Raw genomic sequence first — 72,089 nt, 5'->3', positions numbered from 1 at the left:
AGCCTCTCGGTGGAACATTAAGAATAACTATTTTTGAAATAGATGACTATTCTATATTATGGCGACGATCGCGCCATCGATTTAAATAATTAGCTCAGTAATGCAGCAGCAAAGCGGCGGCTTCAGATCTCGAATTTCCCTCATATATAGAGAAGTAATTTCAAAAAGGAAAAAATGCACCACAAAGTTCATAGATCCTTTGCTACAGATATAGCGGTATGTTTTTAGGATGGTTGTGCCATACTTATGACATGCTGGATTCGAATGATATCTATCCGAAAACTATAGATCCAGGGGTTGAATACGAAAAAGCTAGACTTTGAGGTGTGTCTTGGCCACTCGTCTCGTTTTCCATAATCCCCGGAGACTACTACTTGCTTTAATGATGTCGTGTAAGTCTTCCAATTCAATATGCTTGCGTGTCATAGCCAGCGTGTTGCTTCAGTTTGTCTGTGATTCAACACTTGTTGCCAAATATATGTTGAATGATAAATATGATCCGCAAATATATGTTAGCCCTGCCCAGCAAATAATGAACATAAAGGTTTTACCAAACCTTGTCTTAAATGAAGATATTGTCTGGGATCGTAAGCACAGATTGGATGTGCCACATAGGTAAGGCTCATCGAACGCTACATGCCATGTTGCAAATGTGTATTTATGGAACATGGTTAAGGTTACTCGGCTTTGGCCTGAGCTTTTCATATGTAAGTGCGTAGAGGTATTCTGTCTGTGCCCTGTCTAAAAATTCAACCGTTGTTGTCAAAATGTTGGTTGAGGGCACTGGGTATCATGAATAAGGGTATGAGCATTGATGTAATAATTTACAAAAAGCAAGTATTTCAGATTGTGGAATACTAGCCACCCACGAGGCAGTACTGGAGGGGGAATGGCCACCGGTTGCGATTAATTTCATGTAGCAGAGGTGCAACGCCGGCCCGGCAAGATGATAGCCCAAGTGGGTTATTTAAAAGGTTAATGGTTTGCCAAACATGGCGGACCAGTGTAAACGCGGGTGACAGAGCTTGTCCGGCGGGAGGCGGATCCTGTCCGCCATTCTATGCTAAAGTAAACGAACAAAGAGTGCTTTCAAGTAAAAATTTGGGCGCAAGAGTTATCTGGTGTCATAAGCGTGCAAAACATAATCTGACCATGTGCAACGGCAGTTGTCGGGTGAATGTGTATTGTTCCCGTGGCAGTTGGCAACGTAAGTTGTAGTCACGCTTATGCCTGACAGTGGCCTGTTGAGACGGTGATCTGCCTGAGTAGCAATCCGAACTTGTTTGAAGGAGCCGTTGGTTATCCGCCGAGATGGTCGTCCGCCGGCGTGGGCGGGATTACCTGGTTATCCACCGGAGACGGTCTAGCCGATACTATCACCCTAGAGATGGGCGGAGCGTGACGGTTGCCCACCTAAGGTGGCGGGGCATATAAGTGGCCCCCGGAGGCGGCCGAGGTGTGTTGTGTTTGGCGGTGAAAAGGTACACCTGCCTGTGAAAAATGCAACAGGGCCGTCTACAACTGGTGCTCATGCATGCAAGTGACGCGAAGGCGGGTGGCACGCACACGTGGAGCGAAGGCGGTCATGCCGCAGATGGCGGGAGAAGTTGGTGGTCCGTTATAGATGGCGGAACGAGATAGTTTGCACAGGCATGCACGTGTAAGCAGTTCGCCTTCAGATTTAAAAATCTACCCCCTTTCCTCTTATTATAATAATCAAAAAGGTATCGAGTATTTCAAAGAATTATTAGTTTAATATGTCTGCATTGGAAACATGCATACACCTTTCTAGAACTTAATGTGTTTTGTGGCATGACATCAACCATCAAAAGTCAAAATATAATGCTGAGAGCTTTAAGGCAGGAATGATAGTTGTGAAACAAATCTTCATATTTGGATCTCTCAAGAACAAAAATGTCAGGTCTGTATACTTGTAGACCTAGAGCACGTATGTGCGTTTAGCCAGTAAAGGAGATCTGTATGATGAATGCAGATGTGGAGATTGAGTGGAGAAAAACAAGATTAAGTTTTATCCACCGAAACTGTCTAAGTAGAGAAAAGCGACCACCTTAGCTGCGGGTTGGATAAAATCATTTGCTAAGGTGGCACAGGTGGACCGAGATTATCCGCCAGAGGTGGCGGGGTGGATAAAAATGTGCCGGGAGTAACGTGGTAAACCGAAGCCTCCGTCATAGGTGGCGGAGAGATTAAGTAATCGTTCGGAAGCGGCACGAGTGGATAGAAACATCCGTTGGAAACGTTCCGGGGTGAATAAAAGCTTCCGCCGTTGGTGGCGGGTTGAATAAAAGTTTCCGCCGACAGTAGCAGGTTGCGTAAAAGCTTCCGCCGATAGTGGCGGGTTGCGTAAAGGCTTCCGCCGGTAGTGGCGGGTTGCGTAAAGGCTTCCGCCGGTAGTGGCGGGTTGCGCAAAGGCTTCCGCCGGTAGTGGCGGGTTGCGCAAAGGCTTCCGCCGGTAGTGGCGGGTTGCGTAAAGGCTGCCGCCGGTAGTGGCGATCCGCCGATACGCGTGAAAGCCTCATCGATACGCGTGACGTTCAACGAGAGGTTTGCATCTTTGATGATGTGAACATATAATTTGAGTAAACAAATTTATAGGTGGCACACTTACTGCTTGCAAGTTCCGTAGAAACTCCCAAAATCAAATGCATTGTTGCATTTATCACCCTAGAGTGTGTATGACTAAAATCTTTCTAAACGATTTAGAATAATAGTCAACCCCAGAGTATATGTATTATTTACAGTGCGTATATGTATTAATCCAAAATGGGTCAAGAGTTTTGATATCTAATGGTTACCAATGTAATCTGATTGTTAATATAAGTGATAACCATTGATTTATAATTGGTCTTTATTATTTATTAACATACCCCTTGCCCCCTTCTACAAAAACGCCTAAGCGGAAGGATGCCCTTTCGTGGATAAGTGAAGCGGGCGCACCATAGAAAAACGAATACCCTTTAGTATGTTGAGGCGACGTGAGGCGGGTGCCGTCCGACGAGGCGGCGCACGACAGGTGCCAAAAGACTTCGTGAGTGTGTACCAGCCTTGAGTAGGGTACAAGCCGCGGGAGGCGTATCAGCGATGCCCAATATAGTCCGCCGTTGAGAGCGCTAATCGCTGATTGTGCTTCGCCATATACTAACCCGTTAGGTACAGGAAGATGCACCCGCGGAGGCGACGGAGCTTGTTCGTCATAATGATTCATGTGACGAGTGGGAAACGTTGCAGCGTAAACATCATACGTCGCGAGTCGCGCAATTCGGCGAAGCAAGCCTCACACGCTGATAGTTCTCTTGCCTGCCAAAGTTAGTACATTCCTATAGAGAAAAAATACTGTATGCATTGTATATTGTACTATTACCAACATGGGTTGTAGTTTGAATTACCTTATTCTTGTGACAAAATAGCAACACTTAGGGTATCACGGTACTGTAGATGTTTATACACCATGCAACACCAATGGTGATTTATGATTCTTAAAACAAAGTGAAGGTGTTGGTTTTTATATTCAGTAGTACATGTGTTACCCTTCTGCTAGGAAAAGGTTGTGAGCAAAGTGACGCGAGTGAATCTCGAACGCGCATAACAGATCCGAAATTTATTGTAGAAATTGCCAAGTTTTCATACCTGATTTGAAGAGGCTGTGAGTCTAGTATCTGCTAGAAATCACACGCATAGTTTGAACGACCACATATATTGTTGAACAAGCATAGATCGGATCTGAAGAGGTTTGGATGCAGTAATCATCTCGGTTAACCTCAAGATTCCAAATCGGCAAAGAATAAAAGCACAAATCTAGAGATTTTATAGAGAAAAACGAGGCGTGGTCCGTTGCTGGTCCCACGGATGGCGCCAATGAAGAAGCATGAAACCGAGCGGGTCGGTACTTCTACGGTGATAGATACGGATATGGCCACACCTCGTCTTTCTCGCCCGAATCCTAGACCTCCAAATAAGAAGAGAGAAGAGTGGGCAATGTAGAGACGACCGGTAGAGGAAGAATCCCCTATTTCCAGCTACAAAAGTGTGTTGCCCTATATCTCATGCCCTAATGAGGAGGTGGAGACCTCCTTATATAGGAGATATGGGAAAACCCTAACCTCAATGGGTCAGGCCCAGTTAGGGGTTGTCTCTACGAGCCCACAGCCTAGTGTAGTATAAACTACAATGCGCTGGGTTCGCGGGTTAGTACACAATAATAATAATATATAATTAATATAAAAGTGATAAATAGCAGAAAAGTCCGACCGTTCGGGTCGGGTCCAGTACCATACCTCATCAGCAGCCTACCTTGTAGTGAGTACTTAGAGCATAAGCGGGACTTTTACAAGCATGGTTAAATGTAATCTATAACTTGAATAAACCAACTTGTGAGCAAAATAGATTATCACCAAAACCATTAAATAAGCTCTACTTATAACCAAATTTTCAAGATAAACAATTTGACTCATTACAAAATCCAAAGAACGAATAAGCAGTCCTAAACACTTTCTAAAGAGCAAAGTAAAATAGTTTTTACCATGTCTCCTTTCGACTTCCATTAAAAATGTCAATGCATTATGCAACTGTTGCAGCTAATATATAAAGGTATTAAATATTTTAGATAATGTAATTAATAAAAATTAAACATATCATAAGAATAAGAAGATAAAACTTGAAAACAAATCCATACGTGCCTTGACCATGTGAAATATCCATGCATACATGCCTTAAAAGTATATGTAGTTATTTGAAAAAGTTTAATTTATTTCAATTTTCCAGGTATACAGCATTTGGCTTTCCAAAGTGAATAGTAGCTACTTCTTAAAACACATGAAATATGAAAATATACAGTTGACCAGTTGTTCTTAAATCTTTCACATCGTATATATCAAGGACCCCATCAAACACTTTTTAAGGTAGGATACTGTCCAGTTGATTTTATCCACCAGCCTACATATATCAATAAACCACCATTTACATTAAACTTATATCAAAGAATTTTTGTAATGGAAACTGCACATTCAAATTGTTGAAATAAGCAAAAAAAAAAAAAAAAAAAAAAAAAAAAAAAAAAAAAAAAAAACTCACATTGACCACAACATGTTTTGACCCGTTACCCAATCGGGCGACCTTCACATTTCTTGAACAGTATGAATTTGGGAAGTAGTTTATTAAGTACGATAAACATACATGACTGTGGAACCATATATCCTTAAGAAGGTGATGACTTTTGCCAAATCTGATTTTAGAAACTTTCCAACGATCAACCCTCTTCAACACGCATAAGCAATTCCAGCAATTATTTGAGATTTATTGTCCAACCTATCATTTGTTACAAAATAAAGATTAATCAAGTCCCATCCCACAAACTCAATACATCCCAATACGTGTACTTTGCATACTGATCTCGTAATATTACTTTTGACGTAGGACCTATTAAAGAAACTCGGCATGTCAAGCCCTGGTAAGGTTCTTCGCTTTGCATCGAATTAAACCACATGCTCCACCGCTTGTGCGGGCCCCCGTCAATTCCTTTGAGTTTCATTCTTGCGAACGTACTCCCCAGGCGGGATACTTAACGCGTTAGCTACAGCACTGCACGGGTCGATACACACAGCGCCTAGTATCCATCGTTTACGGCTAGGACTACTGGGGTATCTAATCCCATTCGCTCCCCTAGCTTTCATCTCTCAGTGTCAGTGTCGGCCCAGCAGAGTGCTTTCGCCGTTGGTGTTCTTTCCGATCTCTGCGCATTTCACCGCTCCACCGGAAATTCCCTCTGCCCCTACCGTACTCCAGCTTGGTAGTTTCCACCGCCTGTCCACAGTTGAGCCCTTGGATGTAACGCCTCGATTTTTGAAACTTACTTTAATTTGAAAAATTATTTATGTACCTATTTTTGGAAACTTACATCCGTATCGTATTCGCATCTCGCCTCCGTTTTCGTAATTCGTAACTTCGATCATAATGAAATTCTATTTTTATACATGCTTATACGTGTTGCAATACTCGGGTTAAACGTTACCAATCTCAAATGCATACGCGCAACCGATACACGACATACTGGTACTCATAACTTATTCATGCTTGTTAACTATTAAATACGTGGTTAATTCTAATAATAATAATAATAATAATAATAATAATAGTAATAATAATAATAATAATAATAATAATAATAATAATAATATAATAGTAATATAACTAAACATCAACGTACAAGTTGATGTTGTTATCTTCAAAATATTGTAGTGCAATAGAGGGGGGAAAATAATAAAACATGGTCACAGCCCAAGTCCAATCGCAGCTACCTGCATGTTTGATGTCTATTTTTTTATGTAAACTCTTAATTAGGACCTCCTCTCATGTACAATAAACAATATATATTATTAATACATGATACATCCTACCAATATGTAACTTATATGTTAAAAAGGAACAAAAAAAAATAATAATTATAACAATGTGGCTGTGTACAGCCATGCGACAACAGCCAATTATGGCAGACTTTAGTTGTTTTTTTTTTTTTTAATTTGCTTAAACCTCCAACTACTTGTATTAAATGTCAAACCAACTAAACCCTAATCCTTCCCTCTATAAATACAACTTAATCTCAGCCTCCCTACCATTTTTGCAACACTAAAACACTCTCAAAACTCTCTCAAAATCACTCCAAATTCGCTGCAACATCACAAGTTCGTACAGATTCAGCAAGCTTCACGAAAATGAGCATAACTCCTTCATTTCTTGTCCGATTTAGTCCATTCTTTTTCCTATGTGCTTGGATTGACCTTGGCTTCGATTCCATGGGTTTTTCACAGTAAATAAGTCCCTGGAACTCCGGCAAAAAGGCTCCAAAGTTCACTGTTTTCATTTTTCTTTACTAATCCTTGTTCAAACTTGAGTTTAACTAACTCAAACCCACGTCCTTATGCTTATAATCACTTCTATGGTTAGTTAAGCTTAAAAACGGGGCTGAGACATAAAAAAATCAGAGGTTAATCCTCATATACTTTCTGTTTTGTTTAGGGTTTTTAACCCACAAGTAATGTTCAATCTTCAAGCTTGATGAAAGTGTGATTATGGACCAACTTGGGTTGTCCAACATAGAATCTCCACATTACTTGATGATTTCTCTTAGTATAGTTGTTCCTTATTCTTGTATTGATATTAGTTCATGACCCTCCTTGTATGTTTTTACATCAAGTGTAGTGGTGAACCATAAGGGGTACCTAAATGGAAGCTTGTTCTTCCTACCTCCTACATGAATTCTATGACACAATAGAGGTACCTAAATGAAGATTAATCTTCTACCTCATGCTTGATTATTGGACTAAATAATACATATAATACTTATACATATATTTACCATTCGAACTCTTGATGGTGGACTTGTGTTCATTCGTCAAAGTATTAGAATACATCATCCAAGACATAAGACTTGTTACGATTCTAATGAGTATACTACTCATAAAAACATCAACCCTTGAGGTTTCATAGTGTCAAGAACAAGTACTTGGTGTTAAAGGATGATTACTTTCAAATACATATATTCTTGTGTTTTAACTTCCTAAACCCCTAAACGAACATATTCAACCTTCTAACCTCATCAACTTCGTCACATTGGATAATCGGAAAGCATATGCAAATTTTGTGAGTATACTCGCAACCCCCTTTTTATGTTTACCACTTTTTGGGGTGTAACATGTTTAACTATTAAACTACACTTAAACTTATTTTTTATGCAATGCACAAAACAATCCTTATACATGAATACTATGTTATGATACTTGATGCTTACGTGGACCATACTTATGTGATATGTTTTAGTCATTAGCTTTCACGAGCCTCCATTTGACATGTATAGCACTATAGGAGTAACGCACCGCCCCCCTTAAACTTGGGTCATGTTGAATTAATTAAACTTTCTTGCGTAAACAGAGGTTGGCTAGAAATATTGTATGCCACGTTAGGTTGATCTCGTATAAACTAAGTTGCCATGTGGATTCGTTTTAAACTTTTATACTTATACTTATACTTATGCTTAAACTTGTATACTCGCCTTTGCTTTTGCATTGAACTTTATTTTAAACATGTTACAGGTTGAGGATGATGATGCTATGAAATGAAGTAGCGTTGATGCCTAGATACACATATAGACGTTTAGGTTTAATCGTTGTATCAATTTTGATTATGTTGTATTGTAATTGACGTTATTCGAGTTCTTGTAATGTTGACAAATGAATTATGAAATGAAATCGGTTTATTAAATATTGTCGCAAATAGCGTTATGTGTGATGAGCAATCTTTCTTCGTCTCACTCCGATGTTTCCGCCATCGGTTGAGGTGTGACATGGGATTTGACGGCGGACTTAAAAAGCCACCTACAGACGCTTTACGCAATAACTATTCAGAGTTCCTAGAGCTCCTTGTAAAGCTTGTTGGAAAACCCTATTTTTACGAATACGCTTTTTTGATATCGAAGTACGTTTTTTTGGAACTGCCATTTAAAAGTTACTCCCCACCTACCAGCCTACCTTGTTCATATCGAGCCGGACAGGAGAGACCCTCTTTAAAGTGAATATCCCACGATTAAAAGAAAATTTCAATACATTATGGTTAGAATGTTGGCTTTTGTAGCATTAAAGTTCTACCAAGTGACAACAACATCCGGTAATTTCCAAATTCAGCAACCTATATACTAACAGATGAAATCGAAAAGATCATATACTTAGAAAGACAGATGCAATCGATAGAAATCGTTAATGGAAAACAAATGCAATCGAAGGGAAACTGCCAACTGGGATAATAATATTTACGTGATATTAATGTAATAGAAGGAAAACAAATTCAATGAAAATTAGGAAAAAGGCATTTACAGATGTACCAGTGAAACCCTAGCCGCCGCCCTTTCTTGTTGCGTTAAACCACAACCATCATCCACCACTGGAGAAACCCTAAATCAACCCATGTCGTTGTCATCGTTCCTCTTCAGGCCACCACCACCACCACCTTCCTAATAGTCGATGACACGGTCAAAATTTTAGAAAAAGTTGAGGTAATGAAACCAATAAAAAGTATAAAATCAATATCGACTATAGATCGACATACCTGGAAGTGAATAAGCTTTGATTTTGGAATCCTTTGTTTGGCCATTCAAGCATAAGCGATTTCGAGAGAATGAGATGCAGGTAGAAGTAGAAGAAGAAGATGCATATCATAGTTTAGGGTTTCAGAATTCAGGATGTCGTGTTTTTACAAGATCCGAATATACCATTGGGTCTAACCCATTTTAGGACCCATATAGAAAAAAGAATCACACTCACATTTTCCCGCCAAAAGCATTATGAGATGCAATATGAATCTGACACGTGTCCTAAATTTTTTTTTATTTATTATATATAATAGATAATAGATATAATAGATTGTGCTCTCATTTAAATATTATTATTTTTATTGACAACGCTTAAATACTTCTAATAAATTACACCAAATAAATTCTAATTTACTCTTTGGGATTGAACTTAAAACTTCTCACTAAAACGTAAGAACCTCTGCCAGTTAGTCCCACTTTGACATGTAAACATTTTGGATGCCTGTTTATTCCGTGTCGTCTTTGAGTTAAAAAACCATCCTATGATTATAACCAATGTTTCCAAATCCGATTTTTTACCTTATCGGTTTTGACTCAGAAATGGTTTAACCGGATGTATTAGATGATTCAACTAGGTGTGCCAGACTGTTAACCGGTTCTACCGGCTGCGGCTGGTTTGAACCAGTTTTTAAAACATTGATTATAACCCATTTAGGCTACCTTTTTCCAAACCTTTACCCGCAAAAAACCAAATGGAAAATCAAACCCATGTATCACCACCACCACCACTTCTTCCGCCGCCGCCGCCACCATCAACCACCGCCGATTCCTCCTCCTCCGACCACAATGCCACCATCTCCACTGATAAAAACCCTCGACACAAACGAAAAAAAGTCGCAATCCTCTTCGCATACTGCGGCGCAGGTTATCTAGGCATGCAAAAGAACCCAGAAGCCAAAACAATCGAAGGAGAACTCCAACAAGCCCTCTGCATCTCCGGCGCTATTCCTAAACCCGACCTTCACTGCCCCAAAATATTCGACTTTGCCCGATCTGCCCGAACAGACAAGGGCGTTAGTGCCGTTGGTCAAGTGGTTTCTGGGAAGTTCTATATGGACCCACCTGGGTTTGTTGAGAGGATTAACAATAACTTGCCGGATAAGTTTAGGGTTTATGGGTTTAAGCATGTGACGGCGTCGTTTAGTGCCAAGAAGTCTTGTGTTGGAAGGAGGTATGTTTATTTGTTACCGGTTTTTGCACTTGATTGTTCGGCTCATCGTGATAGAGGGAGTGTGTTGGCTAGTTTGGGCTCGGGGAATGAGCTTGTTAGGTGTTTTGAGTGCTCGGAAAGAGGTAGAAAAGTGTTCGGTGCAACAGCTGTTCAGTCGGGCATTTCGTCGAACACTTGGAATGTGGTATTTAAACTAGACGATATACGGGGGAATTTGACGGGTTTAGATAATGGGAATGGTTGTAAAGAAGGTGAGTGCTCCGAGAGAGGCCAGGAAGCGGTTGGGGCAATGGATGCTCAGTCGGGCATTTCGTCGAACACCTGGAGTGCGGTAACTGGTGTTGGCAATGGGGAAGATGGCAACATTGTGAAGGAGAATGTGTATTGTTATGGTGATAAAGAGAGGCAGAGGTTTAACAAGATACTTAAGCAGTATGAAGGGACTCACAATTTTCATAATTTTACTACGAAAATGAAGGCGACGGACCCGGCTGCTAATCGGAACATTATCTCGTTTAATGCTGACACGACTATTACGATAGATGGGATAGAGTTTGTGAAATGTGAAGTTGTTGGGCAGAGCTTTATGCTTCACCAGATAAGAAAGATGATTGGTGTTGCGGTTGCTGTTATGAGGAATTGTGCTCTGGAATCGTTGATTGAAACTGCTCTACGACCGTTAGTTCTTTCATTCGTAACTTTTGTATACATTACTCTCCTTCTGTTGGGAATTGTTCATTTTATGTTATTAATTTTACATAAACAAATATCTAATCATGTTCTAATTTGCTATCTATGATGATTTTAGGGATGTTAAAATCAATGTGCCGACAGCTCCCGAAGTCGGTTTATATTTAGAAGAGTGCTTTTTCTCATCATATAACGAGATATGTAAAGATACCCACGAAGAAGTATCGATGAAAGATTATGCAGAAGAAGCTGAGGAATTCAAATTAAAACATATCTATCCTCACATTGCTTCAACCGAGCATAAAGAAGGAACCGTTGCTGTTTGGCTGCATTCTTTAAATTACCGAAATTATCCAGATTTATGCCCTGAGGAGAACCGTGGAGCAAATGAAGTGTCGGGAACTCAAACCGAAGAGACAACCAGGTGAGTCAACTCACTGTTCTCGTTAAATTTTAGTGTTCGTTTAATCTTTTATGCATAGAGTTTTAACGATCGGGTTCACACTGTTTCATCAGGCTCCTTTCACACAATTATGAAAAGCCGAGCCACATTTCATCAAGCTGTTTCATCAGGCACCCTTCACACTATTATGAAAAGCCGACTGTTCACTGGATCGATTTAGAGCATCTTGCTACCGCTATGAAGAATCGTCTAAACAGGGTTTTACCTTATATTCATGAACTCCGTGTTCGGTACGGTGGTGTGACCGACAACGCGGTTACTGATACCATAATTTCTGATGTTAACATGATGGTCGACACCGCAATGTCGGTTACTTACAACAGACTGCGTTTTATCCTCCAGAGTCATGCATCTACCGTTTTTGTTGCTCAGATGAACCCCAAATCGCCTCTTAGCAACAAGTTTAAGTTTCCCGCCTTTATCTCGTCTGTACTTGGTAGCATTGGGCCCCTACGGATAATGAACGGTCTTCAAGACGCGCTGGTCGTGTATGCCACGTCACCAGACAGGAGTAAAACGTGTGGACGCGCTCAACATTTTGAATTCATAAGCGGTCACTTCTTTCGCCTCATCGATAATCTAGAAGCGATCGGTGTACCTCTTGCACCAATCGACGTGAAGGGAGGCAATCGTGCGGGGTCGTTTTACCCCACCATCCTCCTGGACCGCGTAAACGGTTGGCTGGAGTTTACCGCCACGTGTCATTACTCTAACTACAAGCATCGGGATATCGATAGCGCTTGGCTCACTATAAACGACGATCCTGCCCTCCGGGCTTTTCCGGATTGTAGTTTGCGGATCGAGTGTTGCACCAATCCCGACGTCGTGAATGCTGTTATTGCATCACGGCCCGAGGGTGTTCCTGATGATGTGGACGGAGCTACGGCTCCTGCTCGGCCGGTTGGTTTGATTTTTAATGTGAACGAGTTCGGGGTTCGACCGGCAGTTGCAGCCGAGGGTGGGAACCCGGCGATTCCAGCTGCGGTTTACATAGTTGGCCGAGGCAGTAAACGCTATTTTTGCACCTCACTTGCTCGAGGCCTGACGGAAGATGAAATGACTTCGAGGCTGCGGGAATATATCATGAGATATGACTCAGTGTGTACAATTACAAGTAAAGGTTTTTAGGCATAATATTGTAAGCCTTTCTTCCTTCTTAAATGTTTAGCTATTTTCAAGTTAGCATAAAAAGCTTCTTATTTCAGATAAATCTTAAATTAGATTTATCATTTAAATTGTATGTAGAAAGAGATTAAACAAACAAATTAGATTAAGTGTAGTATTATGATTGTTGTGCTAACTCAGATTTATAATATTAAATCTCTTTTGTTATCAGCGGAGAAAAGTATATTTTGTGTTGAAACAGTTTAATAATCAAATAATTTGGATTTTGAGCATACAGACTTGGTTGGGTTTGTGCCTCAATATTCAAACATCTGTTGGTTACTTTGTAAAAAGGTTCTAATTCAATTAGCAGTCTCAGATCTATTGCTACTGTCCTGCTTGCGGTATGCGCATATAATGTATATGTGTGGGCGCTCGGGGGCAAAAGCGAAAGTGCACTAATTTTTACATTATTTTACTAATTTCGTGAAAATAACGTTAAAATGGGGGATGGTTAATCATGCATCATGTGGTGGCGTTGATAGCCGAAAGACAAGGGAGTACATGCACTAATCGGCCTTTGTCTTAATTGTCGAGTGTTATGTGCCTTATGTCCAAGGCTTGATGCAAAACTACTATCAAGCCGGGGGTCTCAATGGAAGCAACCTCTCTATTCCTACGAGGTAGAGGTAAGGTGATCTACATCTTACCCTCCTCAGACCTTATCTTAGCTTTGCTATTGGTGGGATTTACTGAATATGATGATGATGATCTGTTGCTACTGCTACTAATGAATATACATGTAAGTAATCTTTAACAACTCTTTGATGGAGAAACAATAAATAGTGATAGCAAAGTCATCTACTTTACCGCCGAAACGCGCAGTCTTTTACTAGGTGAAAAACTTCGCTCTGCTTAACTTTGTACTTTTAATCGTGTGGAAATGGAAAACAAGGTCTTTTACCAAGTGAAAAACTTTGCGTACGTTTAATCATATAGAACCTCAAGTCTTTACCAGGTGAAAAAACTTCGCTTTGCTCAACTTTGTAGTTTGTACTTTTAATCGTGTGGAAATGGAAAACGGGGTCTTTTACCAGGTGAAAAACTTCTCATACATTTAATCATGTAGAACCTTAAGTCTCTACATTTAATCATGTAGAACCTTAATACTTTATTCTTTTTGGTATACTTGGGGACAACATAGAATCGGTTTAGAGTTTTCTATAAAAAAAATCGAACCAAACTAAACTGGTACAAATATAGTTGACGAACCTGAGTATGACCATATATTTTTAGCACAACGTAGGGCGACAAATGACAATCGTGTCAGATCGACATGTTGAATTTGCGGACCTAAATAGAATGCCAGAAACATCAACCTTAAACGAGTTAAAAGGGTTGTAGATGGATTAGTCATTGTAAAATGGGTTAATGGTGTAAATGCTTTACGGGTTTAACAACTATAAGAATATACTTTGTTTTTTAAAACAAGATGACGGGTGGAATAAATGATATGTTTACTAAACATGCTAAACACCAAAAAATTCAAAACTTTATTGTTTATTATTTTGGTGATGTTATTTTTTTTAAATGTGAGTGTGACCTAGAGGTGCACAAACTTGATTGTTTTTGAAAGCAGGATCGGATGTTATTCGATTCGGATAAAGTCAAATGATGGTTAAAACCGGATTGTAAAAATCCTGATCGGATTTTATCCGGTTCAAATGTCCATAAAATTCGATCCTATACACCCAGATTGGATCATCAGAAACCGGATTTTATAAAAAAAAAAAATCCGGATTTCGGATTTAAAAAGAAAATCATATGTTATTTGTTTTTGAACTTTTTATTACTTATAATGTTATATAACATAAATTTGTTAAAAATATATAAAAATTAATAACTAAATAAAATAAACTCACCAAAGTTCATGTTTACATAGTTTTACAAGTAATATAACACAACTTAAGTTCATCTTTACCTATTTTTTATAAGTAATATAACATAACATGATAAAAATATACCAAGTAAATAATACAATAAAATTTATATGAAAAATAAGAAACCAAATTTGTTAAATCCGGATTGGATCTGATGCGAGAAGATCTGGTGGGTTGAAAATTTTGAAATTCGGATTGGATCTGGTGGATCCTACCGGATTGTATCCGGTTTCTCCATCGGATCGGTTTCGAATTATTTTTTAGATCGGTTTCAGATTCGGATTTTTTGTACACCTCTAGTGTAACCTTTTTTCAAACGGGTTAAACTAGTCGGATAATAAATGATTTGTTTACTAAAAATCCAAAACTTAATTATTTTCTTGTTAGTCTTGTGTTGTTATTTTCATTGCATAGTATTCATTACAAATGATTTTGACTAGGGCTGGCAAATCGTGTCTTAGCAGGTTTAACAGGTATCTGATAACGCGAACAACAAAAATTTTAAACATGAATACGACTCGTTTAACTACTTTATATCCAATGTCTATAAGACAGATGTATATTTTATGCACCTAGAAGGAGAAATAATGGATCCTAACTTTCAAATTTTGATTATTTTTAAAAACGTAAAAAATCAAATGGTGTACTTTTCTGTTATCGTGTCTTAGTAGGTTACCTACAGGTTACCTATTGCCAGCCCTAATTTTGACCCTTAGAAATTAAAAAAAACGATACAAATGATTTTGACCCTTAGAAATTAAAAAAAAAACGAGAGAGAGAGGATAGCATGGGAGAGAGGCGTGACACATGACGTTTATTTTCTAGTTAGGACACTAGGATATGATTTAGACACGAAAAGGATGTATAAACGAAGTATTTTGTATTTCTCTATGATATCATATTGGCTCTTTTGTTTACGAACTTTAAAGGTTGAACCACATTTCATAATGTCATTTCTTAAGGAAATAAGTTAGAATCTCTTCCCCAAAATTTGTGTTTTTTATGCTTATCAAAGTAAATAAATTTTTCATGGATTATAACAAGTTGTACATGTACAAAATGGGCTTAAGGTATGTGATAAATGAGTTTTACAGTATTGAAGAGCGGGTTGACGAGTCATCCTCTTTAACCAAGCATGTTAAACGAATTAAACTAAATACGATCTCTTCAGTTAAACGTGTTAAGCGGGTCAATCTAAACGTGATTTGTTCAATAACCAAGTTAGATATGACAACTCATTTTTTATTTATTTTTTTGTGTTGTGTTAGGAATTTTCACCCCTAGTTTTGATATATATCATGTTGTTATACACCTTTGTACAGACGTAGAGATATACATCCGCAAAACATATTTCTTTCTAAAAATTTACTACTAGATGGAAGCGGGGTGTAGATGCTCATTGCAACATGTATAACATGTTTAAAGGAATCGAATTGTGTAACATTTTTTTTTGAGAATTTCTGATATAACAAGTAAAATTCCTCTCTGTGACGCGAAGCCGATTCTTTTGTACTAACACTCGTTATAACAATCCAAAAAGAAAAGTAAAAAGAGTAGTGATACGTCAAAAAGGATATCGACACGTGTTTTACATCGATCTAAACCATAAAAATAATACTTGTACCGAATCTGATAATATTAATACTGGTATCAGTTTGATTTGATTCGTCATTGTGAGGACATTGTATAACTTACGATACAAAAAAAATACTTTATTAAGAATACTACCTTGTTTTCAATAAAGTTTATGGCGGATTGTCGAAAAAAAGTAAAGAAAGTTGCGTATTTAACGTTATTTTAAAAAGTTAACAAACACAAGTTATTAGAAAAAAAACAAATTATATAAAAGTATAATGAGATAAAGACGTATATTATAAGAAGTAAAATTATAAGTAAAAAGAGGAGTTGACTTCCATTTTGCTTCTTGTAGTTTGGTCATTTTAACAGTCAGGGCAAAACCATTAAAATGACACTTTTTATATGACTGAGGCAAAATCGTTAAAATGATCAAACTACAGGGAGGAGAATAGGAGTTAACTAAAAAACATTAACGATTCACCTACCAAAGAAATTAATATGTATATTTTTTTTAAAAGTAAACTTCATTAGAAAACAAACCTCCGACCCAAATGGGCAAAAGGCCAAACAACAAAAACAACACCCCCGACCCAAACAGGCAAAGGGCCACCAATTACAACATATACAACGGGTATTTACACCTGTGACAACTCGAAATTTAGAACCCTCGATGTATCTTGATGTAACGTGTTTGAACATATATGACTAATTGAATCGTTAAACTATATGATTTATATGTGTACATTCTATGTGACTATGTGCTATGTGTATACGTATGCGTGAATGTATGCGACCCGAGACAACAAGGACCCGACTCGAGACCATGTGGTCTCGAGTGAACAGTAACCATTGGGTCATTGGACCGATTGGGCCGTTGGCCGGTTGGGCCGTGTACCCCATCCGAAACCCCTTTAAGGGTGCACCACTTGAACTAGTATATATATCACACTTCTAGCCAACTTTGCCATTCTTTGGGCAACCAAACACACTCACTCTCCTACACACACTCTCACTCTTTCCCTCTCACTAAAACCCTAGCAACACCACCCTTCTCTCTTGTGCCGGATTCAAGGATCAATCGGATTCACTTGTGTTCCTCACTCGGAAGCTCTCGGACAACAAACTAACTCTCCTTCACACTCACACCTCATCAACCGGTTAGTGATTCTTGTGGTGTTTTGTGTTTGGGTTGATGATTTTGACATTATGTTGCTTGCTAAGTTTGAACATGAGAAATGGTTGTTTAGCTATGATAAAGATGTTGATTGATAGAAAATAGCTACTTAGTATCAAATGATGATAAATCGGTTAACATGTCTTAATTTCGGATACATTGCATGATGGATTATGATATCTTGTTTAAACCACTAGTTGTTGATGTTCATAAAACCGGTTTCGCAATTGTCATGTAATCGGATTAGTTTAGAACCGAGTTTGTGGTGCTATGTTTAAGTGTTTTGATGGTTATTCATGTTACGACTAGATTAAATGCTAAAAACCCAAAAAAAAAATATGATGAACAAGTTTGATGATAAACATGAACATGACTTGAATATATGAAGAACTTGTTGAATATGATATGAATGTGGTTTGGATGTTTGAATTCTGCATATTTGATCCGATTTTGGTTAGTTTTAGACAACAAAACATGTTTTAGTGGATAGTACCATATAGTGTAGCATGACATTGGAATTTCATTGGATAGTACAACTGTGCAGAATCAGCAACTGTTGGGGAGTCGAGACCCCTGGTTGCGACTCGCAACCACAGCATTACAAGCCGAGACCGCCAGTTGCGACACAGGTTGCGAGTCCTGTTGCGACTCGAAACCATAGCATGACCAGCCGAAACCACAGTTGCGACATAGGTTGCGACTCGCAACCACCTATGATCAACACAAACAGCATGACTCGAAACCACGCTTGCGAGTCCGGTTGCGACTCGAGACCACACTTATTGGGCTTGCTTAGTTATGGGCCTAAGTTAATGGGCCGGCCTTATGGATTCCTTGTGCTACTGTTTAATGCGTGTTTTGGGCTTAAGTAATTGGGCTGAACATACGGGCTATACGTGCTACTGTTAACTGAATATGTTGTGCACTGTTGTTGAAACTGCCATGATAGAACTGTATGCTAGGATCGTTACTTGTACGTGCACTGCTTGGTTTGAATCTGATTATAAATGGTATCTATGTTAGGACATAGTTGACCACTTGCAACTTGACCGACCTTTCTGTGATTAACTGCCGAGCAAACCAAGGTGAGTTCACACCCTCTACAAAGCATGGGATTCCCTGGGTTGGGAATGGGGTTAAGGAACATGGATTCCTCGTCCTCCTTGGGTAGGACAGCGATGGTTCAGGAATGTAATTCCTCGTCCTTGTGGACGGATAACTCGTACTAGACCAAAACTCTATCACGAAGTCCCTCCTTTTTATATCGACTTAATCGCCGGGCCAATGGCGAGCGGGTCATTAGTTAGATAGCGCTATTTAGGTCTGACGAACCTCACACCGTGCCGCAGAGGACGGGCGTGAACTAATGGATCTGGGGCACGTCAATGATGATAGACATTGACGGTTTTCAGGGCACATAAACATGACTACAGTCAGCAGTCGATATGGTAACGAGTCTAGTGTACGCATGGGGTAGCCCCCACGGCCGAAATGCCTGATAACTATCATGGGGTAGCCCCCACGGCTGGAATGCCAGAGTAACTGGGAATGATTATGTCACGTTTTCAAACTATGGGGTAACCCCCACGGCAGGATGCCAGATAAAGGAAACTGTTTTCGAAACAACTAAAACGAACACCCAACTGTGAACTCACTCAACTAGTTGTTGACCCGTTACTACATGCTTTGCAGGACCATAGGTACTCAGCTGGAGCTTGCATGGAGGAGAGTCGTTGTGGGACATGGATAGCTGTGTGCCATGTTAAACTTGATACAATTAAACTTATGTTTTAACTTTTGAGACTTATGCTTCCGCTTGCAATTCAAACCTTGTTTTGTTTGAACACCAATCGTAATGGTTAGACTTTTATAACTACTTATATGCTTGTTCAATATGATTGGTGGCTGGATCCTGGTCAGTCACGCCTCCAAGCGGTAGTACTCCGCGGGTGGATTTTGGGGGTGTGACAACACCAATCCCCCCAACTAATATATTTACATGAGGTTCTATTTCTAGCCCACCCATAACCCCTCGACTTAACCTCTCCTAGAATATCTTACGAACTTCGTCTAGTCTGCTTGAAAACCAGATCATTCCTTCCTTTCCAAATACACCAACACGAAATCATCACCAAACCTTTAATGACACTCTTTTCTTTCTTGCCAAGACGTGAGAAGTTGTGTATCTCCAAAATGTCTTTGAAATCGAAAGCATATACCTGAGGTATTTTACACCAAGCGCTGAAAGCCGACCAAAACCTCTCCACCACTGAACAAGAAGTAAATAGGTGCTCCACCGTTTCCTCAAATTCTTCGCAAAAAAGGCATATTACCGAAGTAATATTCACATTCCTTCTTTTTAAATTAACTTTCGTAGCTAATCTATCCAAATTACCTCTCCATGCCATAATATTACATTTGATCGGCACCCATTTACACCATTCAAATTTAGGGGGATGATCTACTCCTCTATCCTCAATTAGAGCCATTTTGACGGCCTTCACCGAAAATCCTTCCTGATTATCGCCGTTCCACATCCAAAAATCCTCATTATTTGAAAATGTCGTCCTGTTGAGAACCTCCTGACATTCCTGTCACTCCTTAAGCTCAGCATCCGACTCTGGTTGTCTAGACCAATTCCACACATAAACATTATTTCCTTGGCTCGCATCCCTTCTGTCAGCAACCCTGCATTGTTTAAACAATTCCAAACCGAACAAGTGTGGCCATCTTTCCACAAAAGGCGTATCGCCTGACTAAGTGTCCAGCCAGAAACAGATCTCCTCCCCGTTCCCAACCTTACAAAATATCATACCGTTCATACCCTTCCCGTTAATTTTCAAATTAGAAATCGAGTTCACAATATTTTTCCAACATCCCGTTATTTTACCATTAAGCGGAAGGAAGCTCCTTTGGTTGTTTTTCCCATGGCAAGCTTCCACCACCCTTCTCCATAAGTTTTGATTTTCGACTCTATACCTCCATCCCCATTTATAAAGAAGAGCCAAATTAATCTCTTTAAGTCTATTAATACCCAACCCCCCTTTTGATTTGGGCCACGTGATCTAATCCCAAGCCACCCAGTTCAATTTATTACTTTCATTTGATCCCGCCCAAAAGAATTTTCTCATTTTTGCTTCAAGAATCTTTAAAATACCCACCGGGCCTTGTATAACGAGAAGTAGTAGATAGGGAGACTTTCTAGAACAGAGTTAATCAAAGTGAGTCTCCCACCTATCGACATAGTTTTAGCTTTCCACATCGATAATCTTTTATCGAAAACCTCAATAATCGGATTCCAATTATTAATTCTGTTCATGTTAGCACCCACCGTAATCCCCAAAGTAATTAATATGTATATGATATGCACGTCATGTTTTGACCCAAAACATCACTTCTGATTGGTTCAATTACAAGCGATTTGCCACTTAAATTAAATCATTGACTTCTTTAGTTCTTGGTTGGTCATTAGTCCCGTTGAACCGTCCATATCAATCTCTATACATATAGATTTTCGAACATGCAAAATGACATCACTACAAGAATGTAAAGAATAATGATCGAATTTGCCAATAATTGCACGCCATTGATTATATTTTCCTCTTGAGGCCAATATTAACATGCATTAATACTTAAAGGTTAAAGGTTGATTTTTAGCTCTTAATGAGTCTCTTAATGGTTTAGATCTTTATCTTTTACTGATTCAGTATTTAATGGTTTAGACTGTTAGTTTCGCAAGCGGATGTCTGAATTGTTCAAACATTTGCCTCTGAATGGTTAAGCATTATACCGAGTCTGAATGGTTAAGACCTCTAATTTGAATTGGTCAGACATTTGTCTCTAAACGATTAACCTTATGGTTCAAACCTCTTACTGGTTCAACAATTAATGGTTTAGACCTCTTACCGATTCAACACTTAACCCTTCAGAAGTTGCCAAACAGTCCCTTAGGTAGTTAGGTGTTTAAAAATCGTCAATTTTTTTTCTCTAAACGTTAGAAATGGCTTTGGTAAATAAATAAATAAATCTTTCAAATTTTTTGACTGAGGATTCAATATTCCTTTCAAATTTCTAGGTCCATCAATATACAGTTTCAACGGCCCACCAATTTGAACAAAAAAAAATAATAATTTGTTTTTTCAATTTAAAAAATCTAAAATAAAAGAAAATGTAATGTCGATTGTTTTTCCATCATTATTTCTTTTGAAATTAAAAAAATATAAACAAACTAGTTTGGTTGTTCATTACCTGCATATGTTTGTATGTGTAGGTTAAAAGATATACACATGTGTGATGTGTAGGTAGATGCTATAAAGTTAAAAGATATAAAAATAATTTAAATAAATAAACTTCTTTGATGATGTTCAACAATTTACATAACCTACAGATGTATGTAAAATAATACATGTATAAGATAAAACAAAACATAAATAATTGGTCAGAAAACCTAGGGGCCGTTTGATAACTTCTGAATGGTTAAGTGCTTAACCAGTAAGAGGTCTGAACAATTAAGTGATGAACCAGTAAGAGGTCTGAACCATTAAATGCTGAACCAGTAAGAGGTCTGAACCATGAAGAGCCAATATAATGCTTAATCGTTCAGAGACAAATGTCTGACCAATTCAGATTAGATGTCTTAAACATTCAGACTTAGTATAATGTTTAACCATTCAGAGGCAAATGTCTGAACAATTCAGACATTTGCTCATGAAACAAACAGTTTGAACCATTAAGTGTTGAACAAGTAAGAGAACCATTAAGTGTTGAACAAGTAAGAGATCTGAACCATTAAGAGCCTCCTAAAAGTAAACAAACAACCCCTTTAACCATATAGTGATATGAATTTGTTATTTTTGTGATATAAAATATAGTTTTTTAACAATTTGTTCTCACAATATAAGTGTGTATATAGAATACAGATTCTCGTAATAAATTCAAAATAAAAATATCGTAAAATATTCTGTTTCCTAAAATAACATTAATGGCTGAAAAAGAAAACCAGGCCCAAGTCCACCAATCAAACCCAATCCCCCATCCACCACCCGGTTTTACGTGGCCTCCAAGAAAAAACCGTGAGCTAACCACAACCCATTAACACCTTTCATTTACCAATTTACCCCAAACCCACCACTCAGAACACCCTTCACCTAGGGGCACTTCCGTCCATTCACCACTGTATGATCCACAGATTTGATATAAATACCCCCATTGTTCTTATCTGTGATCTGCATTGCTCCTTTCCAAATCTCATCGAAGATATTTTTCTTTCTCTCCAAGTCGAGTTTTTTCATCGGAAATGGGCCGGAAATTTTTCGTCGGCGGTAACTGGAAATGCGTAAGTGTTTGAACTCAGTTGTTGTTGTTGTAGATCAACCATATGAACTTGAATTTGAACTTTTTTTGATCCGTAAGTGTTGATTTGATCAGATTCGTGTTTGATGAACTGCAACCGTTTCGAATCGTAGATGTTATTTGTTTATTCGCAGTTATTGTTGTAAATCAAGCACATGAAGTTGACTTTGTTTGATTTTGATATGTAAGTGTTGATTTGATCAGATTCGTGTTTGATGAAGTGTAACCGTTTCGAACAGTAGATACTTTGTTTTCTCTGTGTTGATAAGTTTGTTTGTTTGAGTTTACTAAGCAGATTCGTTATTGATGAACTCGTTTCACTTCATAGTGTACTGTTTTTTATCGTTAAGTGTTTTATGCTCACAATAATAAGTTTCTGAACTCAGATTTTGTTGTGGATCAAGCACGTGAACTTGAATTTGATATATTTTGACATGTAGGTGTTGATTTGATCAGATTTGTTTTTGATGAACTGTAACCGTTTATAATAGTATATTTTTTTGTTTTGTTTTTGTGTATCGATAGATCTGTTTATTTGAGTTTAGTAAGCAGATTTGTTTCTGATTAACTCGTTCACTTCATAATGTACGGTTTTTGCTCGTAAGTGTTTTATTCTCACAATAATAAGTTTCTAAACTTAGTTATTGTTGTAGATCAAGCATATGAACTTGAAGTTGTTATTTTTTGGTTGATTTGATCAGATTTGTTTGTGATGAACTGTAACCGTTCAAATAGTAGATAGTTTGTTGACAAAGTATTGATTAATCTGTTTATTCAAGTTCTGTAAGCAGATTCGTTTTTTGATGAACTTTTTTGACTTCGAACTGTACTTTTTTTGATCGTAAGTGTTTTATGCTCGCCGTATCTTCAAATCTGTTAGGTTTAAGTAACGGTAGTCATATTGAGGCTTAATTGATTCGAATTCGAGCGTTTTTATGCGCATTTTGATTTCAAAACTAGGTCACTTGAAGGAAAATCACAGGATACGCTGAAATTAGTACTGATTTATTGTTGTTATCTACTTTTCTGCTTAATGAAATTGTCATATTTATTTATAGTTCTGCTGTACTATTGAAGTTTGTTATATTATAAGCTCTATTGTTGAAGTTATTAAATGGTTCCATGACGATGTAGTGGATTTGTAAACAGAAATAAATATTTATTGAATTTCAATTTAAATATTGAGATATTTGATGAAAAAAGGTCATCTAGAAGTGTAACTGAGATTTGGATGGAGATATGGCCCTTACTTCTAGAATGTAAATGTGGTTATACATTTTGGTGTTTTCTTTTTAGCATTAGGATCTGTTGGGATCTATTTTGTTATGGTAGGATATGGAATCTGCTAATAGTACTTGAAACTGATTTTGCTCATGATAATTCATTGTAGAATGGAACTACTGAGAATGTGAAGAAGATTGTGTCAACACTTAATGCCGGTGAATTGCCATCTACCGACATTGTTGGTAAGTAATTACATTATAGCCACCATTTTGAAATCTTTGGTACTGATATCATGTAATAGCTTTAATCTGATGTGAGTCAAAAGTTCTGCCTAATATATCTTAGAACTATATCTGCCACACAAATCTTTCTTTTAAATGTCTACTGTCTTGAGTTCCTCTACTGTTTCTTTTACAGTATTTGCATTAATGGATTTTAACTAAATTCTCAATGACCCTTTATATTTGCAGAGGTGGTGGTGAGCCCTCCTTTTGTGTTTCTTACCACTGTTAAAAGTGAATTGAGGCCCGAAATCCAAGTTGCAGCCCAAAATTGCTGGGTTAAGAAAGGTGGTGCTTTCACGGGTGAGGTTAGGTATGTATCATCGTATCATTTGCAATTCATTGTTAGCCTATCTTCAAATTGTTCCTTTCATTATGTGGAATATATTGTTGATCTTTTTTTTCTTTAAATGTATAATGTAGTATACCTGAAAATTGAAATCTTAAAGTCGGTTTTCTATACGTGCAGTGCTGAGATGCTCGCCAATTTGGGCGTCCCATGGGTCATCCTAGGTCATTCTGAAAGGAGAGCCCTACTGAATGAATCAAACGAGGTACACTTTGTCTTGCAAAGTTTATAACTAGACCAAGCAAATCGAGCTAACTATGGTTGTTTTCTTCTAATTCAGTTTGTTGGAGACAAAGTTGCATATGCTCTTTCTCAAGGTCTAAAGGTGATTGCATGTGTTGGAGAAACTCTTGAGCAGCGAGAAGCTGGAACCACCATGAAAGTTGTTGCTGAACAAACCAAGGCAATTGCTGGTATATATTTAAAAACTACTATTGCTGGCTTGCTGCTAATTTTCACTATTATGTCCTCTGGGGTGTTGAGATGCCATTTTATTATGAGCTAGTGGGTTACCACCCGCGCTCCGCAGCGGGTTCGAAATGTAGATAAAAATAAGCAAATCGTGAGAGTTAAAAGTTGTTTTAGTTAAGAGGTTAAACATATCATTATAAAAGTTGAGGGGCTAAACATGTTATTTTTTTTAAGTTGAGAGGCTAAAGTTGTTTATTACTAAAGTTGGCTGGCTAAAGTTTTAAAGTTAAGGGGCTAAAACCATTTTTAAAGTTGAGGGGCTAAACATGTCATTCTTAAAATTGAGGGGCTAAACATGTCATTCTTAAAGTTGAGGGGCTAAAGTTGTTTAAGGGGCTAAACATGTCATTCTTAAAGTTGAGAGGCTAAAGTTGTTTAAGGGGCTAAACATGTCATTCTTAAAGTTGAGAGGCTAAAGTTGTTTATTATTAAAGTTGAGAGGCTAAAGTTGTTTTAGTTAAGGGGCTAATCATGTCATGACCAAAGTTGTGGGGCTAAACATATTATTAAAGTTGAGGGGCTAAAGTTGGTTAATGCCAAAGTTGGTTGACGTGACAAAATAGCATATTCATAATATATATAATGTGTTGATTCAGGTTAATGTATAGAAACGGGTCAAACATGTAAACACAAAAAATAGCTTAAAGTGAAGTCTGTTGAAAGTCGCTCAAAGTGTGTTTCAAAGCATATAACCTTCGAAGATCATATTTTTAAAGAATTGAACATTTTTATAAGTAAAAATGTTTTTATAATTATATTTGACACACTAATTGTTTTTATTTTGTTTCACATTAATAAATGTACCTTTCTGTTTTTTATAGCTGTAATATGTTTGATGCAGACAAAATCTCAAGCTGGGATAATGTGGTTTTGGCTTATGAGCCAGTCTGGGCTATTGGAACCGGAAAGGTTGCAAGTCCGGCCCAGGCTCAAGAAGTAAGTGTTCCAAATTAGTTTCTACATTCTAATTACTTGCATATATACTGATGTTCGTATACAAAACCAATTTCAAGTAGAAGATCACGAATAGACACTTATACCGATTGCAACTTCCAACGTAACAGGTGCATGCAGGACTAAGGAAATGGTTCGAGGAAAACATCAGTGCTGAAGTTGCTGCTACAACCAGGATTATCTATGGAGGTATCTTTATACTTACTTTAAAAAAGAGAAGTACGAGTTTTACGCCATCATAACGGTTCATGTGATTCAATGTTCACATAACAATTAACATGATGTGTTAAAAACCTGTTGAAGTATTCAAATTTAATATATGACACTTCATTTTTACCAACCATTATAATATTTTTTTTTCTAGAATTATTTGTTAACAATGTCTCAAATTAACTGTGAAAAATGGGTATGAAAGTTTCTACGAGAAATTCTTGGTTTGTTTATGAACTCTTAATGGCATTGCAGGATCTGTGAGTGGTTCCAATTGCAAGGAATTGGCAGGGCAAACAGATGTTGATGGTTTCTTGGTTGGCGGGGCTTCTCTCAAGGTAATTGTGGTCCAAACAATTAATTTTTTAATAGTAATCTATTTTTTTACTAAAATATTTGAGAAGCTTTTATGTATAATTCACTAAAAATTTGAATTTAACACATCTGGGAGAAATCAACATGAAAAGCTCATTTGTAGCAACATGGTCGATTTAGAGGTAGCATTTTTGTAATCATGTTAGTTATTCAAAAAAGTCAAAATATGCAAGACAAATGGTGTTGGTGATCCAATACCCGGGGATCATTTCGCATTCCCGCTCAAAAATTGGTATAATACCATTTACTTGACAAGGTATTATAATACCATACACACACCTGTTTTCAAATTTATGACACTTATACCCTTACTTTAAAACTTGTACTTGGATATGATAGTTTGGAGTGTACAGAGAGAGAACTCTACAAAACTAATGACTTTCACCAATGGGATTATCCGTTGATGTAGGTGATTACCGACGGTAAACCATTGGTGAAAGTCCATGTGGGTAATTTGATCTCCGATAGATTACCGTCTTATATTACTGACAGATCACCAGGTTATGGTATCTTTTGGTGATCAGGGACAATGGATTACCGACGGTTTTTTTATTTAATTACCTTTTCTTTTAGTTGATTCCGTCAGTGATTACCTGCGGGTTTGGGTTGTGTGTCTTGTGATATCATTTGTGTAGTTGTGGAAGTGGGCATAATGGTCATATTATAAATTGTATGAGATATTAAGTGCGCCCCTCGATAAAAATTATGTACCAGGTTCTTATGATTTTCCTCTTGTTTTGTCTTGTAGCCGGAATTCATTGACATCATCAAGGCTGCTGAAGTGAAGTGAATGTATCATTTGCGAAGAATAACGGCATTGTCAAAATTCTAGTTTTTGAAATAAGCATATGATCAAAACTGCTGTTTTTCGGTCAGTAACATTGTTTTGGGTTCTGAGCGTTTTGTTTTGTAGACTGATTGGTTACAAATTGCGGGTATCAGCTTCTTTTTTTGTTCTTACTAATTAATAGTAATTGTGGATATACCCACTTTGTTGAGAAATTTCTCACCACCAGCTAGCTATACATGGCTCAGCCTGGCAACAAAGGCCAACCCAGGTTTTGGTGCTGCAACATGAAAAAATTAACTTGAACATAAACCAAATTGTTTTGCCAACCGGTAACGAACCTATGGTTAGGGAGCATTTTCGTTGTGCCAAACTATTTTTGTTTTTAATCATTTTGCCTTTGTGAAAATGGTATTTGGGTGTATTGGTTTTATTACAACACTTCTCTAGCTTACAAAAAACGACTAAAAAACTTTAAAACGCTCACAAACTTTCAAGTCTCAAATCGCTCACATGGCAACCCATTTAACTTGTTTCAATTATAGAAAACTTTTAAATAGTTTACATCGATATCGTAAATGTAAACAATTGATTCGTTCTCGTTGTGATCCATGTGTATGTCCCATGATGATTGTGGTAAATTTACCTATGTGAAGAGATTTTTGCTACCTTAGGGTAGTTAAAAGTTACTGGCCTACTCTTTCACCGTTGTTGAGAACTTGAGATTTTTGCTATTTCTCTTGATTTTACTTACTATATAGCCTTCGGACGGCTAAGATTGTGATTTATAAACACTTTACCTCATATTTGATTTACTAAAAGGATCAAGGCAAGGTATTGGTTACTTTATCCTAAAAATATTAGAATCTAATGATAATAATAAAAAAACTGAATGAACAGTTCATTGAGGGTATTCTGGGGATTCTACATTTTAACCCTTTACACGTACTTCACACGTCGCCCTCCACCACATCAGATTAGAGAGATGGATAGAGAGAGAAAGCGCACCTATGGGGCTGTTTGGCTAAGCTTTTCAAAACTACTTATTTGCTTATTTGCATTTCTGAAAAGCAAATAAGTCAATAAGCTGTTTTGAAAAGCTTTAAAATAGAGTTTTTCAAAATGACTTATTTGCTTATTTGCTTAAGCAAATAAGCAAATAAGTCATTTTGAAAAGCTTAGCCAAACAGCCCCTATACCACGGCAGAGAGAGACAGAGGAGCGTCGGAGATGGAGACACCAACCATCATCTCCCGTCGGCAACCCTCTTGGCCTTCCGTCAGACCTGTGGTGCGTTGTGGTGGTTAAGACGCGTGAATCGATGGTAGAAGGCGGTGGTAGACGAGGTTGGCGGTGATGCTGTGGTGGTTTTGACGTGGGTAACGATTGTAGAAGGCAGTGGTGGATGCGCATTCCACAGTCATAGTTTGCCGGAGATAATGTTATCGGTCGTCGGTGAAGGCGACAGTGACGATTGCGGGTTCTAGGGTTCCGGCGAGTGTGCCCATGACTCTCATCGGACAATCTAGAGATAGAATGAGAGACTTGAAGGTGATCTTGAACAACCACAACCTCAGTGACATGAATCGGTGCTCCGACGAAGTCGGTTAGGTTCCACCGTTAATCTTCAGGGTTAGTTATGGGTGAGTGTTTTAACAAGTTATAAGTTTATTTCCTTCTTTTGTTCTTACAAATGTTATTCTTGAAAATGTGTGTTCTTTGCTGGTTCTGTCTTAAAAGCATTTGTGTGGTTGTTTATGCATACCAACTGTTTGATGCTATGCCAAAGAGAAAATGCATACATTTTTTTTTTCAATTCTATTGTGATATTGAAAAATATTGTGCTAAATTATGCCTAAACAAAAAAAAAAGAACTTCAGATGATCAAATAAGTGTTGATGACATATTCACACCAATAGTTGTTAGGTAATTGACATTTGAAACGGCAAAGTGAATTTTGTTAAAATATAGTACAGCAAACTAGCAAACATCTAGATTGAAGTTGAAAAACACCAACAACATTACAAGTTACAACCAAAAATTAGTTATAGTCACAATGTATTGATAAAAACCCCTTTCATTTTTGAAGGAACAAATCCATTTATTTATTGTAGGTTCAGGATCAGGCCATGCTTCAACTTTGGACTCTTGGATTCTTGGAGGGACATTTTTATTTCAACAGATCCTTACCTTTGCTTTTCTTATTTTTTTCCCAGAGGTATCAACCCATCCGAAACCATCATCATAGTTAATTAGTTTACATTTTGTTTTAGATTATTTTGTGTGACACTTCACTTAAATCAAGTTTGACTACATTATCGGCCTGGTTCAGTATCCATCGGCAGCCCACAACATGTTAACCAAACCAGGTTGGCAACGGTTGCTGGTCCAACAAGTCGACACGGTCAAATGTTAATAACGTCAGGTATAATACTCTATTTCTCAAAAGTTGAAAAAACAAAATAAAAATGAATTAAGTGAGAGTACCTAAACCGGTTAATTTGGGCAAAAAGGAAAATGTGAATATGGGATCATTTGGATCAACTCAAATTGACAACAGTTAATTTTGTTCACTTCAAACTAGACAACGGGCCAATTTGCGTCTACCCTTCCTAAATTTAAAATATATAAAAAGAACATTTTATAGACGTAGCAATGAGAAGGGTCACATGTGCTATTTTTTAACCAATTGTATATTTTCTAGATTGAGTTGGTTAGTACATTAACAAAACTTAAGGGCTATATTCTCTTGGAGATGGAACAATGAAAGAAGATTATATTTTAAGTAGCGAAACTGGAGAATGGAAGCAACAATATAAATTTCATGCCATATGAAATATAGTAATTTATAAATGGGTTTTCCACTTCTTTTATATTAATTATTATACATATGATTTTAACAATGTTGTCATTGCAGCACCTACTCTTGATGTTGATTGGCACAACAATGTCTCATTTGCAACGTGTTCAATTGATAACGTGATTTATGTTTGTAAAGTTGGAGATTATAAACCTGTAAAAGCTTCTGTGGGGCATCAGGTTTGTCTTAGGCTTTTTGTTTGTTATTATATTTTTTACGATAAAAGAAGAAAATAAAGAAAAAACTTATTTTCATTTTAAATATTAGATTTGTTCCTGTCTATTTTCTAAGAGGTTTTTGAATGTTACTTTAGGGTTAAGTTTATTGCTGGTGTACCAAAAATGTTAAGCTAGACAAAATATTCGCAGGTGGTTATCATGTTTGTGAGTTAATTGAAGGCATTGACTAGAACGTTTTGCGTTGAGGGATGAGTTGGGAGTCCCAAGAGGAACTTACCATGGCATTGGCTCGCAAGGGCCATGTCAACGTTCTCTTCGCCCCGCTCAAACTGCACCACATTTGAGTGCTTTTAGACTTTTGTCATTATAGCTGCCTTGATTTAGATGAACTAAAGATTTGAAGAGCTCGACTTTTCAGCTACAATGGACTGGAGATAGCTACAGTGAACTGGAGATAGCTACAAGAGGGTTTACAGAAGATTAATCACAGGTAGGAAAAATGTAGTTTGTTAATATGATTGCAAAGAGGAGGGTTTACAGAAGATGAATCACAAGTTAAAGATTAATCACAAGTAGGAAGGTAGTTTGTTAATATGATTGCAAAGATGCAATGATTATGATAGAAACCCGAGTCCAATGTTGGGTCAAAAATAATTCGGGTTATGAATTGTAATGTAATGATTCGGTTTAGCGCAATTGCGTTATGAGTTTACGTTCATGTTATCACACCAAGAACTGTTCGGTTTCGCACGCTGCACAATTGCGTTATGAGCGTTATGAGTTGTGAGTTTATGTACATGTTATCACACCAAGAGCTATCCAGTTTCGTTGCGGCTGCGCCGCAACGCGCGTGGTTTATAAAACTAGTTGTTGTTAAAAAGTAATGAATGCGTACGAACTGCCTTTTTTATTGGGTTATTGGATTTTATCACTCCCATCTATCGCCCTTTGGCTGTTGCCACCCACAACTAACACTTTGACATCCGGCACCCCCAACTTGACTTTTTGTTTGCACTGGCACCACCCAGTTAAATCTGCACTAACTTGGTTTGTTTTTTGTCCGACGTGGCACAGACTTGATGAGGTGGAGATGAGGACATGGCGAATCTTGATGACATAACACTATATTATATGTATATATAAAAACCTGGCCCGAGTCTCCTTATAAAGAAAACGAACAACAGTCTTCTTCTTCATACACAACCCCAAAACTAGGGCTGTAAACGAACCGAACGTTCAGCGAACATTTCGTGAACTGTTCGGCGGGAAGTTCGTTTATGTTCGTTCATTTAACAAACGAACGAACATGAACAAGAAATTTTGTTCGATTAGTTAAATGAACGAACATGAACAGAGGTCTCGTTCGTTCGAGTGTGTTCGTGAACGTTCGGTAAGGTGTTCGTGAACATTCGTTGATTTGCGTTCGTTTATGTTCGTATGTTTGTGTTTTAATTGAAGATCTTTGTACTTTCTTATATTTATTTGTACTTTTTATATGAATAAACTTTTATTTATTTTATTACCCTAACAATTAAACTAGGAAACCCACTTTCACATTGTTTACGCATCATTTCCCTTTCATTTCTCATTATTTACATCAGCGAATACGAGCGACCTCCGTTCCACAATAAAGGATTCAGGTTCGAGTGCTACTCTCTGGGCCATCTATCTTTATCCTTCGCCACGTTCACCAAATTTATTTGTGTTCATTTGTGTTCGTGAACCGTTCGCGAACACCCTCATTTCCTTAATGAACGAACACGAACATAAAATCTTGTTCGGTAAGTGTTCATGAACCGTTCGTGAACACATTTATTTCCTTAACGAACGAACACGAACAAGGCCTTGTTCATGTTCGTTCGGTTCGTTTACAGCCCTACCCAAAACCCTAACCTGATTAAAACCCAAAATTCGAAACACATGATCATCTACAACAGTTAGTAGCTTAGGGGTTTTGTTTTATGTTGAAAACTAAATAGAAAGATGTGCGATTATACCTTCGGTTGGCGTTGAACGACGAGATACAAGGAGTTCCGGCGAAGGCGATTTTTCGACGAAGCGTTTCGGAGCAAGAGAGTGAAGGCGATTTGATGTGATATGGGGATCTGATTTCAATAAAACGCAATCTACACAAACAAGATGCAGATCAAAACTCTCGTTGCTTAGATCGACGACGGCGCCGTCAGAGAAGCCGGAGTTTTTTCTCCAAGTGATTCTTTGATTTCGGGGGAGTTTACCGGACCTTTGGCCTACAAAGAACATGATGGATTTGGTGAGGGCATCTTTGTAGTTGTGGGTGGCGACACGGTGGGGGCGTTGGGCGGTGGTGGGTGGTGGTGGTGGTGGCGGCGATGGCGGCGGAGATGAGGGTGGTTATGAGGAGGAGGAGGTGGTTGAGAAAAGAAGAAGCAGCAGCCAATGTGGGCTAATTTGTTGGGAGTTTATATAAGAGGGATATGACACATCATCGCCACGTAATCATCTCCACATCAGCAAATCGTCGGACAAAAAAACAAACCCAGTTAGTGAAGATTTAACTGGGTGGTGCCAGTGCAAACAAAAAGTCAAGTTGGGGGTGATAAAATCCAATAACCCTTTTTTATTTGGACAACCTTTTGATTTTATAATTTATGAGTTTTATTTACAAAGTCCCAATAAGGCTATGCGATATGGTGATGGTCCTCCCTTGGAGGATGATCCGCCACGTAGTATCCACGTAGGATGGGTGTGAGAATGGGGCAAAGAGGATGGAGGTATGGAAATGAGGGGATGGACCTAAAATGTATATGTATATATTGTATGTATAGGTGTGTGAGAGAGGGGAAGGTGTGGTTTTTGTCTTCATGTGGATCGGCTCCAGCGTCCCATACTCGACGCCAAGGACGAAGGCGGTAGGGGGGAGGGGGAATGGTGTTGGAGCGGCGCCGGACCGAGGACGGAGGACGACGACCCCCCATACCGTGTAGTCTAAGCCCACTACGGAATCAAAACGGAACCAAACTGTTAGTAACGGTACGGTGTACTTCTGTTTTTAATTTTCAACGCTTTGGTTTTGATTTTTTTTATAAATAACCCTTAATAATGGTTTGTCACACAATTTGAGTTAAAACCATCAATACCAGATCATAAACTCCCTAATTGCAGCAACCACTTACTCTGTAAGACCATGTGTAGTGGTGAACAAACATAATGCCCCCACCATGGGGCATTATCCGACACGTGGCATCCTAGTCATCGTTGGGCATTATAGCAAAAGTGGCGTAGTGGGACATTATGCCAATAACCCTATTCAATCATTTCACAATTATTTTTTTAATTTAAAACATAAAAAACTTCATTAATTTAAAAAAAAATTACACTACTTGAAATAAAAAAAAACTGAAAAAAAAAAACAGAAAAAAAACCGAAAAAATAAAATAAAGTTAAAAAAAAGAACATGATCTAGAGTCCATATTTTTCTCTAATTTTTTGGCGACGTATTTGCGCAAGGATCAACGCATCGCCTTGTAGGTGGTCGATAGGTTTGGACAAAAACTCAATGTCCTTTTCCATTTGCTTCGCCTCATGCATCTGGTTAAACTTTTTGGTTTCTGCCACTCGTTCTTTCATAATCTCATAAAGTTGGTGGCCGAGGTCGCGAATGTCTTGGAGACGACGGTTCATCTCCTCGAAATCTTCCTTTAACTCGAGATCGGAAGACGACTCGACCGTTTTTTCCCGTTTCCCTTTCTTCTACGAGTGGGTCGGATCAACTCTTCTTGAATTCCCTCGTCAACGTCCACCGCCTCATTTAAATCAACATTGCGGGTATCCGATGTCGGAGTTGATGGGTCAACGGAGGATGATGTTTTTGACCTTTTAGCTCGACGTCTACTACTAAACGTCATTGGATTAACTAGCGCCCACTTTGGACTTTTTCGTAGTAGCTCCCAACACTTATAGTACGTGAAAGGGCATTTCGTCCTCTCAAATTCCTCCAAAGTCCTCGTTAAAACCACGACGTCACTTTCACCGCTCGGGCGAGTATCGTAGTTACGTTGGTAAACTTCTTGGAACGTGTGAGACTTGTTGTTGATGTCGGTCCATTTGCTAGAAATTGAATCTTTGTCCCGATGTTCGCCTTGACCCCACGTGCTAAAAAAGAGTGCACGAACCCTATCCCAAAAAAGGGGCCCGTTTGAAAGTTTGCTACAAATTAAAAAAAAAATTATAAATTGTATGTTAAAAATTAAAGTAACAAAATAAGTAAAATAATATATATATATATATATATATAATAGTTACCGGTTTCTTCGTCCTCCGAAATGTCGAGCCACGCCCGAGTCAACGTGAATTCCTCTTCCTTCGTCCATTTAATGATATTTTTGTACGCCGAGGTTCGTCTTTTTCCTTCTTCTTATGCGACATTTTGCCGCGTTTCGATTTATCTTGCACCGGTTCGGGTTGCGTCTCCGGCACGACATCGACACGGATTCGGCTTGTTGTTGTGACGGTTGCGACCTGCCGGCTTGACCATAGCCGAAAGGGGGAGGCACAAACGGAGTGGCGCCACTCAAGTAAGCCGCGTACGTTAAAAAGCTCGGGTCCATGTCTTGAAGGTTATACGGGTTTTGCGGTTGGGTTGGGTTCAGGTTCGTGGGTCTTGCGGGGGCACCAAAAGGGGCTCGGTATGGATGCATGATTGTATAAAAAATAGGAGAAAGTGGGTTTTTTTTTTATAAAAATTAGAAGAAAGTGGGAGAGAAAGTAGGAGAGAAAGTGGGTTTTTTTTATAAAAAAATGTGAGAAAGTGGGTTGATATATATATAGTGGGTAATATTTTAAATTAAAAAAAAGTTAATGAATATGATTGTTTGTCAACGGTACAAAATCTCGATCCCCAATACATTTTAAGCGTTTTAATTAAAACGCCGGAGTGATTTTTTTTCGAAAATAACGCCCGGTAACGCCGGGTGTAACGGCAACCGGGGCGTTATACGGCGTTATTTTTCAAAAATTTAAAAAAAAAACCCCACTACGAGCGTTCTAACTCTCATTGTGTGGTGCGAGATGCATCAACTTTCTATTTTTTTTATTACTTTGTGACTAACGAAAATGAAACATTGGGATTGGGTTTTTTTTCTTTTAAAATTTATAACGTTTTATAAAATTTCGGATATCCCGTCGCGATGTGATGATTATTATCTACGATTCAATAAAAGTTCTATATGAACGAGTCAAATACAGTTGATTTTATTATTGTCACAAACCAAACAGAGACCGGCAAAACAACCTTGGTACCGGTACCGTATTCATTTTTATGGTTTTCTCTAAGTGGTGGTATAAAACCCGTCGAACACAGAGTTGTTTTCGTCATAATTCATAAAGTATTTTTTGGGTATCGTAAGCTATATCGAGTACCGGTACATACCGTAGTGCAATGAATCGATACCAACCGAACAACGGCACCGGTACGGGTACTTGTTTTTATGGTTTTCAGTCGATGTAAACGTGTGTCGATTGCTATGCCAGATGTAGGTAACATACTGGAACTGTAATGAACCGATATTAACCGAAAACCCACCACGAAGCGCGGGGGGCTGGGGAATCCCACTAGTTTGAATGAAAAAAATTCTTAACCAAAATATGTTGTTATCATCTATTAAAGCCTTAGAATATATATTGAAAGGCAAATTTTTTTCTTTTAATTTCTGTCGTTTATGGGATTTGAACCCAAGACCTTCCCTCTTAAAATCCTCAGGGGCGGACCCATTACTACCCGTGGTGGGCGGGCGCACCCCTTGAAAAATAAACTTTAAGGGTTATCCGTCGGTGAAAATCTCAAGCGCACCCCATGAAATTTTGATGCCGCACCCCATGAAGGAGTGAAAATGGAAGAGTGTAGAGAAAAATGAAGATACAACAAAAAAAATTCCGACACCCATTGGTTCATTAGATTTTTCTCTGGTTAGGTCTGCATAGAAGAAGGTGAAGTGAAGGGTTAGGAAAAACGGCTAGGTCTTTTTGTTTTATTTTATGCAAGTATTTGGCCAATGGGTGTCATAATAAATAGCCCACTAAGATATAATATTTTAATCCACTATTTATTTCTATTTGAATTGTTTTGTCATTTTCGTTGGTTCATTGTGTAATTTACTAATTTTGATATATCAGTTCACAGATAGCAAAGTAGCGAGAGTGATACATTTTTTATTTACCTATTTTCTTATATTTTTACATTAAACCTTCTGATCAAAGACTAAACTCTCAAAAGCTTTTATTCATTTTATTGTATTACTTTGTTTTGTTTTAACTCAAATCTATATTTATTATTTTATTTGATGATTTTATTTATTATTATTTATGTAATTTAGGCTTTAATCACCTATCTAAACCTTATTTCCATTGAAGAAAAGTAATGTTGTTCGATCATTCTTAGGTTTTTCTAGTTTTTGTTAATTTTATTACCTTATGGTTACTGGTTAGATTTCAAAAATAAAAATCCATCGAGAGCGATTGTAGATATATTGTATTTCCATTATATATTTCTAATGAAGAATAATTTTTATTATGTATTTGAAAGTTGATTAGGTTTAATCGTTTTAGTATGTGATCCAACTCGATCCGACCCGACCCGAAGCGAAACTTTTTTTTATATTTAGATAGATAAACAACTATCAACACTTAAAAAATTCCGCATCCCATGAAAAAAAACTTCTGGCTCCGCCACTGCAAATCTTTGTGTTTAAAGGATTTGCCTTTGTTAGTAAACCACCATGGCACACCCCATTGGTATAGCTTATTGCAATTAACACGCTACTTTTATAGTTTCATTTACTTTTTTCGTGAGCCCTTTAATACTTCAAAATGAAACTTTCGGCTACTTTCAAAAACCTGTCGTTTTACTGAACTTTTCTAATTCTAAGTGTACCGTTTTGGCCAACCCAGCCAACCTTGGCGGTTCCATTTAGTTTCTTCAAAAACCATAGTTAGCCGCTTCGACCTAGAAATCATGTTAAAACTTGTTGTAGCGGACCATGAACATCCATGCCTGGAACATTAGCTTTGTGCAGACCGGTTTGGTTACAAGCTAATGAACATGACATAAATGACAAACCAAACAAAGGCCACCAATGCTTGTCTCCTCTATTTACTAGTCCTGACTGGTTTTTAAGATTGGTTAACCCAGTGAACTGATGGGTCTGGTTTTCGGAACATTGACAAATAACACAAATAACAATAACGGCAATTCATTTACAATAATTTGTCCAAAACATCCTCTGGTATATCTAAAATTTGAAAAATAAAAATTATAAAACTAAATGAAGGATAGGTTTAGGATCAAATACAAATGCTCTTCAAAATAAGAAGTCGTACAAAGGGTATCAAACAAACTCCCATTGACCTCATTCAAGCGGTATTGGAACCGTCTCATCTAACTCTACGATATGAGATTTAGGTTTTCACTTATGGATTTGTTGGTTATAAATTTTAGAATTTTTGTTTACTATCATTGTGTCATTTATTTATCATTGTGTCTTTTTCTAAATTTACGTCATTATATCTTTTTGCGACTCATTGTGTCTTTTTTCCTCCACATTGTGTTATATTTTTCAGCATTATGTTATATTTTGCTTGACATTGTGCCATCTATTGTGTTATTGTATATTTCTTATTTTTAAGAGTATTTGTAGAATAACTTAACCCATGAAGGATAATAAATTTTATGAAAATTGTGTCTGTAAATGTTACATAAAACAGGATACAAAAATTAAACATGAGCTTGCTACAAATCGTTACATAATATTATAATATCCACTAAAAATCTGCAAAAACAGTAAATAAATAAAACTAAAAAGAAGACTTATTCGTTTAGGATATCCATTTTCACATCTGTCACATCAAGTTGCAAAATTTCTGCCCTGCACCCAAGAATAGACCCAATGCTGCAACATAATAAAGAAAGCATAATCTGTTAAAAAAAATAAGGTAATATATACAGGAGAGCAACCAAAAAAAAGAACTACGCTTGTAAATGAACCGAACGAACACGAACACGCCTATCGAACACAATTTTTTGTTCGTGTTCGTTCATTTAGAAATCGAGCATGTTCGTGTTCGTTTGTGTTTGTTCGTTTAAAGCCTAAATGAACATAAACGAACACAAACGAACATAAACAATATAAACTTAATTAAACATGTTTGAATAAAGATAAATTAATATGTTTGAACAAACATAAACGTACACAAATGCACGTAATTGAACAAATATAAACAAACAAAATTTAACATTAGTGAACACAAACGAACAAGTTTAATATAAAACACATCTAAATTAGGGTTCATAGACAATAAATTAAGTAGCTTTTTTATATAAATATTAAGTAAACGATCAGTTACATTTTAAAATTTCATTTTTTATTACTAGAAAACTCAATTACTAATTAGTTATATCTATATAAGTAGTTAGAAAACCTAATATTTATATAAATACAACTATTTATGTATTTACTAAAAATTAAACGAACGTTCACGAACATAAATGAACGAACACATGGTGTGTTCATGTTCGTTCGTTTATTAAATTAACGAACACAAACGAACTTCCCGCCGCTCAAGTTCACGAACAGTTCATGAACGTTCGGTTCGTTTACAAGCCTAAAAAGAACCAATTTTAAATAGGAAACAACCGGTATGCGTATCATATTTAAAGCAATAAGTAGAAAGTATATTTGGTATGTGTAGAGGTGTCAAAACTGGTGGGTCGAAAGAGTTGAGTTCAGAAAGGTAATCCCGTGCGCGTGTCAAAGCGAGGGAACACCTTTATTGTCCCGTCTTTTTTATAAATCTTTGTACATAAATAATTTACTAAATATAATTTTGATAAATATACCATGAAAATACTGATATAACACGTTAGACGACTTTCAACCCATTTAACGTGTTTCATTTGTAGCAATTTTATAAATAGTTTACATGGCTGACTAGATATAAATGCTGAAAATATAAATGGTTGTGCATGAGCGCGTGAGATCTAAAGTGAAAGTTATTCAAACAATTTTTTAATTTATAACACGAAATTAACTTGTTAAGGTTAAGTGTTTTCATACCTAGGATGGGTACGTCCAAGATCTCCGTGAACGAATTCCTTGATGTAAGTGCCAGCCTGACAATAAAAATAAATACGTCAATGTAAACTGATGGAACTCAAAGGTGATAAAATCAGCGGGTCCAAAGTCCAAACATTCGGGTCAAAACGGATAGTTTGTTTAGTAAGGGTGGGTTTGGGTTGAGACCCAAATATGTTTCCTAAACTATTTTGTCAACAGTTTATGAACAAAGAATAATAATGGTATGACTAGAAAAGCTTTATTACTATAAAAACACTCGTTTTCTTCAAACAAAATGATTTAGGAAGTTGTATGCATTAAAAATACATTTTTGGGTGTGTAAACAATAATTGGTTACAATTTCGTAATCTAGTACCATATTTGTTACATTTAGTCTAGATTTAAGGTTCCATTTTGACAAAACTTATTTATAAAAAAAGGTAAATTACACTTTTCGTCCTTTACGTTTGTAGCGGATTGCAGTGGAAAGCCTTTAACTTCAATAATTACAGTCACAATCCTTTAAAGTACGTAGGATGTAATGAGTTTCACAAATAAAGGACTGTGACTGTAATTATTGAAGCTAAAGGTTATACACTGCAATCCGATACAAACATAAAGGACGAAAAGTGTAATTTACCCTATAAAAAATGTAATCTTCCCTTCTATAGTGTTCCATAGAACTAAGATCAACATTTGCTTTCTTTTCTTTTGCATAGGACATGTTAATACATAGCTAATCCACATATCACTCCACGCACTTATGTAATTTAATATTGTGTAAAGTACACGGATGGTCCCTGTGGTTAACCCATATTTTGGATATGGTCCCTAACTTTTTAAAAGTACACGGATGGTCCCTGTGGTTTGTACATTGTAACGCATTTAGTCCCTAGTAGTGTTACGTATGTACTTTTCGTATATAGTTTTTTAGGTATATATGTTTTCGACCTCCCCGGTTTTAAAAAAAATATTTAGGTATATACGTTTTCGACCCCCCGGTTTTATAAAAAAAATTTATATAGCCTAAATAAAATATTTAATAAAAAAAACCCAAAATCAGATCTATTCAGCCCAAATCAGATTGTTATGTCTATTATAGCCCAGAAATCATTATATAAAAAGCCCAACCGAACATTCTATCAAAAAAAAAACCCAAATCGCTGGATTGGGGATTATGAACAATCAAAAAAACAGCGCTGACTGCTGAGAACAGAAGAACACAAGGGCTGCAGCTGGCGTTATTCGACTTCGAGGAGACGAGGAAGAACCGGCTGGGCTGCGCTACTTGTGGTCTTGTTCTACTTCTTCTATCTTCAAGGTATGTGTTTTTTATCTTTAGGTTTAATTTAGGGCTTCAATTTATGTGATTTAGGTTGAAATTGGTCCGACTTTTTGCCCTAAACTTGTTGAATCTTTCTGTAACTATTAGAGTTTGAAATTTATGGTGATTTGTTTTGTTAACTTATGTTATTAGATTATGCTATGGGGAAGAATAAAATCATAACTTCTTTTTTCAAAAGAAATAAGGAAAAACAAGTAGAGGGAATTGATGATGGAAACAATGAGATTAAACGTCAAAAAGCTTCAACAAGTGAACCAGTTAATGAAACGAATCAAAACATTCAACAAGAGCATCATGATATTCCTCAAAGTCCGATTAACAGTAACGAAGTGGATGTTAATAGTCTAGAAAGAGATCCCGCTAAGCGACTCGGAATGTGGAAATATCCGGTTAATATAAAGGAGCAAGTAAGACTAGCTTATATATCATTAGGAGTGTATCAAATAAAGCTTGATGAGTATAAGCCTAGAGGTCCAAAGAACAATCTTCATAGATTTAAATATGCTTGGTTTGATATGTTCCCTAATTGGTTAGAGTATTCTCCAACGAAACACAAGGCTTATTGTTTCCTTTGTTATTTATATAGTGATAAACCGAATGAGAGCCACAGTCATAGTGCGTTTATTAGTGAAGGATTTGACAATTGGAAAAAAAGTTAATGATGGTGATACTTGTCCATTGTTGAAGCACATTAAATCTTCAAATCATAAAAAAGCTTTTCTATTATATACGAACTTGTTGAATCAAAAATCACACCCTGAAACTTTCATGGAAACACAATGTGAAGAGAAAATTAGGAAGAACTCGTTAAGATTAAAAACCACAATTGATGTAGTTCGTTGGTTGACATACCAAGCTTGTGCCTTACGAGGACATGATAACTCTTCCACTTCTAAGAATCAAGGTAACTTTCGTGAATTGCTAAAACTTTTAGCCTATTATAACGATGATGTTGTAAAGGTTTTGGAAAATGCTCCATATAATTGCAAGTATACATCTTTCGATATTCAACAAGAAATTCTTAGTATTATGGCAAATAAAGTTCGTAAGCATATACGTAGCAAAGTGGGGGATTCATGGTTTTGTGTCATGGTTGATGAGTCGAAAAAAGAGCAAATGGCGATAGTTTTAAGATTTAATGATGCTGAAGGGGTGCTAGCAATATGAGAGGAGAATGGAACGGATTGCAAGCACTTGTTCGGGAATATAGTCCTTGTGCATATTATGTTCACTGCTTTGCTCACAGGTTAATTACTTGTTCTTTTTTAACTTTCTTTCTTCGGGTTTACTAAAATACTTTTATGGTTATTACATTACATTTTTGTTTTTAGCTCACAGGTTACAACTGGCCTTGGTTTGTGTCTCAAGGGATGTGACTTCAGTACACCAATTCTTCTCAAACTTAGTGTCATGATGAGTTACAAATGACGAAGACAGTTGAGATTAAAAAGTTACTAGAACTAGGAGAAATCAAATCGGGAAAAGGACAAAATCAGGTTGGGACATTAAGAAGGTCTAGTGATACACGTTGGGGATCCCATTTTAAATCTATTTGTAGTTTGGTTAACATGTTTGATGTCACCCGTGCTGTTCTCAAGGGAATAATTGAAGACATGTCTCATGCTACTAGTTCTCAATGTGGAGATGCTATATTAGCAAGTAACCGTAAGCTATATTAGCATCTCCACGTTGAGAACCAGGCCTTCTTAATGTCCCAACCTGATTTTATCTTTTTCCCGATTTGATTTCTCCCAGTTCTAGTAACTTTTTAATCTCAACTGCCTTTGTCATTTGTACCTCATCATGACGCTTACTAGAAGCACAAACCACATTAATTATAAAAACTAAGTTTGAGAAGAATTGGTGTAATGGAGTCACATCCCTTGAGACACAAACCAAGGCAAGTTGTAACATGTGAGAAAAAACAAAAATGTAATGTAATAACCATAAGAGTGTTTTAGTGAACCTGAAGAAAGAAAGTTATAAAAGAACAAGTAATTAACCTGTGAGCAAAGCAGTGAACATAATATGCATAAGGACTATATTCCCGAACAAGTGCTTGCAATCCGTTCCATTCTCTTCTCATATTGCTAGCACCCCTTCAGCATCAACAAATCTTAAAACTATCACCATTTGCTCTTTTTTCGACTCATCTCGTGACATCAACCATTACACAAAACTAACCATTACACAAAACTATGAATCACCCACTTCGCTACATATATGCTTACGGACTTTATTTGCCATAATACTAAGACTTTCTTGTTGAATATCGGAAGATGTATACTTGCAATTATATGGAGCATTTTCCAAAACCTTTGCAACATCATCATTATAATAGGTTAAAAGTTTTAGCAATTTACGAAAGTTACCTTGATTCTTAGAAGTGGAAGATTCATCATGTCCTCGTAAGGCACAAGCTTGGTATGTCAACCAACGAACTACATCAATTGTGGTTTTTAATCTTAACTGGTTCTTCCTAATTTTCTCTTCACTTTGCGTTTCCATGAAAGTTTCAAGGTGTGCTTTTTGATTCAACAAGTTCGTATATAATAGAAAAGTTTTTTTATGATTTGAAGATTTAATGTGCTTCAACAATGTACAATTATCCCGATCATTAACTTTTTTCCAATTGTCAAATCCTTCACTAGTAAACGCACTATAACCGTGGCTCTCATTCGGCTTTATCACTGTATAAATAACAAAGGAAACAATAATTTTGTATTTCGTTGGAGAATACTCTAACCAATTAGGGAACATATCAAACCAAGCATATTTAAATCTACGAAGATTGTTCTTTGGACCTCTAGGCTTAAACTCATTAAGCTTTATTTGGTACACTCCTAATGATATATAACCTAGTCTTACTTACTCCCTTATATTAACCGGATATTTCCATATTCCGAGTCGCTTAGCGGGATCTCTTTCTTGACCGCCATCACCATCACCATCACCATCACCATCACCATCACCATCACCATCACCATCACCATCACCATCACCATCACCATCACCAATAGCAAAGCAAAGTTAGTCTGAGAAGGGTAAGATGTAGACAGCCTTACCTCTACCCTGAAGGAATAGAGAGGCTGCTTCCAGTGAGACCCCCGGCTCGATAGTAGTTTTGCATCAAGCCTTGGACATAAGGCACATAACACTCAGCAATCGGGACAAAGACCGATTAGTGCATATACCCTTTTGTCTTTCAGCTATCAACGCCACCACATGATGCGTGATTAACCGTCCTCAGCTTTTAACGTTATTTTCAGGAAATTAGTAAAATAACATTAAAATTAGTGCACTTTCACTTTTGCCCCCCGATGGCCTTCACATATATACATTATATGCGCATACCACAAGCAGTGCGTTTCTAGACTACTAACATCCACTTCATTAATGTTAATCGGATTTTTGAGGAATATCATGATGCTCTTGTTGAATGTTTCGATTCGCTTCATTAACTGGTTCATTATTCGCTTCATTAACCGGTTCGCTTGTTTTGAAGTTTTTTGACGTTTAATCTCATTGTTTTCCATCAACAATTCCCTCTACTTGTTCTTCTTTCTTTTAAAAACAGAAGTTATGATTTTATTCTTCCCCATAGCATAATCTAATAACACAAGTTAACAAAACAAATCACCCTAAATTTCAAACTCTAATAGCTTAGCTACAGAAAGATTCAACAAGTTTAGGCCAAAAACTCGGACCAATTTCACCCCTAATTTCAACCTAAATCACATAAATTGAAGCCCTAAATTAAACCTAAAGATAAAAAACACATACCTTGAAGATTGAAGAAGTCGAACAAGACCACAAGTAGCGCAGCCCAGCCGGTTCCTCCTCGTCTCCTCGAAGTCGAACAACACCAGCTGCAGCCCTTCTGTCTTCTGTTCTCAGCAGTCAGCGCTGGTTTTTTTGATTGTTCGTAATCCCCAATCCAGCGATTTGGATTTTTTTGATAGAATGTTAGGTTGGGCTTTTAATTTGGGCTTTATATAATGATTTTTGGGCTATAATAAACTTAACAATCTGATTTGGGCTGAATAGATCTGATATGGGTTTTTTTATTAAATATTTTATTTGGGCTATATAAATAATTTTTTTTATAAAACCGAGGGGTCGAAAACGTATATACCTAAAAAAAATTTAAAACCGGGGGTCGAAAACGTATATACCTAAAAAATTCTATACGAAAAGTACATACATAACACTACTGCCCGAAAAGTTTTGGGGGGGGGGGGGGGGGGGGTCGGGCGCGCCCCCCGCCCCTTGAATCCTGCGCCCCTGGCCATGGGGACCATCAGTGTACTTTTAGAATGCTAGAGACTAAATCCAAAATTTTGGTTAACCACAGGACCATCTATGTAATTCACTCTTTAATATTATAATTATTTAATGAAAGTTGGTGATCAAACATAACCTGTGTGCATAGATGAAGTAGAAAATATTGAGAACTCCCGCCAATTTTCTCAATTTTCATCCTGACATGACAAATATTTACAATTAAAAGTTAAGATCATAAGTAATATCAACGACATGAATAATTAAACTGATAAATGTTGTAGCCGGTACCAATGTATAATCTTTTCACGGTCTAAAGGACTTCGACGATGAAGTACCCGTATTGGTGTTCTCTGCAAAACTTTCTGCCATAACCAAAAAATAAATTAAAATGTAACAAGTATAGCTGAAAATTTAAGAGTAAATTGCATTTTACGTGTCCTTTAAGTAACGAAATTACACTGGATGTCCTTTATGTTAATGTTTCTCAAAAGGGGGTGTCCTTTTGCCCTAACGCAGTTAATTTTTTCTGTTAACTGTTAACACGTGCCACTCACATGAGGGTATAATGGTCATTTTTAACTTAATAACTAAAACAAGAATAATATATATTAATAACCAAATACGAGAAAATGACCATTATGCCCTCATGTGAGTGGCACGTGTTAAGAGTTAACTGAAAAAGTTAACTGGGTTAGAGCAAAAGAACACCGCTTGATGAGAAACAGTAACATAAAGGACATCCAGTGTACTTTTGTTTGTTAAAAGACAGCGCCTGCAATTTGGCTCAAAGTTAAAGGACGTAAAATGCAATTTACTCGAAAATTTAATTAAAGGGATTTGATTATTTAAATATTACATCAGGAACAACAGAAACGAAAGATATTCATATAACAACTTACCAAGTCCTTAAGCGATGACACTGCTTCAAGATCGTTATCGTTAATAGAGCGAGATATCCATACCAAAGCAGCATATTGTTTCTGGTTACATGAAAAATGAGGTTATTTAAAAAGCAATGCTGCCAGATGGCTGCTGCAAACGGATATTAAAATTACCTGTTTTTCGGTTTCTCCTTCACGCATTAAGCTCCAACCTTGACTCCCCAAAATCTGGAGATGTTTCACTCTAACCTAGGTTTAGAATATGTTTAGTATGTTAAACAATAGACCACTGTTTACTAAACCTCAAAAGGTAAATCAAATAAATTATTATCAATTTATCATTAAATAGTGCTTTTTTGGCTCAAAACACTCGAAAATATGTATATTACATGCCCTAAAACTTCTATTAAAAAAACGGCTTTTACAAAGGGTTTTCACGGGTTTTCTCGACTCAACAGGGTTTCCAAATTATCTTTCCCCTATTTATATGTATATAACTATATATATATATGCTAGATTCTAGGGCACCAAGTATTACAATCAAACTTAAGTTCCAAGTTTAATCAAGAAATCCAAATATAATAATATTAAAAATAATTTTGTCAAATAATATTTGTGTCCTGTTTCAGCCAACTCACCAGATTACTTTCAAGATTATTTATCTTCTTTTCCATTTCCTTAACGGACGCCTCAGAAGGAAGATGACGTGCATTTTGTATCTCGATCAAAAACGGTCTTCCTGAACCCAACATCCTTACCTGAAAACCACAACTTCTCATGCTCAGATATAGCTCATGTTAGAATAAAGTACACAAATGGTCCCTTGGGTTTACCAAAATTTAGGATTTGCCCCTAGCTTTTTAAAAGTACACGGATACTCCCTGTGGTTTGCACTTTGTAGCGTATTTAGTCCCCAACTTTTGCCAAAAGTCCCCATCCATTTACTTTTGGCAAAAGTTGGGGACTAAATGTGTTACAAAGTGCAAACCACTGGGACCATCCGTGTACTTTTATAAGCTAGGGACAAAATCCAAAATTTTCGGTAAACCACAAGGACCATCCGCGTACTTTACTCTTAAACAAAAGATAGTTTGTTCAGTTTGTTTGTTGACAAGATTAAAGCCATTATACATCTATATCCTCTCTCCCTGCAGCATGAAACTTGTAGCCTTCACCTTTACACATGGGAAGAATGTTTTCACCAATAAGTTCCTACAAAACCAGACGGTTTTGGTTTTTGTTCTTTATAATATTAAAAGGTAAATAAGAGTGAAATTGACCGTAAATTAAAACTTAAAACAGACCTCTACAGATGCCTCTCCCTTCCTTTCATCATCGATTATCCAACGCGTCTGACTCACATTTCGTGACAACTGCAGAACAAACAGGAGTAAACTTGAGATTCGGTCAAACAAAGTCAACCCAAGTGAGCACTTTAGTTTAAGTTAATACATACCTTCAAATATCGACCACCGATGTAGACAGGTGCGGCAGAACAAGTCAATGTCATGTGACAAGGTTGACCAACCTGATGGTCAAACATTCAATATTAGATAAATGAACGGGTTTCAAAATCCACAAGATAACTTAATCCATAGCTTCATGAGATAATACATTACCTTTTTCAAATCCATTATCTGCGCCGTCTCATTGGTATGTTTTGCAAATCCATTATCTGCAATAACAATTATATGGAGTCCCAATCATAGTTGTTAAAAGCCATCGCCTCTTGCGCCTAGGCCCATTTTTCAGGCGAGGCGAGGCAGTTGCGCTTTAAGTAGAAGAAATTGCGCTTTAATTCTCCAGGTGATGGTTCAGGAGCACATTCCGGCGCGATTCCTAGATTCTGGATAGTTTCCGGCCAAATTCTCTAAATTCCGACAAGATTTTAGCCAGATTTCTACTTTCATCCAAGGAAAACTACTTTTCTACACTAATATTTTAGAACTTTTGGTATTAAATAGATGATATAAGGTGTTATATAAAAGATTTTGTTTATTTTGTTTGAAGGATAGTTTTACTTTTTCTAATAAATAATATATAATTTTTTTATTTCATTATACGCTTTATTTTTCTCAGGCGCTCGCTTTTTTTGCGCCTAGGCCCCAGGCGAGGCCTATGCGCCTTGAGTGCGCCTAGCGCCTTTAATAACTATGGTCCCAATTATAATCTCAAAACATCGTTGTTTAATTTCATGCTAAAATATATAATAATCTAATTCATGAAATAATATAAGAATGCATGCCTGATTTTATTCTCTTGTTGCATTGGTTTTTCCCCGTCCTGTTTTCAGCAGATGTCGAATCAACATGCTCGTATGTCAAACGGATGCGAAAATCACTAACACTAGATTTTACACCCTGCAATAATAAATTTGCATAAACAAAATTATTGAAGTTGGTCGTCTTAAGTTCAAAATTATTGAATTATTGGTCAAATTACCAATAATGTTTCAAGGGAATGTGTTATAGATTGTTTGAGTGCATCCTTTACTGAAATAATACGTTCAAATGAGAATTTCTCTTGAAACCAAACTTCAGAAGCGTACTTCTCTTTCATATACGACCTGTACAAAAATATAAAGAGCGGACGGTTATTCACAAATCATACGCAACAATAAAAGAATTATAATATGAATGGAAACTATTTGTTTATTTAGTACTATAGCATGATAGGGGAAGGTTCAAATGAAAACCACTAGTTATTGTGAAAACTAGAAAACTAACTAAAACCCACTAAAAAGGAGGGGGGGAGGCTTTTAATGAAGGGGGGGGTGGGGGTTTGGTTAGGCTTTTGGTGGGAGGGTGAATTTAGGTTTTTTTTTTTGGGGGGGGGGGGGGGGGAGGGGGGGGGGGGTTTAGGTTTTTGGGTGTGGGGGGGGAGGGGGTTTAGGTTTTTGGGGGGTGGGGGTGGGGGGTTAGGTTTTTTTCGGGTTTAGTTTTAGGTTTTCGGGAGGGTGGGGGGTGGGGGTTAGGTTTTTTTTTTTTGGGCGGGGGGGGGGGGGGGGGGGGGGTTTGGTTAGGCTTTTGGTGGGAGGGTGAATTTAGGTTTTTTGGGGGGGGGGGGGTGGGGGTTTAGGTTTTGGGGGTGTCGGTGGGGGGTGGGTTAAGTGGTTTAGGCTTTCCGTATTAGTGCACATGTGCAGTACAACCAAAAAAAAAATTTTTTTTTTTGAATTTTTTTTTCCATATATAAAAAGTAGCGATTTTTCTAAAAAAAATTGTAAAAAAAAAAAAAAAATTTATGTTTTTTAGGTTTTTTTAGGCTTTTTTAGTTAGTTTTCGAGTTTTCACAATAAAAGTGGTTTTCATTTGAACCATCCCCTAGCATGATATTTCGACAAACATATAACATATGTACTATTTAAAGTTAACAAGCCTTTCATGTTATATGTTTTTAAAAAGCGTAAGTTTTTCTTCTTCAAAGTAACTACTTTTGTAAACAATATTCTATTATTATTATTTTATGCAAATTGCAAATGGTGTGCATACGCTCTTTCATTCAACTTTCATTTGGAGAAACATAATTTCCAAATGAATGTTTTAGGACCTATACTTTCAAAAAGCACATATTTAGTTATCAGATTGACGTGCCCAAATGGTGATTGGATTCTAAAGTACGTGTTTCTAAAGTATAAACCGCTAAAAACAGGCATGTAAACGAACCGTACGAACCGAACACGAACATATAATCTAACACATTTTTCTTCATGTTCGTTCATTAAGAAAATGGGCATCTTCGTGTTTGTTTATGTTCGTTCGTTTAAAACCTAAAAACGGACAGTTCACGAACATGAACACAAACAAACAAACAAACAAACATAAACAAACATAACTTAACAATCATAAAACAACACAATTACATTACACAAATGAACATAACTGAATAAACATTAATGAACATAAATGACCAAACATAAATGGGCATAAAGTAACTTTTATATATATAAATTATTGATTAATTATGATAAATACCATTGGAAAACCCATTTTCATTACTAGATAGCCCAATTATATTTATAAATGTAGTTGAAAAGCGTCTTTTATGTTTATTATTATATAAATATAACTACTTATGTTTTTATTATAATTTAAACAAATAAACATAATCGAATGTAGATAGACGAACATAAACAAGTGTTCAAAAACATACATGAACGAACAACACGTGTGTTCATGCTAGTTCATTTAATTAAATGAACAAAATATTTTGCTCATGTTCGTTCGTTTATTAAATGAACAAAATATTTTGGTCGTGTTCGTTCCGCCCAACAAGTTCACGAACAGTTCATAAATGTTTGGTTCGTTTACAGGCCTAGCTAAAAATATGATTTCGAAAGCATATTTCCCCAAAAGAATTGAACGGACGTGTATACCTTACCTTTTGTACACATTTTGTCCAATAAAAACTGGTTTGACAACAAAAACTTACAGAATAACCGATTCATTTTCGGTGATAAGTGTTGGCAACGAGACTTCAAGAGTAAAGCTGGCAATTTCATCGTACTTCTCTTTAACACTTTCAGCAACTAGCGTTGCAAAATCCGCAGCATGATCCTTCTCCACCAATACATCTCTTTGATCACGATAACTAAATTGCATGACACCTAAGCAAATTGAACAAATGTTTGACTTCACTTCTGACGTCTGAGAACTATTAGTTGTCACGGCTTCCACCTCTATTGGCTTTTTAATAACGGAATATAGTGTTGTTGGGGAGATCAAAGCATAAATACCCTCGTGGATGTTGAACAGACGAAAGATGCATCGCACGCACACCTGCACCACACAAAAGTTGTCCCTCACAACAGCATTCATACACAAAATTTACTTTTGAATCTTAATAAATAATAAACTAGCCGACGACCTTCGATGATCGATATAGAGCCCTCTTAAGTTCAAACGAGCTTAGGATCTCGTGCTCGTTTTACACATATCTAGCTCGAGCTGACTCGCGAGCCTCAACGAGCTTTTTATTTATTCCTTTTGTAATTAATATATTTATATAATTATATAATAATTGTTATTGTTATAATATATAAAAAGTAAATAATTATATTTATATAGTACATAATTATAACAAATAAAAGTAAATAACTAATTAATATATGATAAAGGAGCCAAGCTCGGAGGTTAAATGAGCCAGAGCTCGAGGGACTTGATTCTACTCGAACAGAATGCCGCATTAAAATTAAACTTCAACAATAATCAATGATTTATCGATAAATAACAACTTGCGATCTTAATTTACAAACACAATAATAAACTAATTAATCAAAAGTAACAAAAACACTAAAACAAAACCTCGTGCGTAATCAATTCTTTAACGGCGTCAGCAGGCAGTTCCTGAACGGCGTACTCTAGAAGCTTCGTCTCGTCGACTACGGCGGCCGGATTGCTGTCGTCAGCCATCGGAGTGGTGACGTGAGCATCGGCCATTGTTGTTTGGGGGGTTTTACCTTTAAATCAAAGCGAGCGGCGAGGTTTATAGAGGTGGAAAGGTCAAATGTTTGTTTTAGCTTCTAAAACCCCCAAATTTTGTTAATGACTAAATTTATTGGTTTAGTAGATTACACGAGTTATACATTAAATTATAAAAAGTTATATCTTTTTAAACCCCGTATATTGTACGGGTTAAATAAATGTTGTTATGGGTGAAAGTCTGAGCCCATATCCTGGAAAATATCTTGATATATATCTTGTTTATGTAGTATCTATTTACATCCGGGATGCTAGTTCAGGATATTGGTAACATCCTGAATGGTATCCTTGGGATTACTAATGGATTATGTGCAGGTACGTGGGTTAGAAGCTAGCAATGTTAACAAGACTTATTCCACGGAAGACTCGGTCCAAGTCGTTCAAATGAAGACGTTGAAGCCGTATTACTCGGTCCATAACGTTCATAATGGAATATTCGGAGTAGCCCATATTTGTAGGGATTATTGTTTGTAATTCATTACTATAAATAGGTGGGTATATCAGATCAACTAGGACATCACAATCACACTCGCTACACTCTAACACTTGCTCTCTAGCAATTTTCACTTTCATACAAATTCATTGTAACACTTAGCGATCTGATCTATATCCTGCACTGTATCCTGAAGTTTAAAGCAATAAGAAGAACAAGACAGCTGCGATTGTCAGCTCCCGAGGTTTTGTGCCGGCGATCTAGATTGATCAAGGGCTTTCCTCGTACATCTCGTGTCAACCCCTTTACTTTTTGCTCATTGTTTGATCGTAGATACAGCTCAATATCCTGAGCCGTATCCTGAACACTGTTTTTCCAAACAACATAACCAGCATATTTTCAACACACTTTTTAGCACACTACCTCACTTAACTAATTTGATCACTTAATTACTTCGGTAATTTTTGACCAAAACAATTTGGCGCCCACCGTGGGGCAAGTGGTGCTCTCTTTCCTAAATTTTTTTGGTAAATCGCTAATCGGTTTTCTATTTTCAAAACTCTTTGCCACATTGTCCGTAATGGCCTCTAGATCAAACATGAGTTCCTCTACTGTGTCTGCTGTGACTTCTGCCACTACCGGTTCGGTGCTTCCACCACCTCCTCCAAGGATGCCAGCCTCTACACAATCTCAAGATGTTATCCCTACTCAGAGTGTCCAGGGATCTGCTCATGTTTTAGCTTCTAACGATGAAATTCTAACCTTATTTGGAAGTGTGCAGGAACAAATGAGGCAGCAACAGGAAACAAACCAAATGCTTTTAAGGGAAATACAACTCCTGAAGTCTGGCTCGAGCAGATCTGCTGAGGATAATGTCACTCCATTACACCCCAGAGCGTTGAACTTTAGTTCAGCTGTGTATACTGAGGATAACAGGGGGAATATTGTGCCCAGCCTTCCTCAGAATCATACTCCTGAAATACCCTCCTCGGTCAGGATATCAACCATGAGGAGCTCAGGATATGCTTCAGGATATGGGCAAAATCCTCTAACGGGTAACGTATCAAATAATAATAATGCTATTGCCACTAACAGTGTTGGATCTTTGCAGGATACAACTGTAACGTCAGAATTATCCAGGGAGCTTCAGAAATTAAAGGATATGATATCCAGTGTACCTGGGGTGGTGCAACCAATTCCTGAAGTATCCTAGGATAGCCACAGGATATCTCGGTTCGTGCATCCTATATGTGATGCTGAAATCCCAAAAAGATTTCAGACTCCGAACATGAAGCTTTACGACGGAACCACGGGTCCTGAAGAGCATATTGCCCAGTATAGGGAAAGGATGGAGATCAACCCCATCCCTCCAGATCTCAAGGAAGCGTGCTTGTGCAAGGGTTTTGGTTCAACCTTGACAGGATCAGCTTTGAAATGGCTCTTGAATGTTCCTCCACATTCGATTACATCTTTTGCTCACTTAGTAAATTTATTTAATAGTCAGTTTTCTTGTAGTAGAAGCTTTGAAAAATTAACAAGTGATCTCTACAGGATAACACAAGGGCCTCAGGAATCCCTTAGGGATTATGTGAACAAGTTCAGCCGGGAATCACTAGACATTCCCCATCTTGATGTTGCAACAACTGTGCAAGCTTTCAAGATGGGGCTGCAAAAGGATTCTCAATTTTATCAAGACCTTGTAATGAACCCATGCAGGAACCTGGATGAAGCCCGGAACAGGGCCCTAAGATATATTCGGTTGGAGGATGACAGAAAGATGCAAGAAAGGATGAACTCATCCAACACTTATGAGTCAACTAACAGGAAGTCAGAATCCTCATTCAAGTCATATCGGCCTAAGCCATATGGCAGAAATGAGAACAAGAGAGTGAATGTTGTCGAAGATGAGGATCCTGAAGAGTATCCTGAATTACCTGAATATTGCTTTTCTGTTAACATTCCTGAATTGATGTATGCCATGCAGGGTCTAGGGGACAAGGCAAGATGGCCTCGAAAGAATCAACAAAAAGCAGATTGGAAAGACAAATCAAAATGGTGTGCTTTCCACGAAGATTTTGGACATATGACTGAGGATTGCATCGCTCTGAGGAAAGAAATAAGCTATCTTCTAAGCAAGGGATATTTGAAAGATCTCTTAGGGAGAAAGAAGAATAAGGGTCAGGATACTGAGAAGGATCCTGAGCGAGCGGCATCACCTCCCGCCGATGCCAAGATAATCAACTTCATTTCAGGAGGATCCGACATTTGTGGAACTTCGTATTCGGCAGCAAAGAGACATGCAAAGGAAGCTAAGACCGAAAGGGGAGACAAACCTGTCAGGATGACTACCCTCACAACTGACAAAGTGATCACTTTTGATGCAGATGACAAGGATACTGTCCAGGATCCTCACCATGATGCTCTGGTACTAACGTTATATGTGGCTAACCATTTTGTACGCAGGATACTGGTTGATAATGGCAGCTCCGTCAACATAATCCAACTAGAAACTCTGAAGAGAATGAATGTGTCTCCAATGGATATCACTTCAAAATCTACCGTGCTTGTTGGGTTCAGTGGAGAGGCTAGAAACACAGTGGGAGAGATAAAGTTGCCAGTATACGTTGAAGGAGTCAACAAGATACAACGTTTCTGTGTGATGGATTCTCTATCCTTCTATAACATCATCCTAGGAAGACCGTGGATTCACGATATGAAGGTCGTACCATCGACATATCACCAATGCATCAAGATCCCTACCCCTTGGGGGGTTGTCAAGATCGATAGTGATCAGCAAGAGGCGAAAGAATGTTACTCATCCTCAATGAAATCCTCGACCGAGCCAAGTGCTGCATAGCAATTAAAGATGCGGGCCCAGGATATCGTGGAGAATCCGGAGCAGGATGTGAAGAAAGTTATCCTGGATCAGGATAATCTTGATATCTCGGTGCTCGTAGGGACCAATATCCCTCAGGATATTGAAGAGCAATTAATTAACTTTTTGAAATGCAGGATGTCAACATTCGCATGGAAGCATGAGGACATGACAGGTATATCTAAAGACATTATTACTCACAAGCTTGGAATTGATAGGTCATTCAAGCCTATACAACAAAAGAGAAGGAAGTTCGCCCCTGAGCGGAATGCAATTATCCAAGAGGAAGTTGAAAGATTATTGAAGTCCAGGATGATTAGAGAAGTCAAATTCCCTAGATGGCTAGCAAATGTGGTAGTGGTTCAAAAGAAGAATGGGAAGTGGAGAGTCTGTGTAGACTACACAGACCTGAACAAAGCTTGTCCAAAAGACCCATTCCCTCTGCCTCATATAGACTCGATGGTGGATGCCACTGCCGGTCATGAAATGTTGACCTTCATGGATGCATCCTCAGGATTCCAGCAGATTCAAATGGAACCTTCGGACCAGGAGGATACTGCTTTCATGACACCAACAGGTATTTACTGTTATACTGTTATGCCTTTCGGTTTAAAAAAATGCAGGTGCAACGTACCAGAGATTGGTGAACATGATGTTTAAAGACAAACTGGGGGACACCATGGAGGTGTACATTGACGATATGGTGGTCAAATCCAAGAAAGCTGAGGATCATCTTCAGGATATTAAAGGAGCATTCGATATCCTGGACCAGTATAATATGAAACTTAATCCTGCAAAGTGCCATTTTAGAGTGGGGGCAGGAAAGTTTTTAGGATACATGGTAACAAAAAGAGGGATAGAGGCAAGCCCGGAGCAGATCAAAGCTATCTTGGATATAAAGTCACCCTCGAATATGAAGGATGTTCAACGGTTAACAGGACGAGTGGCAGCCTTGAATAGGTTTATTTCAAGATCCTCGGAAAAGTGTAAAGAATTCTATGATATCCTGAAAAAGAATAAGAAATTTGAATGGGGCGAGAAGCATGAAGCAGCCCTGCAGGATTTGAAGCAGTATCTCTCAACCGCGCCTCTATTGATGAAGCCTGAGGATGGTGAACCATTATCCCTGTATCTGGCAGTATCAGGGAATGCAGTAAGTGCAGTACTGGTAAAGGATCACAAAGGTCAGCAGTATCCTGTTTATTATGTTGGCAAAAGTTTGTTAAATGCTGAAACTAGATATTCTCATCTAGAAAAGTTAATATTGGCTCTAGTTATGGCATCAACAAAGCTTAGACATTATTTTGAAACACATAGGATTCATGTTAAAACTAATTATCCTGTCAAGAATGTGCTTAGGAAACCAGAGATGTCGGGTAGAATGGCTAAGTGGTCGGTAAAATTAAGTGCCTATGATTTAATATATGAACCTAGAAATGCAATAAAGTCTCAGGCTCTAGCAGACTTTGTGGCTGATTTCAGTAGTGATATTCAAAATGAAGTAGACCTAGAAGTTCAACAACTAGGAGAAAACTTAGAATCCTGGATATTATATACTGATGGTGCATCTAATGTAAGGGGTGTAGGTTTAGGTATACTACTAAAAGCGCCACAGGGGGACATAATACCCCAGGCTGTTAGATGTGAATTCCCTGCTACTAACAATTGTTTTGGTCAAAAATCACACAAGGATAATGTAACCAAACTTTATGAAAACGGGGTATGATGCTTGGTTAATTATGAAAGTAAAGGATCACTTCTGTGATAAAGATGCAAAGACACAATGATTTATACGAGGAAAAAGCCCTTGATCAATGAATGATCTCCGGCATAAAAAACCTCGGGTGATGGCAACTACCGATCACCAACTTCAATATAACAAAAATATGATTACAACTTTGGATGATAATGAGCTGAGTACAAGGATCACTATTGCTTTTGGTGTCTAAGTGTGTGAGAGTTGCGTTGTATGTCGTGTGTCCCCTTCCAAATGATGGAGAAGTGATATTTATACATGTGTAGGTGACCTATTTTAGGTAGCTAAACTAATATTCAGCTCATTACCCCTTTAGAAATGAGATACAATCTAGCCTAAATAGCCGCCCATAAATCAAGCCATGTTTCCATATCCTGTGCAACGTCTATCTCTGATTTAGCTCTTGCCATAATTGTGAAGACGCGTCCCTGGATCATGACGCCTAGAGCGTATCCTGCTAGATGTTCCTGCAAAACAATATTGCATTAAGTGGAAGTGGCCGTTAGTATGAGGATCACCATAATGTCCCATGATCCTGATCCTGAAGTCCTGCTGAGGATCACTGTCTGCCAAAGAAACAAGGATCACTGGTTAGGATCATGTGTAAGGATCACCTATAATAAAAATCCAGCCCTAACAACAATGAGGCAGAATATGAAGCTTTAATTGCGGGATTAGAGTTGGCTAAGAATATGAATATCAAGAATTTGCAAGTATATGTTGATTCCTTGTTGATTACTAATCATTTTAATGGATCCTATGCAGTCAAGGGTGAGAAACTAATTGAATACCTTGGTATTCTTAAAAAATTAGCAGGATATTTCGATATCTTTACACTTGAACATGTACCAAGAGAGGATAACGCCGAAGCAGACGCATTGGCAAACTTGGGATCATCAATCAGGATACCAGAAGGGACCCCAATACCGATATTACATATCCTGTATCCTGCGACGAATTCTCAGGATAAAGAAGTAGCAGGTATTCAGGTTCCTGGAACGGTATATCCTGAAGAGGATCCTAAATCCTGGACGGCCCCAATCATGAGATATCTCAAAGAAGGACACATCCCTGGAGATGAAAATCCTAAGGCATTTAGGATGAAGGTATCACGATTCACTATTATAAATAATATTTTATACAAGAAATCTCTTGTAGGACCATATTTGAGATGCTTGGAGGATCCTGAAGCCAAAGAAGTACTTCAGGATATACATGAAGGGGATTGTGGTAACCATACTGGGGGCAGGTCGTTATTCTCGAAAGTATTAAGGACAGGATATTATTGGCCAACAATGAGGAAAGATGCCGTAGAATATGCTCGAAGATGTGACGCATGTCAGAGACATAGTAACATACTACATCAACCAGCTGAACCACTATATCCTGTAGCGTCCCCTTGGCCGTTCATGAAATGGGGGATGGATATAGTAGGGAAGTTACCAAAAGCTCCGGGAGGAAAAGTCTTTATGCTGGCAATGACGAATTATTTCTCTAAGTGGGTTGAAGCTGAAGCATTTGTTCAAGTTAGAGATCAAGAAGTAGTATCCTTCATAAAGAGGAATATCCTGACCAGGTTTGGAGTACCAGCTGAAATCATTTGTGATAATGGGTCCTAGTTTATAAGCAGAAGGACTACTGACTTTTGCAAGAGTTGGGGAATCAAAATGATAACATCTACTCCAGTACATCCTCAAGCGAATGGACAAGCAGAATCCTCAAACAAGATAATTGTCAATAACTTAAAGAAAAGACTTGTAGCCAAAAAAGGAAGATGGGCAGAAGAATTACCCTTTGTGTTATGGGCTGACAGGACAACGGTAAAAAATGCAACCGGCCAAACCCCATTCTCCTTAGTATTCGGAGCAGAAGCAGTAATTCCAACGGAAATGGCGATACCTACTGCAAGATCTATCCTACAGAATCCTGAACAGAATCCTGAAGCCTTATGTCAAGATTTGGATACTATAGACGAAAAAAGAGATGCATCAAGGCTAAGGATGGCAGCATATCAACAAAGAATATCCAGAGCATATAACAAGAACATAAGGACTAGGAGATTTCAAGTTGGTGATTGGGTGCTAAGAAAGGCTTTTCAGAATACTACTAATCCTGCCGATGGCAAGTTAGCTCCAAAATGGGAAGGACCATACGAAGTTGAATCAGAAGCAGGGAAAGGAGCATACAGACTCAAGAATATGGAAGGGGATATGCTACCGAGGTCTTGGAATGCTATACACCTAAAGCTCTATTTCAAGTGAGTTTAGAGTTTAATTTCTAACTCAGGATGGTATGAATTCAACCTTTTTTAAATATATTTGGTTTAATTTGTTCTTTGTAACCCAATACTGACTTAAGCATCGGAGGGGTGTTAGCCAAGCTAACACCCACCTTAGTTTACAATTGTTTTGCAAGATATGTTTCAGGATACAACTCCAGGATATGTACTCAGGATAACTCGGAAGATTAGAGGATTGGCCCCCTCTCTCACGGTTAAGGGATACTGATCCCTTCACAGGTTTAGAGGTATTCACCTTTCTCCCGAATTGGGTTTAAACACCCCGCCTGGAGCGCAAGTTATTCAGGGATAGTTCAAGGTGGCGGGACCAGTCCATGTAAAAGTGGCTGACAATTTCGTTACTGTTGGCTATATCCTGAATCCTAAAGGTATATGAGGATTGATCACCCTCTCTCACGAAAGGGTATTTTCATACTCTCTAAGGTTTAAAGGTTTTCACCTTTCTAAGTCTTTGAGTTTATACACTCTCGCCTGCAGCGCATGAAACTCAGGGTTTATCCCCAGGATATCAGGGTTTATCCCCAGGATACAGGGTTTATCCCCAGGATATTAAGGGTTTATCCCCAGTATACTAAGGGTTCATTTCAGGATATCAAGGGTTTTGCCCTGGGGTATTTGGAATTCATTCGAGTCAAAATATGAATACATTTGTGTTTATGTGTCAAGCACAGGGGACATACATTACACTATTCAAAGGATGGATCCAAGTTTATAAGTATGCACTGGGGACAAACTTATAATGGAGAATTGAAATTGATTCTCTAAGAATCTCTGGTATGATCTCTCCTTTTTATTTGGACAAATAATAGGTTGTATTTTAATATCCTTATCAAAATATCTTTCAGGATATCTACCGGGATACGTTTATAATATATTCTCAAAAATGTTCAAACAAAACAATTTTCACAAGTGAAATTTATATATCAACGACAACAATAATAAAGTCAAAAGAGGAGTTATATTATTAATATACCAAAAGATGTGCTCTTAGTTTCACCTAAAAACAAGGCCCATCCACTAAGAGCACTAATAGTCCATTACCATTGTTTTGGTCAAAAATCACACAAGGATAATGCAACCAAACTTTATGTAAATGGGGTATGATGCTTGGTTTATAGAAAAAGTAAAGGATCACTTCAGTGTGAAATATGCAAAGACACAATGATTTATACGAGGAAAAAGCCCTTGATCAATGTATGATCTCCGGCATAAAAAACCTCGGGTGATGGCAACTACCGATCACCAAACTTCAATATATCAAAATATGGTTACAACTTCGGATGATAATGAGCTGAGTACAAGGATCACTATCGTAATGTGTGTCTAAGCGTGTGAGAATTGTGTTGTGTGTTCTTCCGAGTGGGGAAGAGTGTTATATATACAAGTGTAGGTGACCTATTTTAGGTAAAAAGACTAATAATCAGCTCATTACCCCTTTAGAAATAAAAGCAAATCTAGCCTAAATTATCGCCCTTAAATCATGCCAAGTTTCCATATCCTTCACAACGTCCATCTCCGATTAAGCACATGCTATAGTTGTAAAGACGCGTCCTTTGATTGTGATGCTTAAGAGCGGATCCTGCTAGATGTCCTGCAAAACAACATTAAATTCAACGAAAGCAACTGTTAGCATGAGGATCCTATGATGGTCCGTGATCCTGATCCTGGAACTCTGCTGAGGATCACTATCTGCCAAAGAAACAAGGATCACTGGTTAGGATCACACGTGAGGATCATGTATTGTAAAAATCCAGCCCTAACAACCATATTTACCCAACAGTTGAAGGCTTCATCTCAAACCGAGACCCATCCACCTCCAACTGTTGTATTGTTCAAAAACCATGCAGGAAATGTAAATTGTTCAGGTGCAGAAAAGTAAAGTGCAGAAAAGTAAATTGTTTAGGGGTTACAGACCGACATTCAAATTTAAAAAAGGTGGGCTCTGGCCTTGGCACGTATATCCGTCATCGCCCACCTAAATGCCCTCACACAGCGGCATCACCTCCAACCTTCTCAGGCTTCTCAGCACCAGCATCCTGACCAGCATCCTGCGCAGCATCCTCGCCAATATCCATCCCAGCATCTTTCTTGTCTCCAGCCTGGACCACCACCTCTGCTGACTTAGAGGACTCACCGGCTTCAGCAGGAAATGGCACAACTTTGCCTCCGAGCTCCTTTAACTTGGCCACCCAGGATTCAATTGGCCAAGATGGACAAACAAGGCCCGTCTCCTTGGCCTCGTAGGCAATCTTGATGCGTGCTTGTAACAGGGAGACGATAGCGGAAGCCTTGATTCCCTCCTGGAAATTGATCAAGGCTTGATCATGATCCATTTGAATGGTGGCAAGTTTGACCTCAGCGTCTTGGGTGACCTTCTTCAGCAGGCTTTCGTAGTGTCGGGTCTTTGCTTCAGCAATGGCACCTTGGTCAGCAACGGTGCTTTCAAGCTGTTTGATCCTGGCTTCATGGAGTGCAACAGTACCACATGCGTCATTGTACAAGTGGAGCAAATGCTGGAGGCCCTGCACATCAATAACAGGTATAAGTTAGAATATATATTGACCAAGATATCCTATCAGGATATCCTGTTAGGATATACATGCAGGATATATGTGCAGGATATACATGAAGGATATGCGTCAGGATATTACCTTGTTAAGGAAGGATGTCATTGGCTCTAAGGAATCAGAGAAGCTGAGTTCGTCATAGGAGAACCCTTCTGAGCCTGGAGCACTGACTTCAAGACCCTTCCTCTTTTTCGCTGTGGAAGCACGGGTCCTTGGGTTGGCCTTGGGAGCTGGGAGTGGCTTGGAGCTAGTAGCAGCAGGAGTCTCCTTCTTGACTATGGCTGGAGTTGGATAACTGTCAAGTTCGTCAAGGTCTAGATAGACTGGAAATTTGCTGGAATCTGCACACAGGGAGTAAAATTCTAAACCTCTCCTAAAAATATCAAATAAAAACATGTATGTACAGGATATCTTGCAGGATCCTTACCAGACATGTTTGCGCTTGAAAGAGGGCTTGGAGTTGGTGGAGATGGGTTGAAACTTCTCTCTGCCTCTGGAAGGAGTCTGATGGCGTCTATTCTTTTTTGAGAATCAACAAGGGGAGGTGCAATTTTCCTGAAATCAGCTGCATACACAATAAAGAAAGTTGGTCAGTTCAGGATATAAAGCAGGATAAGAGGCAGGATCATCTTTAAACCCTAAATCCTACCCTTCTTCAACCATCTCATCGGATAATCCGTTCCACCAGGGATTGAATCCCTTTTTACAAAGAAATATTTGGATTGCCAACCATCCTCGTTCCTGGTGGCACGAAGTATCAATGGGTCACCGGAAGTAGAGTAAAACAGAAACCTGCATGATCCGTGACATCTAAGTTTGTAAGCTAGGGGCAGATCATGGACAGAAAGATCAGGAATGTGGTTTCTCTTGATTTGGTCAAGAACAGATAAAACACGCCAGAGCATTGGCATGGTTTGGCTGAAAGAGATTTTGGTGATATTAAAGAATTCGGTGATGAAATCCGGAAAGGGGAATTGTAGCCCTAGGGTAAAAGGGAAAGCACTAAAGCATAACCACTCGCTGGAGACCATATCCGACCGGATTTCCCGGTCAAACGGTCTAAACACGGTCCCTTCCGGGAAGATGCCGGAGGATTTCAAGGCTGACAGGTGGGCACTATCGAAGGTACATGCTTCCTTCTCCGGTTCTTGGAGAAGGTTCTGTTGGATGAATGTGGGAGCCGAGTCGCCTGAACTGGACCTTGTTTGCCTGGGCATTTGGTCGCCTGAATTGTCACCGGAGAAAGATGATAAAGATGAATATGAAAATGAGGGAGAGAATATTACCTTTTCCTTGTCGATTGTAGTTAAAAAAGAGATGAGGATGAGAAGATATAGGGCATGATGAGTAAATATAGGTCGGGTGGTTGAAAGCTGTCACATCAATAGTCTTATCTCTTAATTGCCTCAGCCACTGTGAAAAAATGTAACCGTTAGGGTATCAAACGGTAACATTTTTGGGGACAATTCTTATGGGTGAAATTCTGAGCCCATATCCTGGAAAATATCTTGATATATATCTTGTTTATGTAGTATCTGTTTACATCCGGGATGCTAGTTCAGGATATTGGTAACATCCTGAATGGTATCCTCGGGATTACTAATGGATTATGTGCAGGTACGTGGGTTAGAAGCTAGCAACGTTAACAAGACTTATTCCATGGAAGACTCGGTCCAAGTCGTTCAAATGAAGACGTTGAAGCCGTATTACTCGGTCCATAACGTTCATAATGGAATATTCGGAGTAGCCCATATTTGTAGGGATTATTGTTTGTAATTCATTACTATAAATAGGTGGGTATATCAGATCAACTAGGACATCACAATCACACTCGCTACACTCTAACACTTGCTCTCTAGCAATTTTCACTTTCATACAAATTCATTGTAACACTTAGCGATCTGATCTATATCCTGCACTGTATCCTGAAGTTTAAAGCAATAAGAAGAACAAGGCAGCTGCGATTGTCAGCTCCTGAGGTTTTGTGCCGGCGATCTAGATTGATCAAGGGCTTTCCTCGTACATCTCGTGTCAACCCCTTTACTTTTTGCTCATTGTTTGATCGTAGATACAGCTCAATATCCTAAGCCGTATCCTGAACACTGTTTTTCCAAACAACATAACCAACATATTTTACACTTTTTAGCACACTACATCACTTAACTAATTTGATCACTTAATTGCTTCGGTAATTTTTGACCAAAACAAATGTAATTTTATATATCAAATAATAAAAAAAGTTATAATTTTAAAAACCATGTGTATTACACAGATTAAATAAATGTAATTTTGTATACTAAATACTAAAAACATCGTATCTTTAAAAAAACTCGTGTGTAATCGGGTTGAAAAAATCTACAAAATAATAAAAAATTACATCCTTAAAATCTGTATATTACACGTGTTGAATAGATCTAAAAAAAAGTTATATCTTTAAAACCCATGTGTATTACACAGATCAAATAAATGTAATTTTGTATATTAAATACTAAAAAAATCATATCTTTAAAAAACCCATGTATAGTTGGGTTGAAAACCATATGTGTTATTCTCAACACTTTAATCATACTAAACCATTGATATACATGTACTTACCGGATTTGCGATCAAGCCTCGAACCGAACACACTTTATTCTTTAACCATGAGCTCTAATTACCAACTTGTAACACCCGTCTCAATTAATCAAGATTTTAATAATAGAATACGTATTTTAATGCTAAAATGCGACTTTACAAAAACTTGTCATGCCTACATTCCCATATTTTTTACTTCTCAAGACATAGTTGTAAGTGTTTACATAATTCATTTATAACAAAACAAAACAAGGTTTAACGCGGAAGCTTCATTTAACATGTGTTCGGTTCTTGTTCGCCACTTGATCTTCATCCGGGACTCTCGACATTCACCTATGATCAAAACCAACTTAAAAGTTAGTTTTGATGGTTAAATAACAAGTACAACAAGGTAATTGGGTCAAATAATCAAAATAAACAAAATTTTCAAGAGTTTACACCGTCGCCGCGCGCGACGGTAAAACCCTTTAGGCGTCGCGCGACGCCACGCCTCCAATTCGACAGAATGTGTTGATGCTGGTGCTGCATATGCCCAGTTATAGTTTTAATCGAAAAACGAACTTCAAAGTGTCATAACTTTTTGTCTACTTATCCGTTTTACGCGATTCTTTTTCCTACGCGTTCGTAATTTAATTCTCCATCTCATGGAGTAAAAATCCGACATCTGAATTTACAAAATTTTAGATTTCAAGCTCTTGGCTTGAAATTCAATTTTAACACTTTTGACCCGTTTGTGATTTTATCAATCAAACTTGTTTATTACCTTTAAAATACCATGGACATCATGTTATATTCACTTACCAATATTTAAGGTTCAAATTACGGGTTTCTTATGAAATCTTAACCCGTCTTGCATATCTACTCATTTTGAACCATTTAAAGTGATTTTCATGCATTTAAGCTTCAAACCCGCACTTCTCTTTCTACACTTCGTATTTCCATTTTGAAATAGCCTCTTATATTCCACCACAACTATTTTGGGGTGGATTTAACATAATGGACCGTTATCCTTAATTTTACCCTTTGGATAGTCATTCTACGTAATTGACCCGTTCTTAGGCATTTGACCCTCAAAGTTTATACTTACAACTCATACATATATCTAAGAGTTACATAATCATAATACTAGTATCTAAACGACCTCTAAGGGTCGTTTGCCTGATTTACCTATCAAGGGCTCTTTGGTCATTTTTAGTCCCTCATTTACGACGAAGGACTCTCACTAATTATTTGACCAAAATTGCATGTTTAACTAACAACTTGTTTATGCGTACCTGGCCCGGGCCTTCTATATACTTTGTTTTTCTCAAAGTATTTATCCTCCTTTTAATTAACATCAAGTTTATTTATTTAAATCCTAATATTTACCGGGTTAATTTTTACCACTAACGGTATTTTACCCGCCGTCCCTGTCAACGTGATTTGATTACCAAACCCGTTTTTGGGGTGTTACAAGTCTACCCCCTTTAAAGAGGTTTCGTCCCCGAAACCTTATTTACGTAGTTCATTGGTTTAATCAAACGAACCTAGTTTCGTTTTCAAGGCACCCGTTTCTTTTGGTCAAAAGTTTTCATTTTTATATTGGCGCGTGCGTCTTTTATGTGTAAGGCCTCATGGGCCGTTACTTTCAGCTTGTATCCATTATCTTTATTGATTATTTATTTGGCGGTTAGACTTGTTAGTCACCGGTTACCTTATATCCCATCACCCGCGTTTACTATATTGTCGTCGTCCTTTTGCGTGTTTATGATTTCATAGCTTGTAACTCACGTTATAACGTGGTTATATTCTATATCAATTTTGTGATCGTGATCACATCATGTCATGTTTAAGTCTATTTCGACTTTTCATCATCGAAATTCTTTCTTTCGAATGTATCGTTTTACACCTATCGGTGTTAGGACCTATATCCTTTAATATTAACCAATTTCTAATCTCTCTCGTAATATCCATATTTATTAAAACGTTGTTTCTCACTAAAACTAAATTTTAGTTTAACGTTTCCTTTTCTCCTTGTCTTACATCCTTTTCTCATTTCCAGAACTTTTACATCCGAAAATTTATTCCTTTCCGTTGTAGTTTCGGTAATGTTTTTGCCCTTTTATGAACTATCACAATTTAAATAATTGTGAATTCTTTTTGTCATTTCTGCCCGTTTAGATGTTTTAGTGAAATCTCTCACTTTTGTCAACCAAACCTTTCATGATCTCTTCCTTTTAACTCATTCAGTTAAATTAGCGAAACCCCTCGCTTTTAAACTAACTTTACCTTCCGTTATTATTTTACGCGGGGAGTTTAACCAGTTTCCTCGCTTCACATTATTGACCCGTAGGTTCTTTCACATAGCCTCGCAGGCTTTTTCCTTAGATTTCCACTTCCTAAGGTAAAACCCCATCAGTTCATTTCTTTCTGTTCATGACCCGAGGGTCTTTTGGTCCCGTATGTGACAACTCGAGTTTCCAAGGTCTTTCCTTGACACGTAATTTGTTTTGCAATTGTGTTTGCGTGACTTAGCTGTCTTGTAATTGTGTCTGTTTGTTATATGCTTGAGATGTTTGAAATTGTGCATGCCTGTGTTAGGGTGTTAGTATATAAACTGTGGAACTTATGAACCATAACTCGTACATTATAGTACCCGACGAAAACACCTACCTGGCAAACACCCCCGACGAACACCCACTCGACGAAAACACCATGTTTTCGTCGCCTTCACCAATTTCGTCGAGAATGGGCTTCGGCCCAAGACCATTCTGCCAGCCCACTTGTGTGATCTTTTGGCTTTATAACTATTATGTACGTAACCTTCCTTTATTCTCATTATCTTAACATAACAAACCAAACCCTAAACCCCTCTAGTGTGCGTCTGTCACACCCCCAAAATCCACCTGCGGATAACACCCGCTTCGGGGGCGTGACTGACCAAGATCCAGCCACCAATTATACCGAATAATTAAATTGTTAACAAAAGTAATACTTACTAACCATAAGATTAGCAAATATCAAGTTCAGAGTTTAAGGTTTCAAGTTCAAACAGTTAATAAGTAGCGGAAGCATAAGTAAAGCAGTTTAAACAAAGTTCATATTTCAAAATAAGGTAACACCCAACACAAGGGTGGACAGACACTACTCATTCCCAAGCAGCAAGCTCCTTCGTCACTGGTTACCTGCAAAGCATGCAGTAAGGGGTCAACAATAATGCTGAGTGAGTTCACTAGTTGTCCAGTTTTAATTACCAAAAACTTGTTTCACCAGTTAATTTATCCGTTTATACATGCCATGGGGAGCTACCCCAAAGGTTAGCGACTAAACTGTTTTTCCAATACCGAACACTAGGTAACCGAATGCGTTTCCGCAGGATGCCCCGATGTCAATGTTCTATCATCATTGACGGATGCCTGAGTACATTAGTTCACGACCGATCCCAAACCAGGGCACGGTGTGAGGCTGGTAAAACCTAAATAGCGCTATCAACTAATAACCCGTTCGCCTGGCCCCGGCGACTAATCGGTATTATGTAGTAGGGACTTGAGTGATAGAGTTTCGTTTAGTGCCGTTTGGTTGCATTCCGTATAAACAGTAATTAACTAAAAGGTTTCCCAATATAAGGGAAAGAAAAGTAAGTTTGTTCCCAGTAACTAGGGAAGGAATGTAAATGGTATCCCCTTTTTCAAGGGGATAGGGTTGTTTTAGTCTCGTGTCCCAAACCACCGGGACGCATGCTTTTAAGTTGTGAACTCACCTTGGGTTGCTCGGTAGATTTAGGTTACTTGTCAAACACGTTGGTCACCACGTCCTAACATGGTTACCGGTATAGGTCAGGTTCGGTGTACAAGCATTCACGTAAAAATCTATACACATAACAGGCACGCAACATGCATACAAGTAAACAGTCATGGGGTTATTGGGCCGGCCTAAACATTTACGAAATCAAACAGTAACACATAGCCCAGTCAACAGATAGCCCAAGTTAAACACATTATGGCCCAATAACCAAAGTGGACAGCCCAGTCGCAACCAGGAGGTCTCGAGTCGCAACCAGGAGGTTTCGGCTTGTCACGCTGTGGTTGCGAGTCGCAACCGGGGTCTCGAGTTGTCACGTTGTGGTTGCGAGTCGCAACCGTCGTAGTCCCGAGTCGCATCATGTGGTTTCGAGTTGTCACGCTTTGGTTGCGAGTCGCAACGGCGTGGTCTCGAGTCGTAATGCCGTGGTTGCGAGTCGGAAGCTGTCCCTTTCATGTACACGTGATGATGCAGATGTAACAGTCCAATTTGTACCAAGTAATCAGGCCCAAATCGGGCAATCAGCCAATGAGGTTTCACAAACAACTTTGCCTAATCTGAATATTAGTAAACTTAGATCAAACTTTGCCATTTTTGAAATCTTCAAACTACATTCAACAAGTTCATCCAATGTTCATCATTTTTCTAGGGTTTTCATGCCAACATAATCACACATTTTTGAACCAAAAATCACATATTTTAACAAGATCAATATGCAAGAACAACAAAACATACATTTTGTAACCTTAAACATGGTTCGGTTGGCATAAACATTCCTAAATCATTATTCTTTTGGCCATGTAAACATATTATCATGCTTTCATACATAAAGATTTTCACATATAGGCAAACCTCACAAACCATCCTAAAGATCATGCATAATATCACTAACCAAGCATTTCTAGTTCATAAACATTTCACAAATCTTTTATACATAAAGTTAACACTAACCGGTTGTGAGGAAGAAGAATGAGCCGAAAACAAAGAGAAAGGAATCGAGAAGATGGAGTGTCCGAGTGATGATCTTGACCGAGTTCTTGTCCGAGATCCTTGCTTGAACCGAGATTTTGGAGAAGGAAAGTGGTGTTTGTAGAGGGTTTCTAGTGAGAGAGTTTAAGGAGTGTGTTTGTGTGTAAAATGAAGCAAGTGGGGGAAAAGGTTGGGATTTATACAAGAGGGTTTTCGGGTTGGGCTTGGGGTTTCGGCCCAAACCGGTTACGGCTCAAAGGCCCACTCGAGACCGAGTGGCCCACTCGCAACCGAGTGGTTGCGAATCATGGTCTCGGGTCGTGGTCTCGGCTCTCATATATATATATATATAATACATACATACATCACATATCATGCACAAAGGTCACGTTTTCATTTAATAATATTTATATACACAAAATATTACAAGGTGTTTGTTCGGAAAAACCTAGAGTGTCACATTATCCCCAAGTTTTAAGAACTTTCGTCCCGAAAGTTAAGGCAGCCACTGCCAAGCTAGCGTGTTTCAACGGGGTGTCACATCATCCCCCCGTTAGTTTGGAATTTCGTCCCGAAATTCAGTTGTAGCTTCAGTGCTGGGGTTTTCGTTTGGGAACAACTGGGGATACTTGGACTTCATCTGGTCTTCCCGCTCCCAGGTAAACTCTGGGCCGCGTCGTGAGTTCCAACGAACTCGCACGAGAGGTATCTGGCTACGTTTGAGGGTTTTGATCTCTCGATCCGTGATCTCAATCGGTTCCTCAGTAAAGTGTAGCTGTTCATCAATAGTGAGTTCCTTGAAAGGAATTATGAGCGTTTCATCTGACAGGCACTTCTTCAGATTAGACACGTGAAAAACATTGTGCACTGCACTCAGCTCTGCAGGCAGGTTCAATCTATAAGCAACCTTACCGATTTTCTCGGTAATTTCGAATGGTCCAACATATCGTGGATTCAGCTTGCCTCGTTTACCAAAACGAACCACACCCTTCCAGGGTGAGACTTTAAGTAGAACCCGGTCCCCGACCTGGAATTCTAACGGTTTCCTACGCTTGTCAGCGTAGCTTTTCTGACGGTCACGAGCTGCCACCATGCGTTGCCTGATCTGGGAAATCTTTTCCGTTGTATCTACCACTAGTTCTGGGCCTGTGAGTTGACTATCACCGACTTCCGCCCAGCAAAGAGGTGATCGGCATTTACGACCGTACAATGCCTCAAAAGGTGCCGCCTGAATGCTAGTGTGGTAGCTGTTGTTGTAGGAGAATTCCACCAGCGGTAGATGCTTCTCCCAGTTCTTGCCAAAATCGATCACACATGCTCTAAGCATGTCTTCTAGGGTTTGGATGGTGCGTTCAGACTGTCCATCCGTTTGCGGGTGGTAAGCGGTGCTCATGTCCAAACGTGAGCCAAAGGATTTGTGCATAGCTTGCCACAACTCGGAAGTAAAACGAGCGTCTCGGTCGGAAATAATAGAAGTTGGCACCCCGTGCCTGGAGACTACTTCCTTTAAGTAAATTTCTGCTAAGGTAGAAAACTTGTCTGTTTCCTTAATGGCCAGAAAGTGTGCAGACTTAGTCAATCGATCTACTATCACCCAAATAGTATCATTCCCGCGTTGAGATCTAGGTAGCCCTGTAACAAAATCCATGGAAATCTGCTCCCATTTCCATTTCGGGATTTCCGGTTGCTGGAGGAGGCCTGCTGGTTTCTGATACTCAGTTTTGACTCTTGCACAGGTCAAACATTTGCCAACGTAAGCTGCTATGTGGGCTTTCATGCCAGGCCACCAGTAAGTGGTCCTTAAGTCGTGGTACATCTTATCTGAACCAGGATGTACCGAGTAACGGGACTTATGGGCTTCGTCCATCACAAGCTCTCGTAGATCTCCGTAAAGTGGGACCCAAATGCGCCCTGCCACATAGTAGGCGCCGTCTTCTTTCTGTTCTAGCTGCTGCCTCGATCCTCGCAGGGACTCAGCCCTGATGTTTTCCGGTTTCAGAGCTTCAATTTGAGCATTTCGGATTTGGGTAGGGAGATTAGACTGGATGGTAAGTTGCAATGCTCGCACGCGCTTTGGTATAGTGTCTTTTCGGCTAAGGGCGTCTGCCACGACATTGGCCTTGCCCGGATGGTACCTGATGGCGCATTCATAATCATTCAGAAGTTCGACCCATCGGCGTTGTCGCATGTTTAATTCCTTTTGCTTGAAGATATGCTCGAGACTCCTGTGATCGGTGTAAATGGTGCACTTGGTACCGTACAGGTAATGCCTCCATATCTTAAGCGCAAAGATCACTGCTCCCAGCTCCAAATCGTGCGTTGTGTAGTTCCTTTCGTGTGTCTTAAGTTGTCGAGAGGCGTAAGCAATAACTTTCTCGCGTTGCATTAACACGCAACCGAGCCCATGAATAGATGCATCGCAATAAACTACGAAGTCGTCAGTGCCTTCAGGCAACGAGAGAATAGGAGCACTACAAAGGTTATCCTTTAGTTTCTGAAACGCGGTTTCCTGAGCTTCACCCCATTTATAAACCATACCCTTCTGAGTAAGAGCCGTGAGAGGCTGAGCAATCTTGGAGAATCCCATGATAAATCTTCGATAGTATCCCGCCAGTCCCAAGAATTGGCGGACTTCGGTCAGAGTCTTAGGGGTAGGCCAATTCTTTATAGAGTCGATCTTTGCAGGGTCGACGTGGATCCCATCCTTGTTAACCACGTGCCCAAGGAAATGGACTTCTCGAAGCCAGAAGTCGCATTTCGAGAACTTGGCATACAGTTGCTCATTGCGAAGGAGTTCGAGGATAAGGCGTAGGTGCTGTTCATGCTCTTCCTGACTTTTCGAGTAGATCAAGATGTCGTCTATAAACACGATCACAAATTTGTCGAGGTAGGGTTTGCATACTCGGTTCATAAGATCCATGAACACTGCAGGCGCGTTGGTCATTCCAAAGGGCATAACGAGGAATTCATAATGACCATAACGAGTTCTGAATGCAGTTTTGGAGATGTCTTCATTACGGACCCTTAACTGATGGTAGCCTGATCGCAGGTCAATCTTAGAATAGTAGCTTGATCCTTGCAATTGATCGAATAGGTCGTCGATTCGAGGGAGAGGGTAACGATTCTTGATGGTAACCTTGTTCATCTCACGATAGTCGATGCACATTCGGAACGTGCCATCCTTCTTCTTGACAAAGAGTACTGGTGCTCCCCAGGGTGATGAACTAGGGCGGATAAACCCTTTATCCAATAGTTCCTGTAGTTGAGTAGAGAGTTCCTTCAATTCTGCGGGGGCTAGTCGATAAGGCGCACGAGCTATGGGCGCTGCTCCGGGAGCTAGCTCGATTTGAAATTCAACCTGACGATGGGGAGGGAGTCCAGGTAATTCCTCAGGAAATACCTCGGGGTAGTCACGCACTACTGGAAAGTCTTCAATCC

The 72,089-nt window shown here is 38.3% G+C and overlaps 4 protein-coding genes and 2 long non-coding RNA genes across 6 annotated transcripts; 3 read left to right on the top strand and 3 right to left on the bottom strand.

The window, feature by feature from the left end:
• Positions 1–4,745: 4,745 nt before the first annotated feature.
• LOC110908071 lies at positions 4,746–9,208 on the bottom strand. Its single transcript, XR_004878687.1, has 3 exons — positions 8,891–9,208; positions 5,092–5,325; positions 4,746–4,953 (listed from the first exon to the last, which is right to left on the bottom strand). It is a non-coding gene; the product is annotated as an uncharacterized LOC110908071 (long non-coding RNA).
• Positions 9,209–9,818: 610 nt separating this feature from the next.
• Positions 9,819–12,766, top strand: LOC110908069. Its single transcript, XM_022152978.2, has 3 exons — positions 9,819–11,006; positions 11,137–11,442; positions 11,535–12,766. Exons 1-3 carry the CDS (start codon positions 9,850–9,852, stop codon positions 12,607–12,609), a joined length of 2,538 nt encoding a protein of 845 aa, XP_022008670.1. The 5' UTR covers positions 9,819–9,849; the 3' UTR covers positions 12,610–12,766.
• A 9,691-nt stretch (positions 12,767–22,457) lies between these two features.
• LOC110908072 (triosephosphate isomerase, cytosolic) lies at positions 22,458–27,495 on the top strand. Its single transcript, XM_022152979.2, has 9 exons — positions 22,458–22,612; positions 24,020–24,095; positions 24,324–24,447; positions 24,604–24,688; positions 24,764–24,896; positions 25,796–25,890; positions 26,019–26,097; positions 26,374–26,456; positions 27,242–27,495. The coding sequence occupies exons 1-9, from the start codon at positions 22,574–22,576 to the stop codon at positions 27,281–27,283; spliced, it is 756 nt and encodes a 251-aa protein (XP_022008671.1). The 5' UTR covers positions 22,458–22,573; the 3' UTR covers positions 27,284–27,495.
• Positions 27,496–28,352: 857 nt separating this feature from the next.
• LOC110908073 (F-box-like/WD repeat-containing protein TBL1X) lies at positions 28,353–31,109 on the top strand. Its single transcript, XM_035982764.1, has 5 exons — positions 28,353–28,923; positions 29,370–29,498; positions 29,613–29,705; positions 30,198–30,319; positions 30,509–31,109. Exons 1-5 carry the CDS (start codon positions 28,920–28,922, stop codon positions 30,530–30,532), a joined length of 372 nt encoding a protein of 123 aa, XP_035838657.1. The 5' UTR covers positions 28,353–28,919; the 3' UTR covers positions 30,533–31,109.
• A 64-nt stretch (positions 31,110–31,173) lies between these two features.
• Positions 31,174–32,659, bottom strand: LOC110908074. The gene is made up of 2 exons (XR_002574143.2): positions 32,317–32,659; positions 31,174–31,441 (listed from the first exon to the last, which is right to left on the bottom strand). It is a non-coding gene; the product is annotated as an uncharacterized LOC110908074 (long non-coding RNA).
• A 5,339-nt stretch (positions 32,660–37,998) lies between these two features.
• LOC110908075 (tRNA pseudouridine synthase Pus10) lies at positions 37,999–51,450 on the bottom strand. The gene is made up of 15 exons (XM_022152980.2): positions 51,222–51,450; positions 50,350–50,696; positions 48,361–48,484; positions 48,164–48,278; positions 47,538–47,593; positions 47,375–47,446; positions 47,223–47,291; positions 47,050–47,130; positions 46,557–46,676; positions 46,093–46,167; positions 45,937–46,017; positions 45,326–45,399; positions 45,174–45,234; positions 39,409–39,464; positions 37,999–38,244 (listed from the first exon to the last, which is right to left on the bottom strand). The coding sequence occupies exons 1-15, from the start codon at positions 51,354–51,356 to the stop codon at positions 38,163–38,165; spliced, it is 1,548 nt and encodes a 515-aa protein (XP_022008672.1). The 5' UTR covers positions 51,357–51,450; the 3' UTR covers positions 37,999–38,162.
• Positions 51,451–72,089: the final 20,639 nt, after the last annotated feature.

Source organism: Helianthus annuus, chromosome 14, assembly GCF_002127325.2.
Source record: "Helianthus annuus cultivar XRQ/B chromosome 14, HanXRQr2.0-SUNRISE, whole genome shotgun sequence".
Lineage (NCBI taxonomy): Eukaryota > Viridiplantae > Streptophyta > Magnoliopsida > Asterales > Asteraceae > Helianthus > Helianthus annuus.
The sequence above is the reverse complement of the archived record's forward strand: the minus strand, read 5'-3'. Positions and strand labels throughout refer to the sequence as shown.

Bases quoted from the DNA above. Each gene is read 5' to 3' on its own strand.
- LOC110908075 (XM_022152980.2), bottom strand. From the start codon at position 51,356: ATGGCCGATGCTCACGTCACCACTCCGATGGCTGACGACAGCAATCCG. The intron at 46,168-46,556 runs GTGAGTTGGCTG...TTCTAAACCTAG, and splicing joins ATAATCTTGAAAGTAATCTG to GTTAGAGTGAAACATCTCCA. The intron at 46,018-46,092 runs GTAATTTTAATA...TCATGTAACCAG, and splicing joins AAGGAGAAACCGAAAAACAG to AAACAATATGCTGCTTTGGT.
- LOC110908073 (XM_035982764.1), top strand. The intron at 29,706-30,197 runs GTATAATACTCT...TTGTCATTGCAG, and splicing joins TCAAATGTTAATAACGTCAG to CACCTACTCTTGATGTTGAT. The intron at 30,320-30,508 runs GTTTGTCTTAGG...AAATATTCGCAG, and splicing joins AAGCTTCTGTGGGGCATCAG to GTGGTTATCATGTTTGTGAG.
- LOC110908069 (XM_022152978.2), top strand. From the start codon at position 9,850: ATGGAAAATCAAACCCATGTATCACCACCACCACCACTTCTTCCGCCG. The intron at 11,007-11,136 runs GTTAGTTCTTTC...TGATGATTTTAG, and splicing joins ATTGAAACTGCTCTACGACC to GGATGTTAAAATCAATGTGC. The intron at 11,443-11,534 runs GTGAGTCAACTC...CTGTTTCATCAG, and splicing joins CAAACCGAAGAGACAACCAG to GCTCCTTTCACACAATTATG.
- LOC110908072 (XM_022152979.2), top strand. From the start codon at position 22,574: ATGGGCCGGAAATTTTTCGTCGGCGGTAACTGGAAATGC. The intron at 24,096-24,323 runs GTAAGTAATTAC...TTATATTTGCAG, and splicing joins GCCATCTACCGACATTGTTG to AGGTGGTGGTGAGCCCTCCT. The intron at 24,689-24,763 runs GTACACTTTGTC...CTTCTAATTCAG, and splicing joins TACTGAATGAATCAAACGAG to TTTGTTGGAGACAAAGTTGC.